At 43.6% G+C, this 72089-nt stretch overlaps 2 long non-coding RNA genes across 2 annotated transcripts; both read left to right on the forward strand.

Moving 5' to 3' along the window:
• The first annotated feature begins 14799 nt into the window (after nt 1-14799).
• Nucleotides 14800-43584, forward strand: LOC148136374 (uncharacterized). Its single transcript, XR_015754588.1, has 6 exons — nt 14800-14860; nt 17447-17776; nt 29380-29461; nt 29613-29705; nt 36224-36390; nt 43553-43584. It is a non-coding gene; the product is annotated as an uncharacterized LOC148136374 (long non-coding RNA).
• Nucleotides 43585-47202: 3618 nt separating this feature from the next.
• On the forward strand, nt 47203-57491 carry LOC122547347 (uncharacterized). Its single transcript, XR_015754586.1, has 3 exons — nt 47203-47318; nt 51626-51739; nt 57420-57491. It is a non-coding gene; the product is annotated as an uncharacterized LOC122547347 (long non-coding RNA).
• Nucleotides 57492-72089: the final 14598 nt, after the last annotated feature.

Below are 72089 nucleotides of genomic sequence, written 5' to 3' on the forward strand. Positions count from 1 at the left end.
CTGTTTTTCTTGCACCGTATTGTCTTTATCAAACGCAAGATATCGTTGATTAGTATTTGCTGGACTTTCTGCCTTTACTATTCCCTCGTCAGGAACACACTGGCAATGAATTCTCACTGTATCACTTTAACATACTCCCACTTCCCTAATACAGACCCAACTGCAGATAGTCTTCTCAGTATAGGTTTGCCAGATCCTCTCTAATGATCGTGATACTGATAGGAGACTCAGTTGTGAGGGGGACAGACAGGAAACTGTGTGACTGCAGAAGAGACCCCAGGGTGGTGTGCTGCTTTCCGGGTACCAGGGTCAAAGATGTCCCTGAGTCGTTACTGAACATTATGAAGGGGGAGGGTGAACAGCCAGAGGTTATTGTGCATATCGATCGACATGACCGAGCTAGACAAATTGATTCTGTGAAATGAGTATTGGGCATTAGCTAAGAAGTTAAACAGCTGACCGCAAGGGTAGTGATCTCCAGATTACTCCCAGTGCCATGTGCCAGTGAGCATAGACATAGAAAGGTAGGCCGGTGGATGTGTGGCTGAGGAGCTGGTGGAGGGACAGGGTTTTCAGTTCTTAGACCATTCAAATCTCTTCTGGGGTAGAGGTGACCTGTACAAGGGGATGGGTTGGACTTGAACCAGAGGGGCACCAGTATCCCTGAGGGCAGATTTGCTAGTGTTATCCTAGGAGGCTTAAACTAGTTTGGCAGGAGGTTGGGACTCTGAATAAGAGAAGGACGATCTAAAAGTCAGGGGAAAATACATCAGCCATCAAGAGCAAGTTTCCTATTCAGGATATCCAGGGACACAGTCAAGGGAGGGAAAATACATCTGGTTTAAAGTTAATTTATTTCAACGCACGAGGCTTGACTGGTAAGGCAGACGAGCTCAGAGAATGGATTGGCTCTGGGGACTGGGATATTATAGCCATAACAGAAACATGGCTGAGAGAAGGGCAGGAATGGCAGCTCAGTGCTCCAGGATACAGAAGCTACAGGCGTGAGAGAAGGACAAGTAAGTGAGGAGGGCGAGTTGTCCTTTTGATAAGAGAGGACATGACATAACAGTGCTTAGAGAGGATACTCTTAAAGAGTCAACAAATGAGGACATATGGTTAGAACTTAGAAACAAAACAAGGGTGGTGACTCTGGGACTGTATTATAGACCCCCAAATAGCCAGTGGATACTAGAGGATGTGTTGAGAGATTGGAGGTAACAGTCGGAGTAATAGAGTAGTATTGGTTTGTGCTTTTAATTTTCCCAGTATGGACTGGGCCACCCAGAGAGTAAAAGGCCTGTACGGAGTGCAGTTTGTCAAATGTGTTCAAGAACGTTTCCTAAATCAAGATGCAACTCTAACAAGGCCCAACTCTACTCAGGCGGGTGCAACACCGGACCTCCCCTCAGAAAACGAGGTCAGAGACCACTTTGTGTCTAGTGACCACAACTGTCTTCATTTAACAATGTTATGGATAAAGTTCAGACAGGTCCACAGATTAAGGTGGGAAACTGGAGCAGGGCCAGGTTTGGGGCCATTAGGAAGGATCAAGCAGAGGTTGATCGGGTGAATTAAAAATCACACAACACCAGATTATAGTCCAACAGGTTTATTTCGAAGCACTAGGTTTCAAAGTGCAGGTGATCATCCTAAAAGATGAAAGGCATAATCTAAATGTGTTTGATATTACATTTCAAGACACTGCTATCCTGTTGCTATACATTTTGTGCCTTATGATTGTGCTGCACAACCACCTGATGAAGCAGTGCTCCGAAAGCTTGTGCCTCCAAATATACCTGCTGGACTGGAAGCTGGTGTTGTGTGATTTTTAACATTGTCCATCCAAGCCCAACACCGGCTCCTCCATATCATGCTCCCATCAACTGGGTGAATCTGTTTGAAGGAAATGGAATGACTTGCAGGCAGGAGGCTTTTAAAAGTGTGATATTAAGAATCCAGAACCAGTATGTCCCTGTTAGAGTGATGGGGAAAGTGGGCAGGTTTAGGGATTCATGGCTGATGAGTGATATTCAGGTTCTGGTCTGGAAAATGAAGATGGTATACATTGGATTTAAGCTTTCCAAATCTATCTCACCTACCTCACCAGACTGCTTGGCACAATCAATCTGTGAAGACCCAACAATTCTCTCAGGTCCCTGCAGCATTCCGATCTGGAGAACCCGCTCCAATGCCTGTGACTCTCCCAATCCAGTTCCTATAAGACTCTCTATCTATGTGATATCCTCCTATCGCCAGCACACACCCTGTCAATGCATGCTCCTGCAGTCTCTCCATACATCTACCCATCTCTATAACCTTCTCCAACTCTTACACCCCTGTCGATGTAAACTGCACCCTCCCCTACAACCCTTCCCACTTAGACCAAACTGTAGGAGGTTACTCAGGCTCCCTTATCTGTGAAACTGTCTCCAACCAAAATTGCCTTTGTTATCTCCTGGAAAAACTATCGTCCATGTCTAAATAAGCTGCAGAATGTTAGACTTCCTGTATCTGTAAACATATACTGTCACCACGGCCTCCATATGTCTGTTTGTTCTTCCCGTCTGTACAACCGTCTTTATATCTGTCATCTCCTCCGTTCCCTAAACCATCCCTGTCTGTGTAAACCTCCCCAACCTAACAACATCCTTATCCCTGTAAAGTGCTCCACCTCTCCCAATGTTCTTTGCTCAGTGAAACCCCTCCAGCTCTCCACATCTCTGCAGGGTCCTGCAGTTCCCCAAAACATCCCTCTATGTGGAACTTCCACCAGAGACCACTACCCACCATATCTCTTATCCCCTGCTGATCCCTCTATCTCTGTTCCCAGCTTCAGTCCCGACAACCCTACTTCCATGTACAACATCATCAAGTCCCTGCAATCCTCCAGATCTGAGGAAACTCCAGCAGACCTTGTAACTCTCTCATGATCTCTGACTGCCTATAGTGATTTGAAACTTCTGTAATTCGATAACATCTCCAGTCTCCTTGCCCCTGCAGATCATGGTGACCTGCTCCAAACCTCTCAACCCTCGCTGCCTGTGTTCATCATCAAGTTGATACAACTCGTCTCATGTCTGTAGTGCCCTGAAGACCCTACAATCTTCCCCGTTTTTGTGAATTCTGCCTATCACTATTACTGTCCCTATCTGTGTAACTGCCTCCAGTTACTACAGCCTCTTTACTGTGTAGCCCCCATCAGACCCTAAAGCCATGCTATCTATGTAACCTCCTTCAGGTCTATATCCTCCAACTTGCTGAAACCTGCTGTCACAGTTGCAAACCCCATTATTACTCAACATTGCTTCGTCTTTAAAACCATCCCTATCAGTGTGATCTCTTCCACTGCGTACAACACTCCCAGTCTGTGCAATGGGCGATGCGTGGTTTTATAAAAGGGGAATTTAAAAAAAACATCTGTTGGTTCAATATTTTGGTGTGACCATAATAGGCAGAATAGATAAGGGTGGGGGAGGCTAGTAGAGGTCGAAGTATATTTGAAATTTAGGAAGCATTTTGATAAGTTTCAACAAGGGTTAAATATTAGCTCAGGAGAGAATAGGGCCCCTGAAAGGTCAATGAGGCTGTCTGTGAGGAATCACTGCTGATGGGGGAGGTTCGAAACAAATATTCTGCATTTTGATTTACTTTGGAGAAAGATTGGAAGCTCGGGAACTTGGGAAAATACATAGTGATGTATTGAACAGAGTTCACATTGGATAACAGGATGGTTTAAAATGAAAAAAGGTTGATAAAACCTTGGGACAGGATCAGATGTATCCCAGCGCTCTGTGAGAAGCTCGGGAGGAATTTACAGGGCACCTCACAGGGATATTTGTATCATCAACAGCCACCTCAGACCAGTGAGACTGATGGAAGAGGTGGGTAACTGGTTGGAGGAGATTCTGAGAGAAAGGATCATCATGAATTTGGATATACAAGGATGGACCAGCGATGGTCAGCATGACCTTGTGCACGGGAAACCATGTCTCAGAAACTGGATTGAGTGTTTGTGGAGGTAGAAAGTGATAGAGCAAGGCAGAGCAGTGGATGATGTCCACATTAACTTTAGCAAGGCCTTTGACAAGGTTTTGCACGGCAGACTGGTTAATAAGTTTAGATCACTCATAACCAGGGATCACTCACCAACTGGAAACAAAATTGGATTGACGGTAAGAGACAGAGCATGCTCATAGAGAGTTGCTGCTCAAACTGAAGTCCTGTGACCAACGGTGTGTCATGGGGTTTGGTGCTGGGTCACTGTTGTGCAGCATTTATATGAACGGTTTGGTGATAATACAGGAGTCATGGTTAGCAAGTTTGTAAGTGAGACTGGAAGTGGTGGTAAAGTGGACAGTGAAGAGGATTATCTGAGAGTGGGCCAGTGAGTTTAGGAATAGCAAGTGGAGAAATACACAGCGTTGCACTCTGGTAAAGCTGACCAGAGCTGGACTTGTACAGACAGAGACCCAGGGATGCAGATAAAAGTTTCTTTGAAAGTGGTGTCACAGGTAGACAGGTTGGTGAAGCAGATGTTTGGGATGCTTACCTTCATTGGTCAGTGCATTGAGATTAGGAGTTGGGATACCATGTCATGTTATATCTGTACAGGACATTAGTGAGGCCACCATAAAAATAGTGTTGATTACCTGGAAAAACTTAACTGGTTCACGTCTGTCCTCTAGGGAAGGACATCTGACATTGTTACCTGACATCTGACACCATGGCTCACGCGTTACTCCAGACCTGTAGCAATATGGCTGACTCTGAGCTGCCCTCTGGGAAATTAGCTGTGGGGCAAAGAATGCTAACTCAATCAGTGACATCCTTATCGAATGAATGAATACATAAAAAATACATGTCCCTCCCGACCACTGCAATTCCCTCCAGCGCAGCAATCCGTACTGGCTTTGTAACACCGTTCAGGCCCTTGCCCCTCTCTATAACACTCTCACCACCTCTAGCACCTTCACCTCTCCCTGTTCCTATCATCTGATTAAACCCTGACAATGTTTCCCCTTCCTACTGGCGTCCTCCTGCTAGTAGACCCATAGCGATCCCTTTAACAAATACTTCCATATTTCTAAAGCATTGGCTTCTTCAGAATTGTTAGGTTTGTTTGTCTTCTGCGCATCACTTAATGAAGTCTGGTAAATCCTGGGAATTAACGAGCCAAGACCGTCCAAAGTGGGGGAGGAGCATTGGGATGACGTCGAGCAACTGGACACTTGATGTGGGGAAAAAGGGGAATCCAGGAGAAAACAGCACAAGGAGTGCGCTGTCACACCAACGTCCCACCCATCCCCATCCCACGGCCACCTTCTGCCCCAAGTGTGGAAGGCCACATCGGTCTGTACAGCAACACACAGACTCCCCTGAGAGTGGGAGAGAGTCAGCCTCGTTTGTGACCCACCGCCAATGAGATGGTGAGATAGGGAAGTTGAATCCCCTTTCAGTTGTCCTACTGTCTTTGTTACAAATTCCAATAATTCCCTGTCCAGTGCCATGGCTCACAATGTAATGCTGTAATGGGGCCTTAACACTGCCCATTCACCATCTGTGTTCTGACTCTTTTTACCCAGAATTTGGTTTCCTAATGTTTGATAATCTGAGGCCACATATAATCCCATTGTTATCCCTAACGATGAGAATTCCCCATTCTACTTCCCACTCTGTCTGACTTTGCACAATGTTGTGTAGCCGTGAATATTAATGCCCCACCTTTTGTTCACCCCTGTGACCATGTCTCCCTAATGGTGATTAGATAGAAATCAGTCACAGGAGCATATCCCTTATTACAAATGCTTCGTGCATTCAAATTACGAAATAGTAATTTACTTTTGAAATCACAAATTCCTGTCACAAACCTATCTGCTGATGTATAGTTTTAGTTAAACTTAGTCTCTTCCTGTTTCTTCGTGTGTTTCCTCAACCACAGCCCCATGTTTCAATATTTGAACATTTCTCTATGGAATTGGGAATTTCCTTTCAGCTGAGTCCTGTCCCTCCTTGTCTGTGTCAGTTTAAAGCACTCTACATTGTCCTGGTCATATGATTGTCCAGGACACTGGTCCCACCACTGTACCATCTCAATAAAATAGCTGACTCCTCCCTGAGTACTGGTAGCAGTGCCCACTGCATCAGACCCACTTCTTCTGACACTATGGTTTGATCCTGTAATCTTCCAGCACTCGGGTGATATCACTCAGTCTGTCTCCATTTGGTATCCCTCACTGTGTGGGTCTAATGGCTGCCTCTGTCAGCGTCTCTCAATCTTACAGCTACTCCGGATCCGGAGACAAAAGAGTCCTCTGATCCGCAACAGTACAGACCAGGGATGGAGACTGGGATTTTTGTGATCTCTGCTGGACTCAGTGCTACTCTACATGAGTTATCCTCACTGCATCCGTCTAATTTCCCATTCTGTCTATTTCTCTCTCATGCAGGTAATCAGGATGTTTCTAACTCCTGTCTCATCCATCACCACATTGAAGACGCTTGGTCAGCCAGAGAGAGATGGAGAGGGAGATCTGGAGCCTTCAGAAAATCCTGCAGCCGGTAAGATCAATCATAGTAAATAGCACAGGGTGGAGGTAGTAGCCATCTTTATTCAGACCTGGAACACAGGACATAGATACAGAGCTGGGCAAGGAACAGCAACATTCTAGGCTTCATTCCCACCATCTTGTGGGGGCCCTGCTGTCACCTCTGCTGTCCTGGAACTCCCTGAGACTGCACTGGAGGTCCCAGGCATCAGTCTTGGCACACACTGTATTAGTGATCTCTGTAATATACTACAGCCCCGATAATTCTTCCTCTATTTGGAATCTCCTCTAGTGCACACAATGCTGTCTGTTTCTGTCAGGTTCTCCAATCCCTGACACCCTAATCCCTAAACCTCTCCAGTAGATACTAAATTCCTTCATCCCTGTAAATGCTGAGCCCTGTCGATCCCTGTAAGCTCCTCCTACCAATGCCACCCTCCATGTAAATGTGTTTTGTCTCTAACCTCTCCATCCATCCCTATCTGGGTAAACTTCTCCAGCTCTTACAACCCTTCCTTTCCTGTGAAAAAATCGTAACCTCCTTATTGTTCTACTAATCTTCGATCTTAATCTATTTAAACTTCACCCTCTCCCCACCAACCCTCCCGACCACAGGAACCTCTTTCATTTTGTGCAACCCTCCCCATTTGTGTAACTGTCTCCAACCCAGTAACCTGGCATTCTCCATTGCTTTCCGATCTATGCAGCCTCCAGAACCTAGAAGCCTTCTTACATCTGTAAACATCTACAACCTTCCATATCTCTGTCAATATACACAATAATCTCCAACTGAAACACTCCCTGTCTGTGCCTCTCAGTCTGCCTGCCTCTCACTATATCCATCCCTATCCCTATCTCCAGAATCTAATCCAGCTACCTCTACCTCTGTAAATTCCTCCAATCCGCAAACTCCTTTGTCCCATGAACATTATTGCCCAGACTGAGCTCGAAAATCCTCGAGTCCCTGGAAGCCTCCCTATCTCTGTAACCTCTATCCATCTGTTCAACCCCCCACTACTGAGGAATGACACCCTGCATTCGCCATAAGGCAGATGGAATGACACTGAACAGATATGCTGGAACCATTATTCTGGAGATGTAGCTGCAGAATGACCATCGCTGGGAAGGGAATATTGAAGGGTTGTTGGGATCTAGGCAGGATAGGCAAAAGTCCAACAAGTTGTGAAGATAGGATGAGGTTAATGCCTTAATGAGATAGCCACGTGGAACTGAAGATCAAAATTTGGAGTCTATTTGGATGGAGCTGGGAATGAACAAGCAGCTGCAGCAATCATTGGCTGGAATTCCTTTAAAGGAATCAACCAGTGATGGGAATGTCAATATGGTTACAGTCAGGACACTGAATGTACTTGTAGCAAGGGCAGTACAGTAAATGTGTGTGACAGTGGTCTCCATCCCGACTGGATAACTAATGAGTATCAGGGCTGTAATGGATGGAATCCTGGATTGTATACGAGATGGTCTTCTGTAACATCATATCAAGGAGCCAGCAACAAAATTGTCCATTGGAGTTCAAATGCTGTGTAATAATAAATATCCAATAGTCCCATTTTAGAGGAGTTTTGTGAGGAAAGACCCATAGTGTTATAATGCAGATATTGTGTTCGAGTTAAGACCAGAAGATGTCGGCCCATTGAGGATGCTCTGCCCTTCAATCTGATCATGGCTGGTCTGATACTCTCCAACTCTACTTTCCTGCCTTCTCCACAAAACCCTTGTTTCCCTGATCCATTAACATCTGACAATCTCTGCTGGCAATATTCTTAATGATCCAGCCTCGACAGACCCCTGCAGTCAGGAATTCCCACTGATTCCCTACCCTCTGAGTGAAGACATTCCTCCTCATCTCCATCTTAAATGGGTGAGCTCTTGCTTGGATTTTCTGCCGTCTGGTTACACATTCTCACGCAATTGAAACGAAAGGAAGTGACAAAAGCTAATTATTGCAGATGATATGAAAATTGGTGGAGTTGGGGTGAATGAGCAAGGAGATCCAAGGTTGCAGGAGGTTACTGATCAGTTGGAAAGATGTGCAAAGAAATGGCAAATTAAGTGTAATCTGTACAAGTGTGAGGTCATGTCAAATTCAAGAAGAAAGTTAGGATACTGAGGGACATTGATATACAGAAGGATCTTGGTGCACTGAGTGGTAAGGTCCTAGGGAGTGTTACTGAACAAAGAGACCTTGGAGTCCAGGTTCATAGTTCCTTGAAAGTATAATCCCAGGTAAATAGGATAGTGAAGAAGGTGTTTATTCTGCATGCGTTTACTGATCAGAGCACTGAGTAGAGGAGTTAGGAGGTCATGTTGTGGCTGTACAGGACATTGGATAAGCCATTTTTGGAATATTGCATGCAGTTCCTGTCTCCTCCCTATCGGAACGATGTTGTATAAATTGCAAGGTTTCAGAAAAGATTTACAAGGATGTTGCCAGGATTGGAAGATTTGAGCTAAAGGGAGAGGTTGAATGGGCTGGGGCTACTTGAGGCTGAGGGGTGACCATATAGAGATTTATACAATCATGAGAGGTATGGATAGGTTTAACAGACAAGGTCTTTTCCCTGAGGTAGTGGAGTCCAGAACCGGATGGCCTAGATTCAGGGTGAGAAGGGAAATATATAAAAGGAATCTAAGGGGCAACTTTTTCAGGCAGAGGGTGATGCGTGAATGCAATGAACTGCTAGAGGAAGTGGTGGAGGCTGGTACAATTACTGCATCTAAAAGGCATCTGGATGGGTATACGAACAGGAAGGGGTGAGGGGGATTTGGGCCAAGTGCTGGCAAATGAGACAAAATTATGTTCGTGTATGTGGGCAGCGTGAACGAGGTGGACTGAAGAGTCTGTTTCCGTGCTGTACATCTCTATGACAAAATGTTTTGCACTGTACATTTCCAGCCACACACTTCACTGTTTCCCCTGTTTACCTTGGTCAATTCTCCTCTCAAACATATGTAAATTGTGTTGTAAATTTGGTTTTGATTGTAGCGTGTGCTTTATGGTCACTTTAAAAATCCATCATCTCACAGAATTCCACTACACTACAATTTCCCAGAGGATTTCTGAGTGTGACATTATTCCTTCACTCAGCTTCATCACCCAACGGTCGATCTGAGATAGTCAGGTCCCCGGCCATTAACACAATGTGTTATTCAAAGAAACACTGGCACAAACATTTGAAGAGGAGTTCAGAGAATATCATTTTTGACAAAGATTGAAGTCTCCCAAAATGATCACATTGCCTTTGCATTACACAGGAATTCATTGGAAAGTGTAACAGTGTTGAGCAATGAAATGCTGTCAGGCAGTCTAAAAACTGTTCTCCTGCTTGTGTTTTTGACACGTATTACCCAGAATCTGCATTCAGGCTGATTCAGCTGCATCATCTGATGCCAAATGCTTTCTCTGTAATGTCTTTGTTACCCATTACTGTCGGGGTTACCCATCCTGCACTCCCTGAGACCACTCAAGGATGGGTACAATTGAATATTTATGTGCTGCCTTTTGCTTCTCCTCTAACCACATCTTCCTGGTGACTAAATCTTATTTATCTCTGTGCCACAAGTCTATTACCTTATTGCAAATACTTTGTCTATTCCAAAGAAAGAACATTGTAATTGACTTTTTCCCAGAATGTCCTGTCACAGCCTAATTCACTGATGTACAGTTTTAGTTAAACTCTGTCCGATCCAGTTCCCTCCTGCTTGTCTTCAGCCACATCCCCATGCTGTTCCGATGTGTCACCTTTTCTGTTTGGATTTGGCAAGCTCCTTTCGCCTGAACCCTGTCCCTGCATCCTCTCTGTCAATTAAAGCATTGTCCATAAACCCACCGACATAATTTGCCAGGACACTGGTCCCAATCGTGTTGTTTTTAACTCACTCCATGGAATGTTGCTGTTTCTGGCTGGCCAGATTTTCTTGCCCACCCCCGAGCTGCCATTGAGCCGAGTGCCTCGTGAGACTATTAGAGAAGGCAGTTTAGAGTGAACTCCATTGCTGTGGGTCTGAAGTCATATGTAGGTCAGACCAGCTGCCTATCGCAGATTTCATTCCTGAAAGGATATTGAACATTCAGATGGGTATCCCTACCACTGGCATTATATTCTGGATGAACAGTCTAGTGAGAGTAACACACTCTCTCTCAGTCTCTCTCCATGTGGTATCTGTCACTGTGAGAGTCTAATTGCTGCCAGTGACTGCAGCTTTTGTAGTTACTCCAGATCCTCAGCCAACAGAACTCTCCACTCCAGAGAGACGCAGCAGCACAGGTCAGGGATGGAGACTGGGATATTCCAGATCTCTGTGGTACTCAGCGCCATTCTCCCTGTGCAACCCTCACTGCATCAGTCTAATTTCCCATTCTGTCTATTTCTGTCTCCTGCAGATACTCAGGATGTTCCTGACTCAATAAACCTCCCAATTGCTGGGTGTTTCATTCATCATCTCATTGAACGCAATGGGTCAGCCAGAGGGCAGGGAGATCTGGTTTCTTCAATAAATCCTGCAGCGAGGTAAGATCACTCACAGTGAACAGAGCAGAGCGAATTTAAGGGATCGAAGTTTAGTCCGGAAGACATGACACAGATATAGTGTTGAAGGGTGAATACAGAGTATGATGGGCCCAGACTCAATCCACACTCTCTTGTTCACTTTCATCACTGCTGTACTGAGCCTTCCTATATCAATATAGGAAGTTGACAGTTATCAATCCAGGCCTGTGCTGTCTTAGTGAGGATCAGGACAACAGAGGGGAAAGCAGGCCTCCCTTAAGAAGGTGGTATTGAAACCTGGGGTCTTTCTGTTCTATATTTCCCCTGTCACACTGTCTCTTGTCGTGTGATAGAGTCATACAGCAAGGAGACATACCTTTCGGTCCAACGCATCTGTGCCAGTGTCTTGAATGCTTGTAATTCCCAGAAAAGTTCCAATTTCTGTAACCTCCACCCCTCCCATAATTTATTTGAAACCTACTCCAATGCTGACACTCCCTATATATAATTTGCTCCAAACTCGGTATCGTGCCCAATCTCAGTAACCTCATCCTGCACTTAATACAATAATCTCTATTTCTGTAGTTTTCCGCAATAACTACAGTCCACCCTGTCTCTTTAAATCCTCCAGCCTGGACCAAAATACCCACCTGTGTACTTTCCCCAAGCCCCAAGAGAACATGATCTCACTGTAACCTTCTGCAGGCCAGATAACATTCCTACCTCCTGACCTATAGCACCACATGACCTCTGTAACCATCTCCCATCCTGACCGGACTCCTTATCTGTGTAAACACCTCCAGACCCTTTTCCAGCTGCACAAACACTTCCCATCTCTGTGTGCTCCTCCCTGCCCCTCAAATACTCTCTCTTTGTGTAGCTCTGCAGTTTGGGGTGGTTCAGTGGTGAGCACTGCTGCCTCACAGTGCCAGAGACGTAGGTTCAATTCCAGCCTCGCGTGACTGTCTGTATGGAGTTGGCACATTGTCTCCGTGTCTGCATGAGTTTCCTCCCACAGTCCAAAGATGTGCAGGTCAGATAAATTGACCATTCTAAACTGACCGAGCGTTCGGTGCATCATTCAGAGGGAAGTGTGTCTGGGTGGATTACTGTTTGGAGAGTTGGTGTGGACGTGTTGGGCCAAAGTGCCATTTCCATATTGCAGGGAATCTAATAAAATCTAAACTCTCCATCTGCATTCCATATTAATGACCCTAAAAATATCCCTCTAACAATTAAACAGCTCCAAACATCCCAAACTCTGTAAATTACGACAATTCCAACATCCCTCCTTATCGGCGTAACTTCTTCCTGAAACCCTCTCAACATGTGGAGACCCCACAATCCTCCCTATCTGTATAATCCAGCAGGTCCCGATCTGTAGAACCCAATCCAGTGCCTGTGACTCTCCCAATCCAGTTCCTACAAGAGTCACTATCTGTGTAACAGTCTCCCGTCACTATCACTCACCCTGTCAATGTAAGCCCCTCTAGTATCTCCATCCATCTAATCATCTCCATAACCTTCTCCAGCTCTTGTACCCGATCTAGTAAATGCCACCCTCATCTATAACCCTCCCTACGGCAGGAACCGTTCCACAGATTCATCACCCTCTGGCTGAATAAATTCCCCCAGATCTCCATTCTAAAGGGTTGTTCCTTCACTCTGAAGCTGTGCTCTTGAGCCCTGGTCTCTGCAGCAGTGAAAGCATCTCCCCACCCCCGTCCACTCCATCTAGGCCCCTCAGTATTCTGTAAGTTTGAATGAGATCCTGCCACCGCCGCCTCTAAAAATTCAGAGATTTCACCAGCTTTTCATATGACAAACATTTCATCGTGGGCTCTTTCTTGTAAAACTAGTTCTTGTACCCACTCACATCCTTTGTCCAGACTGTTAATGTGTAACATGTACAGCGTGGTCCCAACACTGACCCCTGCGGAGTTCCCCTCGTCACCAGTTCCGATCGTGAAAACGACCCTTTTATACCTACTCTGTCTTCTGCTAATCAGCCAATCCTCTACCCATGCCAAGCAAGTTGTTCTCAAACTGAAATTTCATTTCACAAACCCTGCTGGGTTTGTTTTCCTGTCTGGCTGTGAATAAGCAGAGTAGATAAAAGGGAGGAATGGTTTGTCGGGGTTTTCAGAAACCTTTCAACAAGGTCCCACTGAAGATGTGGATAAGCAAAATTGGCAAATGTGGGATTGAAGGGAATGTACTGGCATGGATTGGGAATACTTTAACAGAAAACTAAGTGGGAATAAATGGATTATTCACAAAGGGATTTGATGCATTTGATGATTGGACAAAATCTATTGCTTCCATGTTTGTTGCTGACACAGAACGAGATGGGAATGTGGGTTGTGTGGAGGAAGCAAAGGGGCCATGAACAGTCCATGAGTTTCCCTTGTACAAATTCATTGATGTGATGTGGCCATCACTTGCTTGGCCATCATTACCTTCCCATTTGTAATTCCCTGGAGAAGGTGGTGGGGAGCTGCCTTCCTCACCCACTGCAATCCTTTAGATGTAGGGACAGACACAGTGCTGGGAGGATGGAGCGTATCTTGGAGGGCACCTTGGCAATGCTAAAGTTACCGTGCACCTGGAGCTCCTGTCCTTCCAGGGTATAGTTGCTCCGGGTTTGTGAAGTGGTGATGAAATGGCCTTCCTGAGTGACCTCAGTGCTGCTTGTAGATACTTTATTTATTTATTTATTCACTCGTGGTCATGAGCATTGCTGGATGTATTGTTGATTTGGAGTTGTCCCTGAGAAGGTGGTGGTGAGCTGCCTTCCTGAACCACTGCACCAGCCGTTGGAACTGTTGTTATCTGTGTCCCCTCCAGCAGGCGCTACAACACCCCTAACATCTGTAACTGCATACAGCCAATGCAGCTCTTCCTGTATATGTGACATCCTCCTCTGTCAACAACTCTTATCGTTCATCAGAATGTCTCACCACCTCCATTCCCATCTGTGCTAGTGACCTCTCAAATTTCTTTATTCTTGTTTAAACTTCTGATCACCTATAACCACTTCCGTTCTGAATTTGTAACCCCTCAGTATCTGTAACTCTCCATATAACTGTATTCAATGAATGAACAGGTTCCCTTCCTTAAATCTCTGTGAATTACAGCGGCTGGTTGTGCTGCATTGGTACTTTTCATCCTCCTCATCCATCCTAGCTCTTCCAGCCCCTGCAATCCCACTATTTAGAATGCTCCCATTCTCTGTACCGCCTTATGTTCTGAGGGTCTTTGAATACCAGGAGTGCTTCAAACATCTGTAACTCCCCCAGTCTTCTAACTCTGTAACATCCAACAGTCCCCAGTGCCACACAACACTCCCTGGCTGTCAATTTGAATTTGTTGAAGTCTTCACATCTCAGTAAGCAGCTCACAAAAATCCCTTTAGACTCTACAAGGCTCCATCACCAACAAGCCGCCATCTCTCTACTTCTTTTGATCTCCTCAGTGCCTACAACCATCCCTGTATCTTCCAGTAACCTTCTTTAGACACTGCAGGACTGCCTACCTCTCCAGATAACCTTTTCCATCCCCAACAGCTCCCTCAATCACGTTAACACCCTCTGCTCTGTCTAATCCTTCTCTTTTCCACTATCTTCCAGGCACAGCGGTGATCCTGTGAGGGACCAGTGCGGAATGGGATGTTATACATCTCAGCTGAGGCTTGAGGCCTACCATTACCTGGAAGTCACAAAGAGAGAGACCCTGAGAGAGAGAGCAGCACAGAGCGGGAGAATATTAATCAGCAGCCATGATGAAGACTCGCCATCAGAGGTAGTTAGGGCTGAGGTTAGGAATAGGAAAGGTGAGGTCACCCTGTTAGGAGTTTTTTACAGGCACCCTAATAGTCCTAGAAACGTAGAAGAAAGGATTGCGAGGATGATTGAAGAGAAGAGTGAAAGTAATAGGGTGGTTGTTATGGGGGACTTTAACTTTCCTGATATTGATTGGGAAAGCTATAGCTCAAGTTCGTTAGATGGGTCAGTGTTTGTCCAATGTGTGCAGGAGGGTTTCCTGACACAATATGTAGATAGGCCAACAAGAGGTGAGGCCATACTGGATTTGGTTCTGGGTAATGAACCAGGCCAGGTGTTAGAATTAGAGGTAGGTGAGCACTTTGGGGACAGTGACCACAATTCGGTGACTTTTACTCTAGTGATGGAGAGGGATAAGAGTGCACTACAGGGCAAGAGTTATAGCTAAGGGCAGGGAAATTATGATGCGGTGAGGCATGACTTAGGATGTGTGGCCTGGAAAAGTAAGCTTCAAGGCAAGGGTGTAATTGATATGTGGAGCTTGTTCAAGGAGCAACTATTGAGTGTCCTTGATAAGTATGTACCCGTCAGGCAGGGAGGAAAGGGTCGTGTGAGGGAGCCGTGGTTTAATAAGGAATTGGAATCCCTTGTTAAATGGAAGAGGGCGGCCTATGTAAAGATGAGGTGTGAAGGTTCAATTGGGGCGATTGAGAATTACAAGGTAGCCAGGAAGGACCTGAAGAGAGAGCTAAGAGCAGCAAGGAGGGGACAAGAAAGGTCCTTAGTTGGTAGGATTAGGGAAAACCCTAAGGCTTTCTATAGGTATGTCAGGAATAAAAGAATGACTAGGGTAGGAATAGGTCCAGTCAAGGATAGTAGTGGGAAGTTGCGTGTGGAGGCTGAAGAGATTGGGGAGACACTGAATGAATACTTTTCGTCAGTATTCACTCAGGAACAGGACATTGTTGTCGATGTGAGTACCGAGTCACAATTAAGTGGAATGGATGGCTTTGAGGTATGTAGAGAAGAGGTGTTGGAAATTCTGGAAAGGGTGAAAATAGATAAGTCCCCTGGGCCTGATGGCATTTATCCTAGGATTCTCTGGGAAGCAAGGGAGGAGATTGCAGAGCCATTGGCCTTGATTTCTATGTCCTCGTTGTCTACAGGAGTAGTGCCAGAAGATTGGAGGCTAGCAAATGTGGTTCCCTTGTTTAAGAAGGAGAGTAGGGATAACCCTAGTAACTATAGGCCGGTGAGTCTCACTTCTGTTGTGGGTAAAATCTTAGAGAGAATTGTAAGGGATAGGATTTATGAACATCTGGATAGGAATAATGTGATCAAGGATAGTCAGCATGGTTTTGTGAAGGGCAGGTCGTGCCTCACAAACCTTATTGAATTCTTTGAGAAGGTGACTAAGGAGGTGGACGAGGGGAAAGCAGTAGATGTGGTGTATATGGATTTTAGTAAGGCGTTTGATAAGGTTCCCCATGGTAGACTACTGCAAAAAATACGGAGGTATGGCATTGAGGGTGAGTTGGAGGTTTGGATTAGGAGTTGGCTGGCTGGAAGAAGACAGAGGGTAGTAGTTGATGGCAAAGGTTCATTTTGGAGTGCTGTCACTAGCGGTGTTCCGCAAGGATCTGTTTTGGGACCATTGCTGTTGGTCATTTTTACAAATGACCTGGAGGAGGGGTTAGAAGGTTGGGTGAGCAGGTTAGCGGATGATACGAAAGTCGGAGGAGTGGTAGACAGTGAGGAAGGATGTGGCAGGTTACAGCGGGATATTGATAAGCTGCAGAACTGGGCAGAAAGGTGGCAAATGGAGTTCAATGTAGCTAAGTGTGAGGTGATTCATTTTGGTAAGAGTAATAAAAAGATGGGGTACTGGGCTAACGGTCGGATACTTGGTAGTGTGGATGACCAGAAAGATCTTGGTGTCCATGTACACAAATCTTTGAAAGTTGCCACCCAGGTAAATAGTGCAGTGAAGAAGGCATATGGCGTACTGGCTTTTGTTGGTAGAGGAATTGAGTTCCGGAGTACTGAGGTAATGTTGCAGTTGTATAAGACTCTGGTGCGGCCGCATCTGGAGTATTGTGTGCAGTTTTGGTCGCCATACTATAGGAAGGATGTGGAAGCACTGGAACGGGTGCAGAGGAGGTTTACCAGGATGTTGCCTGGTATGGTAGGAAGATCGTATGAGGAAAGGCTGAGGCACTCGGGGCTGTTTTCATTGGAGAAAAGAAGGTTTAGGGGTGACTTGATAGAGGTGTACAAGATGATTAGGGGTTTAGATAGGGTCGACAGTGAGAATCTTTTTCCACGTATGGAGTCAGCTATTACAAGGGGGCATAGCTTTAAATTAAGGGGGGGTGGGTATAGGACAGATGTTAGAGGTAGATTCTTTACTCAGCGAGTCGTGAGTTCATGGAATGCCCTGCCAGTAGCAGTGTTGGACTCTCCCTCTTTATGGGCATTTAACCGGGCATTGGATAGGTGTATGGAGGATAGTGGGCTAGTGTAGGTTAGGTGGGCTTGGATCGGCACAACATCGAGGGCCAAAGGGCCTGTACCGCGCTGTATTCTTCTATTCTATTCTATTCAGCGAGGATCGAGACCGACTGGGACTTGGAGTTGGAGAAACAGCAGAGCAGAGGCTCGAAATCAGCACCGAGTCACAGAAGGAGTGACCATGTGAGGGAGTAACTTGAAGCAGGAACATAAGGTTCACTCACGCCTGGGAGTTACAGAAGCACCAAAGTGAGAGGATATAAATCAGCACTGAGGAACGAGGCCTAGTCATACCTGGATATCACAGAGACAGTGACCCTGTGAAGGAGCAGAGTGCAATGGGAGCTGGAGGATTACACTGGGAGTCACAGAGATAACTTTCTGCTGCTGGGACTTGCCTGCAAGAGCCATCACAGAAAATGCAGTAAGTTCATTGGCTGATAAATTCGCTGTTATTAGCGACTGTCAGTTAATTGCTATAAGTTAGCATTTTTTTTTCAACTTCTGAAATAAGGGTTGAACACAGAAATAAGAGGGAGAAGTAAAATTGTGAGCCAATATAATAAATTACCTTCAGTAAGCCACAGTTGAATAAGGGATTTAAGCATATTGTTATTTCCTGGATGTTAACTTCATTCTAAGTAATTAATTAAGTAACTCGAGACAAGATGCATTTTAGGACATGTTTGTCAGATGAAAAATGTGTTCTGTTAATTGGGAAGTCATAGCCCCTATTCGTGTCTTAGATGCACACTGGGTCATGGAGCTCAGACAGTGGCTAGAGACACTATTGGACATCTGTGTTGCTGAGATTAAGTGGAAAGCACACACACCGAGCAGATCACCCTGCAGACATGACGACCTGGAAGAAGGAAGGGTCTGGGGTCGAGGCAATCGGAGAGAAACAGTCAGGGAACACAAGCATAACCTGGTGTTTCCCTCCCAATTCAATTTCCCAGTTTGGAAGCTGATGAAGGTGCTGTCTGCTCAAGGGAGGGCAGTCAGAGCCATGTCTGTTCCCCCACAAGCAGCCTGATTGTACAGGAGGGGAGGGAGAAGGAAGGAGGGGCAATAGTCACAGGAGAGACAGGGAAGTGAAGAAGGTGTCAGCGTGTCTGTCATTCCAGGATAGTGGGGTTAGGAATGTCACTGTGTCAGCAGGACATTCATCTGGGGGACAGTGAGCAGTAAAAGATCATGCCCATGTTGGTAGGAATGACCTGGGTAGGAAGGGTGAAGTGGTCTGGGAATCAGAATTTCGGGAGCTCGGTGGATGGTTAGCAAGCCGGTCCACAAATGTAGCAGTCCCTGGAACACTCCCAGTGCCGTGTCCAAGTGAGAACAGGACTTAGAGTTTTAGGTAGATGACAGTGTGCCTGGAACGATGGTGCAGCAGGAAGGGCTTCAGATTCCTGGGACATTGGAACTGGTTCTGGGGAAGACAGCAACTGTACAAACTGGATGGGCTAACGTGACAGAGCTGGGACTGAATTTCTTACGGGGTTTATTTGGGAGGGATTGAAAATAACTTGGTGTGTGCTTAGGATCCAAAAAGAAATAGTAAAGGTAGAAATAGTAATAGTAGAGTACCAGGATTCTCAAAATAATGGGAGATACAGTTGGTACTAATTTACAACAACACGATTAACAGTGGAAGACGGAGTGAGAAAGAAAGCCTTAATCTGAGGTCCTCTGCATGGACCTGAACACTGGGAGTGTGCGGAGTTACAGAAGCAGTTTGGTGTGTGGAAATCTGATGTACTGATCACCGAGAGCTGGCTCAGTGAATGGCAGGACGGGATGTTAAATATTGCTGGGTATAAAATATCCAAAATGATAGAAGGGAAGGGAAAGGATGAAGGTCGAAGCATTGGTTTAGATTAGCATTAGTTAAGGAGTCCAAGAGAAAGAGGATCCGTCCAAGGACAGAATGAATTTGGCTGGAGCTACAGAACAAAAAGTGTATAATTACACTGTGAGGTACAGTCTGTCGGCCAGCAACCATTGGAAAGGATGGAGAGAATAAATATGCAGAGTCATTTGAGAGCGATGACAGTATTACAGATTTGTTATAATGAGAAACTTAATTTATTCAGATATTGACTGGGTTACTGGTGGTGCAGTGTCCTGAGGGGCGACTGTTCCTGGATTACATGGAGGAGAGCTCACTGCAGGAGTATGTGTCCAGCCCAAGAGAGCATGTATTGTTGGACCTGGTCCTTGGGGAAGAGGTGGGGTAAGTGGATCCATTGTCAGTAGGGGAACGTTTTGGGGGTCAGCGATCATTTTATTGTAACGTTCAGGATGATGATAGAGAATGCTATGCAATAATTGAGAGTGAGAAACCTTAGTTGATTGAGAGCAGCCTTCAATGGAGCAAGAATGAAGCTGGGAACTTTTCAACGAGGCCAGTGAAAGGCTAGCTTTAAATTGTGTGAACCAAATCAGATGGAGCTGGGATTATGGAGATGGGGCTGCAGTGTGACCATGATTGGGAACTGGATAATTAAAGGTTTTCCCCATTTCGACGGGAAGGATTAATAGACCAACACAGTGAAGTAGCATTGTGTATAAAGGATGGGATCAGTATTATTGTGATGCTAATCATTTTACAGACTGCTCCTCTCGGCCCTCATCCCTCATGCCTGTGTCCTATGAGATATTGATCCCATCAGATATTGGTAACCTTTTGAAAACTTCAGAAAACAGCAGTATAGAGGGGATGACTCTGTCCACTGTCTGCACTGGTCAAGATGTAATGTTTTGTAAAGCCCTAGTTCTGTCTCCCCGGACACTATTGGTCTTCGGGTGCAGATCCCGGCGCCGTTTTAAAATGGTTTGAGAGTTTCTGCCTCTACTCGGCTTCCATGTGTGCCTCCCAGATCCCGACCATACTCTGGGTGAAATAACAACTTTCCTCACCACTTCTCTAATACTTCAACCAATTATATTAAATATTCGCCACCGGTAACTGAGCTCTCCAACAGGAACAAGGTGTTCGCTCCCTCTCTACCCAGGCTCCTGACAATATATGCACTCCAATCAAATCTCCTCTCAGCATCCTCCGTTCCAATCTTTCCTCATAACTGCACTTCCACTGTCACAGGGTGAAGAATCTCCTCTCTCCCCTCTCCAGTCGAATTCCAGCTTTCCATATGATGGGTGACCAGAACTGCACACATCCCCAAGCTGTGACTGAGCTCATTATTTATACAGTTCCTGCATAAGCTTCCTACTCTGACTTTCTGGCTGATAGAGAAAATGGTGCCATTTGCTACATTAATGAGATTATTGGTGTTTCCAGCTACCTTCATTTATCTGCCCACACAGCTTATGCTCTCATTTATTGTACATTCCTCTCTATTGTGGATGTCCCCAAATGCCTTGCCTTGCACTTCTGAGTTGTTTGCTCCATTCACCAGGATCCTATAGTTTCTGTTTTTAAACAGCCTGCCATGGGATCTCTCATCAAATCCAAGTCAGTCACATGCAGTTACAAGTTACTGCCTCAAACCGACACAGTCAGATCAATTACACACGATCTTCCTTGAACAACTCCAGATCGATTGTCCTGGAGTCCTTAGGACTTCCTTAGTGAACGTTTATCTACTGTCTCAGAATTCCAGCCTCGACCTATTCAGTCAGTCCCTTGCTCCACATTAAACAAAGCTGCAGGGTTAGCCATTCTCCAGGCCTGCATCCAGGGAGGATTGGATAATGTAGGTAACTATAACGCAGGGGATTTTCCCCGGCTCCTTTTAAAAGTCTGGCCCATTGTGTTACCCCTTTTTAAGGATTTGAATCTCCTTTATAACTCACTGCTCCAAGTTTAGGTAAAAAAGACGACTGCAGATGCTGGAAACAAGATTCTGGATTAGTGATGCTGGAAAAACACAGCAGTTCAGGTAGCATCCGATGAACAGTAAAATCAACGTTATGGGCAAAAGCCCTTCATCAGGAATACAGGCAGAATGCCTGAAGGGTGGAGAGATAAATGAGAAGAGGGCCGGGTGGGGAGAAAGTAACATAGAGTACAATAGGTGAATGGGGGTAGGGATGAAGGTGATAGGTCGGAGAGGAGGATGGAGTGGTTAGGTGGAAAAGAAATACTCATTTCCCCTTCCCCGACCTCACCCTATTTCCAAACTTCCTGCTCAGCACTTGTCCTACCTGACTATCTTCTTTTCCACCTATCCACTCCTCCTCCCTGACCTGTCACCTTCCTCCCCTCCCCCACTCACCTATTGTACTCTATGCTACTTTCTCCACACCCCGCCCTCCTGTCATTTATCTATCCACCCTTCAGGCACTGTGCCTGTATTCCTGATGAAAGGCTTTTGCCTGAAACGTCGATTTTACTGCCCCTCGGATGCTTCCTGAACTGCTGTGCTTTTCCAGCACCACTAATCTAGAATCCGTTCCAAGTTTGTTGCTCCCAATATTTCACACTGCATCCCTATTTTGATTCAGACAGACAGAGGCCGAAACCAACTTATGATGTGGTCAAGTCTCATTTTAGTCAGGTTTTATGGAGGGGATTTCTCTCCACAAAGTGAAGTGTATTTTCCCATGATACCATCCCCAATCTGCCTCATTAATTACCCTCCCTGCCCACGTGGTTCTCTTCTCATCTGATACTAACGCAATGACTTTTTCTCCTTCATCATAACAGCTGCCCACTGTCTGGATATCCCAGAATGCAGTGGCCTCCCTGTCCCAGGTGCCATTTGTAAAAATACATTACACTCTTAGATTGTCAATCTGAAACTGCCCTGGACATGGCAGAGAGGTAAAACTGGGGCTTCACTTTGTGGACAAGCCCCATAGGTTCTGGTGAATGACATGGTGTAGGAGAGGGACATTATCTTCCTCCAGACTGGCAGGGAAGGCTATGACACCAGACTATGCCAGCTTGGTACGAGGCTGACCCCTGGGTCAGTGAGGTGCCAGCCTTCTGGGTGAATGCCCAGCAGAGTAGGAAGAAGGTCAGTGACCTTCCCCACTCCACCAGGGGAAGTGCCACCATCTGCATTTTGTGACCTTGCCCTCACTCTATCTCTGTTACTGCACCCACCTCCCACCAAGGCTCATGTTCTCCCACTGTCACTGAATGCAGCACCTTCTGTCAGTCACTACAATCTCATCACTGCCCCTCTACCCAACTCTGCCTGGTGTCTGTGCTGCTTAATCACTCATTCAGGACACCTCACCAGCTTACCCCCAGCTGTACCAGCACTAACAGCTGCACCAACCTTTTCCATCTCCCTTAATATCTCATGCTAATTTTTACATTCCAGAAGGAACCATCCCACAATAGGAGAGAAAGAGCCAAGAGAGATAGGCGTTTCCCAACATTCAGCTCCTCACCCCCTCACAGGGGAGAGATCCTGACCCTGACAACCATGATAAGCTGACTGACCGTGTCCAAGCTCCCGGACTGGGACCTGAGGCTCCCGTTGACTGACTGTTCTGGGCACCGTGACTGACTGTGGACAATGATATCAAGCATCCTGTGTTTGTGTCTGTGCTAAATACCAAGACAACACAGCAGGCGGATGAGTCTGGTAGCTCTGGCTGAGGGGAAACACTGCTAAAGGCAGGGCATGGCAAGGCAATAATTCTGTAAGTATTCAAGTCTGCTCAAAATGAGTGTACAAACACGGAGTGAGCACACCAGCGGGACAGTCCATGAGCTGAGCGTATGTCCCTGAGCACAGTGTCCTTGCGGCAGCATTGAGTGTGTACAAACACGGAGTGAGCAGCCCAGCAGGACAGACCATGATCTGGGTGTGTGTCCCTGAGCACAGTGTCCTTGCACCAGTGTGTGTATCCCTGAGCAGTGTCCTTATAATTAGAGTTGTCAGTGCACCCCGAGCTGCAGCATTGAAGTACAGAAGTGTACTGTCAGTGGGTCGGAGATGTGCTGGGAATACAGGGCGAGGCTGGCATGTGACAGATGCCAGCATTGGTGGGTGTGGAGTACATGTAGTTTTTGTTCGTGCATTGTCACCCGAGAGGTTGGTGTCCAAGAGAGAAGGCGGCAGGAGCAAGGTGCAAGATGGAGTCACCAGTTACCAACTCTGGCATTCATGTCAAATTCTCCATATTGAGCTTCCCCACAGTGGGAGGGAGGATATGAAGGTGAAAATTGATGAGGAGAGATCTACAATAATGTGGCTGTTGATCATCAGTCATCATTTAGTCAGCACCTCGTCACTGCTGCACTCAAATCTTGACTTAAAGAACAGTCCAGCACAGGAACAGGCCATCCCGCCCAGCAAGCCCACACTGACACATGATACCCTTGGAAAGTTCAAATGAAAGTTTTTGCTTCTACACATTCTATGTCATTCTTTTCGGTGCTTTCTCTTCTCTGTGCCAAGATACCTCTTAATTCTTGCTATATTAGCTCCTTCCCCTCTATCAGTGCATCCCAGTCACTTTCACATTCTGTCTGAAAAAGCAAAAAAAAACTTACCAATCATATCTCTTGAACTTTCTCCAATTTAACTAAAACCTATGGTTCCCCCTAGTAATTGATATTTCTCCTCTGGGAAAAAGCCTCTAACTGTTCTTGTATCTATATCTCTGACAGTTTTGTAAATATCTATCAGGTAGCCCCATAGTCAATGATGCCCAGGTGCAAACAAACCACGTGTGTTCAATTTCTCCTTCTGGCTTATACCCTCCAAACCAGACAACACTCTGGTAAACCTTTTCCATATCCTCTCCAACACTTCCACATCGTGTGGCAAACAGTACTCGACAGAATATTCCAATGTGCCCAAACTAAGTTTCTCTACAGCTGCAATATGGCCTGCTAATTTTCATACTGCATGCTCCGATGCATGTCTGCAAGTTTGCCATCAGTCTTCTTGATCACCCTATCCACCCGTGTTGCCACTTTCAGGAAACTGTGGAGCTATACACCTAGATCTCTTTGGATGTTGATGCGGCCAATAGTTTTTCCATCCACTTCTCTCCTGCATTAGACATTCTAAAACACATCCCGTCACAGTTGTCCAAATAAAGTTACACCTGTGTTTTCTCTGTCCAATTCTGCAGCTGACCTATATCCTGCTGTATTCTCTGGCAATCATCCTCACAATCTGCAACTCCACCATCTATTTACAGATCTCCAGTCACACAAACACTGTTCCACCACTACTCTGTCTTCTATGACCAAGCAGTTCTCTATGCATCTTACTAACTGACCGCTGATCCCGTTCACTTCACCTTCTGTATGAACCTGCCATAAGGAACTTTATCAAAGGCCATGCTAAGGTCCAAACGGCTAGCATCCATGCTTTCATCAATCAATTTTCTCACTTCCTCAAAATAATCAATCAAGTTTGTGAGACAGAATCTTCCCCACACAACTGTGTTGCCTGTTGCGAGTAAATCCATACTAGAGTACTGTTGGAGCTGCACTCATTCAGATAATTGATTATTCCATCATATTCCCGACTTGAACCTTGGAGAGTAGATTAGATTCCCTACAGTGTGGAAACAGGACCAGCGGCTCAACCAGTCCACACCAATCTTCCAAAGAGTAACCCACCAAGACCCATTTCCCTCTGACTAAAGCACCTAACATTATGGGCAATTTAGCATGGCCAATTCACCTGACCTACACATCTTTTGCCTTTGGGAGGAAACCCACAAAGACACGGGGGGGGGGGGGGGGGGGGGCGGAACGTGCAAACTCCACACATTCACCCAAGGTCCGTGGTGCTGTGAGGCAGCAGAGCTAACGACTGAACCACCATTCCGCTCTTGATGGTTACCGTAGAGAAGGAGGCATGTTGGACCGTGATGGTTACTGTACAGTGGGAGATATGTCGGGCCATGATGGTTACTGTACAGTGGGGGGTATGTCGGGCTGTGATGGTTACTGTACAATGGGAGGTATGTCAAGCCATGATGGTTACTGTACAGTGAGGGGTATGTCAGGCCTTGATGGTTACTGTACAGTGGGGGGTATGTCGGGCTGTGATGGTTACTGTACAGTGGGGGGTATGTCAGGCCTTGATGGTTACTGTACAATGGGAGGTATGTTGGGCTGTGATGGTTATTGTACAGTGGGAGGTATGTTGGGCCGTGACGGTTACTGTACAGTGGGAGGTGTGTTGTGCCGTGATGGTTACTGTACAGTGGGAGGTATGTTGGGCCGTGATGGTTACTGTACAGTGGGAGGTATGTTGGACCGTGATGGTTACTGTACAGTGGGAGGTATGTCAGGCCGTGATGGTTACTTTACAGTGGGAGGTATGTCGGGGAGTGATGGTTACTGTACAGTGGGAGGTGTGTCATAACGTGACGGTTACAGTACACTGGGGGGTATGTCAGGCCGTGATGGTTACTGTACAGTGGGAGGTGTGTCGAGCCGTGACGGTTACTGTACAGTGGGAGGTGTGTCGGGCGGTGACGGTTACTGTACAGTGGGAGGTATGTTGGACCGTGATGGTTACTGTACAGTGGGAGGTATGTCGGGCCGTGATGGTTACTGTACAGTGGGAGGTATGTCGGGCCGTGATGGTTACTGTACAGTGGGGGGTATGTCGGGCCGTGATGGTTACTGTACAGTGGGAGGTATGTCGGACCGTGATGGTTACTGTACAGTGGGAGGTATGTCGGGCCGTGATGGTTACTGTACAGTGGGAGGTATGTCAGGCCCTGATGGTTACTGTACAGTGGGAGGTAGGTTGGGCCGCGATGGTTACTGTACAGTGGGGGTTATGTTGGGCTGTGTGGTTGCAGACTGTATGAGTTGTGCAGAATATGATTCTGCTCCTGCCGATGGCTCTCTACACTTCATGGATGCATCATTATTAGTTTCTCAATCTATTTAAATACTGTGCCATTCACTGCCCAAGGGGCTACATATCATGGTGAGGTGGGTCTGCAAAATGTAAAGATAGCCCTTGCTCCCCATAAGGACTGTGCAGTGACCATTCTTACCGATGTATGAAATGGAGTGGTGTACCTGCAGCAGGCAGATCGGTGATGATGTGGTCAATTATAGGTTTCCCTTTTATTGATTCCCCCATAACCAGCCACAGAGCAGTCTAGCAGCCATAGGATCATCAATACCGAGCACTATACTGACTATATACCAAGGAGCTGCCCCCTCAGCCTGGCTATGTGCTGCCAGTGGGGCAGACCCCACCAGAGAGGGTGGTGATGTTGCCTGGGATATAGTCCTGTTCACAGAATCCTGCTTTATAGACAATATCTGACTGTTGCTTGATTAGTCCTTGGGAAATATACAACAGGTCACTTTTCCTTTTTGAATAATGAAGAGTTAACATCCCTTACATATTTAAAAGAAACCAAACATCATTATTTTTCAGTTGTAAACAATTGAAGTGAACTATAATTGAAATACCAGAGCGCACACCTAACTATTACACAATTCAGGGACTGTAGTAAACAGCTCATTGATGTTCAGATGAATGAACACACCATCTTGCAGGCAGCAAAGCTGTTGAAAAAGACTTTCAGAAAAAACCTGAATTCAGACACAGTGTTACTGGGCCTCACCATGACCTCCAAAACACTGGCCATTTCCAAAATCTGTCCAGAGAGCTTCCAAACTGGAGCTGGGCAGTTACTCACACAATCCCTCACAATAGACTGGTTAGAGACATACCTGAACAGCAGGGAGATGTGAGTGGGGAAACTGGTCAATGGACTAGCACATGGCGCTGGTCTAGACCCAGTTCAACATTTGTAACAATGACCTATGAACAACCATGTCTTGCAAGTATATCTCTTCTGATATGGCCCCTAAACTCTGTAATTCTGCACCTTGGACCCGATCCTGAATGGAGGTGTTATAAAAGTGATGGGCTCCTGCAGCACATGGCATCATACATTGAATCCCTCATAAACCATATCCAGTGTTATAATATCCAATATCCAAACAGAATTGTGCAGCTCCATTGATGGCCAGTATGATCCAAGCCCAACAACCTTGTGTGTGACTTGAGCTGGAAATTTCTGTGTAAATGTTTACAGCGTTGTTTTCACCGTTCACAGCAAAGTCTCTTTACTGAAGGTACGACAGCCTTTCATAATACCAACTTTTAGATTGTCCAATAAGCCCAAAATCCTCCCATTTATTCCATTCACTTTTATAACAACGATATGATGAAAACAGTGCCCAACTCACGGTAAGGAGCATTGAAACGTTGAGTCTCATTACCACACCCAAGACCAAATTATTATTAAATGCAAGGACTTTGAAAATATGCAATTATTTCCCTTTGTATTACTATTGTGAACTAATAGTTGACCCTCCTGTTCCTCAGATGCTGCCTGAATGGCTGTGCTTTTCCAGAACCACACTTTTCGACTCTGATCTGCAACATCTGCAGTCCTCACTTTCCCCCTGCTAATATCCATTCATAATCATTTTCGTGGCAACAATATCACTGTGTGTTTAAACATGTTACAGTCAGATATGGATATATTTTCAATTGCTTCTGCCTATCTTAGAGCTTAGTAATGTGGGATGTGAATGTCAGTGTATGTGTGATGCTCGGTATGTAGGCCATGGGTCTGAAAGACTGACAGATTATTTCAAACAACATATCCCTTCAGCTGTTCAGAACAAGCAAGATACTGCCTAGACACAACCAGCCTGAGCTCACAAAGTCCAATAGTCAGGGTCCAGCATTTGGAATGTTTGGACAATATTTTTCATTTTAATTTCTTCATGGAATATGATTGGGACGGTATTTCTTGCCTGTTTCGCGTTGCCCTTGAGAAGATGGTGTTGAGCTTTCACATTGACCCGTTGCAGTTCATGTGATGTAGATGTGCATTAGCGAGGGTCTTTGAAACAGTGGCACTGAAAGAACAGCAATATACTTCCTAAATCAGGATGGTGGGCGGCTGGGATCGGAACGTGAACATGGTGGGGGGTCCCATGTATCTGTTTCCTTTGTCCTTGTTGATGGTCGGGCTTCAAAGGTACGTTGTAAGGAGCCTCGGTAAATTTCTGCAGAGCACCGTGTCGATGGCAGGTATTGCTGCTATTGAGCGTCAGTGGATGAGGGGTGAAGCTGCACTAACACAGGCAAACGGTGGGTATTTCATCACACACACATTCAGTGTATGTCTTCTAGATGGGTGACAGGCTTTTGGAAATCATGAGGTAAGTTACTTTTGCAGGATTCCTAGCCCCTGGCATATTATTATAGCCGATTAATTTATATGCATCAAAGTGTAACGCTGGAAAAGCACAACAGGTCAGGCAGCACCTGAGGTACAGGAGACTCGACGTTTTAGCATTAGCCCTTCACAGGAATGGGTAATGAAATTATATGGTCAGTCCAGTTCTGGTTAACGGTAATCCCCGGGATATTGCTAGGTGGGAGTTCAGTGATGGTGCTGGCATTGAACGTTAGAGAATATGGTGCAATTTTCTATTGTTAGAGGTAATCGTTGTCTGGCACATGTGTAATGGAAATGGTACTTGTCACTATTAAGCACAAACCCGCATATTTCCAGGTCCTTGTTGCATTTGGATAAGGATTGCTTCAGTATCTGAGTAAATCACAAATAGTGTTGAACATTGTCCAATCATTAACAAGCATCTCCACTTGTGATTTTAGAGCTTAGAGATGGTCATTTATGATGAGGCTTAGGGCAGAGAGCAGTCTGAGAGCTCACAGATGCTGCCCCTCTCTCTGAGCGAGGAAGCTGGCTTCGAGTTCGACCTGCTCCAGAGGTTTCTGACAACATATCTGAACGGATTAATGTTACAATATTTATCCCAAGAAGCTGAGTGGGGACTTGGTTAGCTCAATCGGTTGGACGGTTAGTTATTAATGCCAACAATATGGGTTCAATTCCTGCACTGACTGGGGTGACTAATGGACTGTCCTACTCAATCTCTCCCTTACTTGAGGCATGATGACTGTCCAGTTCAATTGCCACCAGTCGTCTCTGTCTAACAAGAGAGCATCCCTGTTATTCTGTAGGAGTATGGTGGCTTACTCTTCCATTTCTGATCTACAGGCTTACCCAGAAACCCCTCCCCTGGAGAACTGGAGCTGAGATGGCTGCTCCCACCGACCCCAGCCACCTTCCTTTGTACCAGGTATCACTTCAGCCAGTGCAGACAATTCCGATTTGCTCCAGTTTTGCCGTCAATCCTGGATACGACATCAAATGCGGTTATCATGATGTTAAGTGCAGTCCTTGTCGCCTCATCTCTAGAATTCAGCAGTGTGTTTTCTTGTTGTACATAGTTAAACCAAGGCTTCAATGAGCACAAGGTATGAGAGCCCAAACTGAGCTTCAGTGAGCAGGTTGGTGCTGAGGAAGTGCTGCTTGATCCCACTGTGAGTGACATCTTCCATCACTTTATTAATGATAGGGATTAGAGCAATGGGGCAGTCATTGATTGTCTGATGTTTTGTCTGTGTGAGTACAGGATCCGCGCGGATAGTTTTCCACATTGTCAGGTAGGTCCCAGTGCAATATCCCTGCTGGAACAATTTGAATGGAATGTTATCAGAGCCCATATCCTTTGCATTATCCCATCCCTCCAGCCGTTTGGATTTACCACACACAGTGAATCAAATTAGCTGAAGACTCCCATCTGGAGAAGACTAAAATAGATCATCCCATCGATACTTCGGTCTCAACATTGTTGTGAATGTTTCATCCTTAGCTTTTCCATTGTTGTGCTAGACCCTTCCATAGTTGAGGAAGGTGATATTTGTGTATCCTACTCTTCCAGTGAGTTGTTTAATTGACCACGCAATTCACACTGATTGCATGTGACAGGATTGCAGAAGTTAGGTCTGATTTGTTAGTTAGATCTGTCTGTTACTGGCTTTTTATGCCATTTGTTGAATAAGTGGTCCTGTTTGGTAGGTGTATCTAGTGCTGCTCTTGACCGGCCATCCTCTGTTCTTCATTGAACAAGGGTTTATACCCTGGCCTGATGGTCAGGGTATTGTGGAGCACATGCCAGGTAGTTACAGTGAACATTGTGCAGGAGTACAATTCTGCTGCTGTTGGTAATGACCAGAATCACCTCACACACGCCAGTGCTGAGTTCTAGATCTCTTTGAAGTTTGTTCCGTTGAACATGTTGATAGTATCTCTCACATGTGTGCTCATGTGTATACACGCTCTCACACTCACTCTCACACTCACTGTCACTGTCATTCTCACTCTCACACTCACTCTCACAATCACAAACACAATCACACTCACTCACTCTCACTCTCACATTCTCTCACTCTCTCACTCTGACTCTTTCACTCTGACTCTCACTGTCTCACTCACTCTCTCACTCACTCACTCACTCTCTGTCACTCACTCACTCACTCACTTACTTACTCACTCAATCACTCTCTCACACTCTCACACACTCTCACTCTCAAAATTCACAATGTAAAATCGGGACTTTGTCTATAGAAACACTGTGTGTGGTAGTCACCTTTCCCAATACGGTCATCGATCAATGTGCCTGCAGCCGGTAGGTTGGTGAAGATAAGGTCAAGACTGTTTCTCCCTCTCACTCGTTCCCTTCCCACTCAGTGCAGTCCCTGTCTTGCAGCTATGTCCGTTTGGACCCGACCATCTCGATGGGCAATGCTGCTGCTGAGCCCCACTGGGTGTTGGTTTTGAAATGGCCCACCCAGTATACCTTCTCCAGCTTTGTCACTCTCTCAGGGCTTCCATCAGAGGGACACTGATCCATCAGCTGAGGGAAGGGAGTCAGCAGGAGGTTTCCGTGTCAGTGTTGGATCTGACACAATGAAGTTTCGTTATGACACATTGTTGCTTGAGGAGTCTGTAGGACGCCTCTCCCACATTTGGCCCTAGCCCCCAGATGTTAGGAAGGAGGGATTTCCAGGGTCTGCAGGGCTTTTAATTTTTTGTCACGATCAATCGAAGGGCCTCTTCTATGCTGTATGACACCCACTCTATGACTCTTGTGATTTGACAGTCCAAGGTCTCACTGCTTCAGTTCCTCCAAGTGCCTTGTCTATTCCATAGATTTCTACGATATTTTCTCCATAAAGACATTGCATAATTCCGTTTTTAAACTATCTCCGTGTATTTCTGTTTCTTTCCCTGTCATCTGCTCCAGTTGCAACATTCATTTGTAACTCAGTAACCCTCCGTATCACAACAATCTTTATCTCTTACTCGAGTCCCATCTATCGTTGTAAATTCAGCCAGCCCCTACACCTGTCCCTATCTCTCTAATCTTCAGCTGCTTCATCATTCCCCATATTCTGTAAATGAATTTAAAAATATCTCGCTAACCTATTCTAGCATGCACAGGCCACACTATCTCTGTAACATCTCCAGCCTTGTTTTCCTATCTCTGTGTAACATCTTCAGCTTTGCTTTTCTCTCTCTTTAATATCTCCAGCCTTGCTTTCCTATCTCCGTAACATCTCCAGCCTTGCTTTTCTCTCTCTTTAATATCTCCAGCCTTGCTTTCCTATCTCTGTGAAACATCTCCAGCCTTGCTTTTCTCTCTCTCTGTAATATCTCCAGCCTTGTTTTCCCACCTCTGTAATATATTCAGCCTTGTTTTCCTCTCTCTGTGTCATCTCCGGCCATGCTTTTCTGTCTCACTGTAACATCTCCAGCCTTGCTTTCCTATCTCTGTAACATCTCCAGCCTTGCTTTCCTATCTCTGTAACATCTCCAGCCTTGCTCTTATCTCTCTCTGTAACATCTCCTGCCTTGCTTTCCTTTCTCCCTGTCACATCTCCAGCCTTGCTTTTCTATCTCTGCAACATCTCCATATTTGCTTTTCTCTCTCTGAAACATCTTCAGCCTTGCTTTCCTCTCTGTCTGTGACATCTCCAGCTGTGCTCTCCTATCTCTGTAACATCTCCAGCCTTGCTTTCCTTTCTCTCTCTGACATCTCCAGCCTTGCTTTTCTGTCTCTCTGTAACATCTCCAGCCTTGCTTTCCTCTCTCTGTAACATCTCCAGCCTTGCTCTCCTATCTCTGTAATATCTCCAGCATGGCTTTCCTCTCTATCTGTAACATCTCCAGCCTTGCTTTCCTCTCTATCTGTAACATCTCCAGCCTTGCTTTTCTCTCTCTCTGACATCTCCAGCCTTGCTTTTCTCTCTCTCTCTGACATCTCCAGCCTCTTTCTTTCCTCTCTATCTGTAACATCTCCAGCCTTGCTTTCCTCTCTATCTGTAACATCTACAGCCTTGCTTTCCTCACTATCTGTAATAACTCCAGCCTTGCTTTGCTCTCTCTCTATAACCTCTCCAGCCTTGCTTTCCTCTCTCTCTCTCTAACATCTCCAGCCTTGCTTTCCTACCTCTGTAACATCTCCAGCCCTGCTTTCCTACCTCTGTAACATCTCCAGCCTTGCTTTTCTCTCTCTTTAATATCTCCAGCCCTGCTTTCCTACCTCTGTAACATCTCCAGCCTTGCTTTTCTCTCTCTTTAATATCTCCAGCCTTGCTTTCCTATCTCTGTAACATCTCCAGCCTTGCTTTTCTCTCTCTTTAATATCTACAGCCTTGCTTTCCTATCTCTGTGAAACATCTCCAGCCTTGCTTTTCTCTCTCTCTGTAATATCTCCAGCCTTGCTTTCCTATCTCTGTGTAACATCTCCAGCCTTGCTTTTCTATCTCTCTGCAACATCTCCAGCCTTGCTTTCATATCTCTCTGACATCTCCAGCCTTGCTTTCCTCTCTCTCTGTACCATCTCCAGCCTTGCTTTCATATCTCTCTGACATCTCCAGCCTTGCTTTCCTCTCTCTCTGTAACATCTCCAGCCTTGCTTTCCTACCTCTGTAACATCTCCAGCCCTGCTTTCCTCTCTTTGTAACATCTCCAGCCTTGCTTTCCTACCTCTGTAACACCTCTAGCCTTGCTTTTCTCTCTCTTTCACAAATCCAGCCTTACTTTTCTATCTCTGTAACATCTCCAGCCTTGCTTTTCTATCTCTGTAACATCTCCATCCTTTCTTTTCTCTCTCTTTAATATCTCCAGTCTTGCTTTTCTCTCTCTCTTTAATATCTCCAGCCTTGCTTTTCTATCTCTGTAACATCTCCAGCCTTGCTTTCCTCTCTCTGTGTAACATCTCCAGTCTTGCTTTCCTATCTCTGTAACATCTCTAGCCTTGCTTTTCTCTCTCTTTAATATCTCCAGCCTTGCTTTCCTATCTCTGTGAAACATCTCCAGCCTTGCTTTTCTCTCTCTCTGTAACATCTTCAGCCTTGTTTTCCCATCTCTGTAATATCTTCAGCCTTGTTTTCCTCTCTATGTGTCATCTCCGGCCTTGCTTTTCTGTCTCTCTGTAACATCTCCAGCCTTGCTTTCCTATCTCTGTAACATCTCCAGCCTTGCTTTTCTTTCTCTCTCTGACATCTCCAGCCTTGCTTTCCTTTCTCTCTGTAACATCTCCAGCCTTGCTTTTCTATCTCTGTGTAACATCTCCAGCCTTGCTTTCCTTTCTCTCTGTAATATCTCCTGCCTTGCTTTTCTCTCTCTCTGTAACATCTCCAGGCTTGCTTTTCTCTCTCTCTGACATCTCCAGCCTTGCTTTCCTCTCTATCTATAACATCTCCAGCCTTGCTTTCCTCTCGATCTGTAACATCTACAGCCTTGCTTTCCTCACTATCTGTAATAACTCCAGCCTTGCTTTGCTCTCTCTCTATAACATCTCCAGTCTTGCTTTCCTCCCTCTCTGTAAAGTCTCCAGCCTTGCTTTCCTCTCTGTAACATCTCCTGCCTTGCTTTCCTGTCTCTGTAACATCTCCAGCCTTGCTTTCCTCTCTGTAACATCTCCGGTCATGCTTTCCTGTCTCTGTAACATCTCCAGCCTTGCTTTTCTCTCTCTTTAATATCTACAGCCTTGCTTTCCTATCTCTGTGAAACATCTCCAGCCTTGCTTTTCTCTCTCTCTCTGTAATATCTCCAGCCTTGCTTTCCTATCTCTGTGTAACATCTCCAGCCTTGCTTTTCTATCTCTCTGACATCTCCAGCCTTGCTTTCCTCTCTCTCTGTACCATCTCCAGCCTTGCTTTCATATCTCTCTGACATCTCCAGCCTTGCTTTCCTCTCTCTCTGTAACATCTCCAGCCTTGCTTTCCTACCTCTGTAACATCTCCAGTCCTGCTTTCCTCTCTTTGTAACATCTCCAGCCTTGCTTTCCTACCTCTGTAACACCTCTAGCCTTGCTTTTCTCTCTCTTTCACAAATCCAGCCTTGCTTTTCTATCTCTGTAACATCTCAGCCTTGCTTTTCTATCTCTGTAACATCTCCATCCTTTCTTTTCTCTCTCTTTAATATCTCCAGCCTTGCTTTTCTCTCTCTCTTTAATATCTCCAGCCTTGCTTTTCTATCTCTGTAACATCTCCAGCCTTGCTTTTCTCTCTCTTTAATATTTCCAGCCTTGCTTTCCTATCTCTGTGAAACATCTCCAGCCTTGCTTTTCTCTCTCTTTAATATCTCCAGCCTTGATTTTCTATCTCTGTAACATCTCCAGCTTTGCTTTTCTCTCTCTTTTATATCTCCAGCCTTGCTTTCCTTTCTCTCTGTAACATCTCCAGCCTTGCTTTCCTATCTCTGTGTAACATCTCCAGCCTTGCTTTTCTATCTCTCTGTAACATCTCTAGCCTTGCCTTCATATCTCTCTGACATCTCCAGCCTTGCTTTCCTCTCTCTGTGTAACATTTCCAGTCTTGCTTTCCTATCTCTGTAACATCTCTAGCCTTGCTTTTCTCTCTCTTTAATATCTCCAGCCTTGCTTTCCTATCTCTGTGAAACATCTCCAGCCTTGCTTTTCTCTCTCTCTGTAACATCTTCAGCCTTGTTTTCCCATCTCTGTAATATCTTCAGCCTTGTTTTCCTCTCTATGTGTCATCTCCGGCCTTGCTTTTCTGTCTCTCTGTAACATCTCCAGCCTTGCTTTCCTATCTCTGTAACATCTCCAGCCTTGCTTTTCTTTCTCTCTCTGACATCTCCAGCCTTGCTTTCCTTTCTCTCTGTAACATCTCCAGCCTTGCTTTTCTATCTCTGTGTAACATCTCCAGCCTTGCTTTCCTTTCTCTCTGTAATATCTCCTGCCTTGCTTTTCTCTCTCTCTGTAACATCTCCAGGCTTGCTTTTCTCTCTCTCTGACATCTCCAGCCTTGCTTTCCTCTCTATCTATAACATCTCCAGCCTTGCTTTCCTCTCTATCTGTAACATCTACAGCCTTGCTTTCCTCACTATCTGTAATAACTCCAGCCTTGCTTTGCTCTCTCTCTATAACATCTCCAGCCTTGCTTTCCTCCCTCTCTGTAAAGTCTCCAGCCTTGCTTTCCTCTCTGTTACATCTCCTGCCTTGCTTTCCTGTCTCTGTAACATCTCCAGCCTTGCTTTCCTCTCTGTAACATCTCCGGTCATGCTTTCCTGTCTCTGTAACATCTCCAGCCTTGCTTTTCTATCTCTTTAATATCTCCAGCCCTGCTTTCCTATCTCTGTGAAACTTGAGTTTATAATTAGATTAAGGTGCGTCAACTGAACAGAAAATATTGTTGTATGGAGCATTGTAGGATGTATTTTCTGTGCGCTCAACGATGTTGGCAGGTTGTATCGAAAGGCAGTGTATTATTTCAATGGACAGATTTGGCTTGAGGCGCAGAAGAACCGGGCACCTGGGTTACAAAATAAAAACTTTATATGTGCATAAAGATTTGAGGGAGGTAAGATAAATGTAGACATTTTCTGAAATAGAATACATTTAGAATTAGGGAAGAGTTTCTACAGAGTAGTGGCGAGATTACATCGCGAGAATAATGGTCACACTGACACGCAGGTCAGTCCAGAGAAGATTCACTCAACTGACTCCTGTGTTGGACGTTTATTTCAGGTGGAAATCTTGAACTGACTGACTGTGGATCTGCTGGAGTTTAGGTGAACAACATGTGATCATGGTGACACCAGGATATTCCAAGTCGTCTTTCCATGTTGAATTCTGAAACCATATTTCAGCTTGTGTGAGAGATTACCAGGAATGAATGGACTATGAAACTGAAGGTTATCTCACTTAAGAAGATGTTGCATGTTTTAATCCTCTCAAAGTTTCGTGTATTTGTGAACTCTCTTCCCAGATAGTAATGGAGAATAAAACATTCAATATTCCTCAGGCAGAAGCAGGCAGATTCTTGACTAACAATGAAGCACTAACCTTGTAAAGGCATAGGAGGGATGTGTGATTGATATCACAATCAGATCATCCACGATCTTATCGCATGACTGAGCTGTATTGGTGACTTACCCCTTATGCTAGTTTCTGCATTTCTGATGACTTTAGGTACTGAAAAAAATTATGAGATGATTCTCATGAACACAAAGACATTTCCTTTCAGATTATTGGGCGCAGGTTTCCATATGTGACTTTTAAACAACACTCAAAATCACTCAGGGAAGTTTCATGTTATTGGAGAAATGTCAGGAGCATAGGGCAAAGTGAAAGCCTGCCTTGAATCTGCTTTAGAAATCACATTGGGTCGAATGGATAACTTTAATTTTGCTCATTCTTTTCAGTTCTTGTTGTGAGGTGAGTTTCATTAGCAAGGCCAGCATTCTGTTGCCGATGTGTAATTTCTATTCAGAATATGGTGATAAACCCCAGGGATTCTTGTGGTGCAGGAACACTAACAGGTATGTTACAAAGAAAGAAACGGGATTCTGATCCATTTGATAGAGAAGGCAGAATGATATAGCTTCAGGTTGGTGTGCTGTGTGACCTTGGAGATTGCATTCCTCACCACTTGATGCTCACAATCTATGGAAATAGTGAGACAACAATTAAAGTGATAGTGATACAGCATATAAACAAGCCCTTCAGGCCAATACATCTACGGCAGCCAGAAAACACCAATGTACATTATTGCCAGTTACCTGAAGACCTATAGCCTACTATGCCCTGGCCGATTTTGCTTAACTGCTGCATTGTCTTCCTATACACTTAATGGTAAGGTCCTAGGGAGTGTTGCTGAACAAAGAAACCTTGGAGAGCAGGTTCATAGCTCCTTGAAAGTGGAGTCGCAGGTCGATAGGATAGTGAAGAAGGCATTTGGTATGCTTTCCTTTATTGGTCAGAGTATTGAGTACAGGAGTTGCGAGGTCATGTTGCGGCTGTACAGGACATTGGTTAGGCCACTGTTGGAATATTGCATGTAATTCTGGTCGCCTTCCTATCGGAAAGACGTTGTGAAACTTGAAAGGGTTCAGAAAAGATTTATAAGGATGTTGCTAAGGTTGGAGGATCTGAGCTACAGGGAAAGGCTCAACAGGCTGGGGCTGTTTTCCCTGGAGCGTCAGAGGCTGAGGGGTGACCTTGTAGAGGTTTATAAAATTATGAGGGGCATGGATAGGATAAATAGACAAAGTCTTTTTCCCTGCAGTCGTGGAGTCCAGAGCTAGAGGGCATACGTTTAGGGTGAGAGGGGAAAGATATAAAAGAGACGTCAGGGGCAACTTTTTCACGCAGGGGGTGGTACGGGTATAGAATGAGCTGCCAGAGGATGTGGTGGAGGCTGGTACAATTGCATCATTTAAGAAGCATTAGGATGTGTATATGATAGGAAGGGTTTTGAGGGATATGGGCTGAGTGCTGGCAGGTGGGACTAGATTGGTTGGGATATCTGGCCGACATGGACGGGTTGGACCGAAGGGTCTGTTTCCATGCTGTACATCTCTATGACTCTATTTGTGACCTGGCCATTTTTTGTTCTTTTATGTACAAAATGGTTTCATGGACATAGATAACACAACGATAAAGACAGTGTCAAACTCATCAGATGAATAAAAATCAGACTCTGCATTTTTCAATAATTCTAGAAAATCCAATTGTCGTTTCAATTCATTTGGAATTTTAAGGGAGCTCGACCAGCATTAATTGACCTTGAGAGTTCCAGTCCAGTTTATGTTGGTCTGTCCAAGTGGCTGGTGGGAGGGAGTGCCAGCAGCACATCTCATGTGCTGAGTTAGCTGGGAGTAAACATTACTGGTGGTGGATGGAGTGTCACACAAGCTGTCATGCTGTGGTGAACAGCTCGCAGGCAAACAGGAAAACTGACTCATTGTCAAAGCGAACATATAGGATGGAGTTTATTATTTTTCTGAGAAATAGCAAGCTTACAGATACAAATCTCTATAGTAATGAAGGGAAGTATGTGTCTATGTTGTTGGTGTCCTTAAAATAATGGTGTCAAACAGTTGGAATTATGTTATTACTTTGGAGGGACGATGCTTGCACTGAGCACGTGATTTATCCTGGATATATTAACAGATGGCTGAGCTGTCCTAGGTTGAGTAAGTGCTGATATTCCATGGGATGATGTTGATTTGTAAACTCGCCACTTACTGAGCACAGTTCGCCAGAACAAACCAACAAGTACCGTTGGTTGGTGTTTCAGAATGGATCAGAGCTTTCTTGGCTGCCACCACATGGAATCATGTATAAAGACAAGGCTAATCGAATCTGCACCATCCAGTGCTGATGCTAGTGTTTTCTCCAGTTTGTGAGGTTACCTTCCTGAACCACCCTCCCAGGCAATGCATTCTAGACACAAATCGTTCTCTGGGTTCAAAACGGATTCCCCAAATCCTCTCTCTTCTCTTCTCTTTCGCTTCAAACATGTGTCCCTTGTTTTAGACCCTTTGACTAAGGGGAGCAGCTGCTGTCTGTTCACTCTGCCCAGACCTCTGATGCTCTTATACACCTCTTTCAGGTTCACCCCTCACCCTTCTCTGCTCCAAAAGCAAGACTAGCTTATCTTCATGGTTTGAGTTCTCTCTTGTCTTGTTACTTCTTCCAAAGTGCAGCATCTCACATCTTTCAGTGCTAATTTTTATCGGTCATTGATCTGGCCATCTGAACAATCAGTTTGTACCCTCTTGTAACCTAACACGTTCCTCCTCACCATGACCCACCCAGCCTGTCGTTGTGTCATCCACAACATTGTTTCTCATTCTCCAACACTCCCCCCCCCCCCCCCCCCCACACCCCACCCTCCCATCTCCCACATCAATATCATCAACATTTCGGAGCAGTGAGAGGGGGGAGCCGGGAGAAGGTGATGTTGGTGCAAGGTGATGGTCGGGATGGCCAGTAAGTACATTTAAACTTGTTACCTGCAGGCCAGCGAGGGAGAGGCGAGCCAGGGACTTCTGGGAAGGGTAAGTAGAACAATTTATATTTGCATGGTTGCGTTACCAGAGACACTACTCGGTAACTAGTTTATTTCCTAATCCTTTTTTTAAGTAGTCACTTTGGGAGTTACAATAGTGGCAATGGAGTTTAGGGCAGTGGAATGTTCCTCTTGCAGAATGTGGGAAGTAAGGGTCACCACTAGTGTCCCTGCTGATTACAACTGTGGGAAGTGCACCCAACGCGAAAACCGCGTTAGGGAACTGGAGCTGGTGTTGGATGAACTTCCGATCATTCAGGAGCCTGAGGGAGTTATTGGCAGGACTTACAGAGAGGTAGTCACTCCCCAGATAAAAGAAAAAGACAGATGGGTGACAGTTAGGGGACAGAAAGGGAACCTGCAGGCAGTGCAGGGATCCCATGTGGCCATTGCCCTCAACATAAGTATACCGTTTTGGATACTGTTTGGTGGGGGGGGGGGAGAATGACTTACCAGGGGAAAGCAATGGGGCACCTGCTGCTCAGAAGGGAAGGAGGAAGAGGAGCAGAGCAGTACTCATTGGGGACTCGATAGTTAGGGGAACTGATAGGATGTTCTGTGGGGGCGAGAGAGACTCACGGTTGGTATGTTGCCTCCCGGTTGCCAGGGTTCGTGATGACTCTGATCATGTTTTTCGGGTCCTTCGGGGAGAGGGAGAGCAGCCCTGAGTCGTAGTCCACATTGGCATTAACGACATAGGATGGGGACTTGAGGCAGAAATTCAGGGAGCGAGGATGGAAACTTAGAGTTAGGACAAACAGAGTTGTTTTCTTTGGTTTGCTGCCCGTGCCACATGCTAGTGAGGTGAGGAATAGGGAGAGAAAGGAGTTGAACACGTGGCTACAGGGATAGTGCAGGAGGGAGGGTTTCGGGTTTTTGGATAATTAGAGTTCTTTCTGGGGTAGGTGGGACCTCTACAAGCAGGATGGTTTTCATCTCAACCAGAGGGGTACAAATATCCTGAGTGGGAAATTCACTAAAGCTATTAAGGTGGACTTAAATTAATACAGCAGGGGGATGGGAACCAAAATTGTAGGACAGGTACAGAAGAGAATGAGAGTAGGGAGTTCCAAAATCAAGTATCTGACACTGGCAAGCGAGAACCTGATTTGAAGTGTGTGTACTTCAACGCGAGGAGCATCCGAAATAAAGTGGGTGAACTGCAGCGTGGGTTGGTACCTGGGACTTCGATGTTGTGGCCATTACGGAGACATGGATAGAGCAGGGACAGGAATGGTTGTTGCAGGTTCCGGGATTCAGATGTTTCCGTAAGAACAGAGAAGATGGTAAAAGAGGGGGAGGTGTGGCATTGTTGATCAGGGACAATATTACAGTTGTAGAAAGGATGTTTGGGGACTCATTAACTGAGGTAGTATGGGCTGAAGTGAGAAACAGGAAAGGAGAAGTCACCATGCTGGGAGTTTTCCATAGGCCTCCAAATAGTCCCAGAGATGTAGAGGAAAGGATAGCAAAGATGATTCTCGATAGGAGTGAGAGAGACAGGGTAGTTGTCATGGGGGACTTCAACTATCCAAATATTGACTGGGATCACTACTCTACGAGAACTATAGATGGGTCAGTTTTTGTCCAGTGTGTGCAGGAGGGCTTCCTGACACAGTATGTAGACAGGCCTACAAGGGGGCGAAGCCACTTTAGATTTAGTACTGGGTAATGAGCCTGGCCAGATGTTAGATTTGGAAGTAGGTGAGCACTTTGCAGTCAGCGATCACAATTCTGTCAGGTTTACTTTAGTGATGGAAAGGATAGGTGTAGTCCACCGAGCAAGAGTTACAGCTGGGGGAAGGGAAATTACGATGCAATTAGGAAAGATTTAGGAAGCATAGAATGGGGAAGGAAACTGCTGGGGATGAGCACATTAAAAATGAGGACCTCATTCAAGGAAAAGCTCCTGTGTGTCCTAGATAAGTATGTACCTGTCAGGCAGGGGGCAAGATATAGAACGCGTGAGCTGTGGTTTTCTAAGGAAGTGGAATCCCTGGTCAAGAAGAAGAAGAAGGCTTATGTTAGAACAAAATGTGAAAACTCAGGGTGCTTGAGGGTTACAAGGAAATCAGGAAAGACCTAAAAAGAGAGCTCAGAAAAGCCAGGAGGAGACATGAGAATTTGTTGGCGGATAGGATCAGGGTTAACCCTAAAGCTTTCCATAGGTATGTCAGCAATAAAAGAATGACGAGAGTTAAATTAGGGCCAATCAAGGATAATAGTGGGAAGTTATGTGTGGAGTCAAAGAAGATAGGGGAAGCACTAAATAAATATTTTTCGACAGTGTTCACTATAGAAAATGAAAATGTTGGCGAGGAAGATACAGAGATACTTGCATCTAGAATAGAAGAGATTGAGGTTCACAAGGAAGAGGTATTAGAAATACTGCAGAGTGTGAAAATAGACACGTCCGCTGGGCCGGATTGGTCTATCCTAGGATCCTCTGGCAAGCAAGGGAAGAGATTGCCGAGCCTGTGGCATTGATCTAGAAATCATCATTATCGACAGGAATAGTGCCTGAGGACTGGAGGATAGCAAATGTGGTTCCCTTGTTCAAAAAGGGTATTTGAGACAACCCTGGTAATTACAGATCAGTGAGTCTCACTTCAGTTGTTGGTAAAGTGTTGGAAAAAGTTATAAGAGATAGGATTTATAACCATCCAGAAAAGAATAAACTGTTCAGGGACAGTCAGTACGGTTTTGTGAAGGGTAGGTCATGGCTAACGAATCTTACTGACTTTTTGACAAAGCGACCAAACAAGTAGATGAGAGTAAACTGATTGATATGGTGGAAATGGATTTCAGCAAGGTGTTCGATAAGCGTTCCCACAGTAGGCTATTATACAAAATGCAGAAGAATGGGATTATGGGAGACATAGCAGTTTGGATCAGTAATTGGCTTGCTGAAAGAAAACAGAGGGTTGTCATTGATGGAACATGTTCATCTTGGTGTCCAGTTACTAGCGGCGTACCGTAAGGGTCAGTGTTGGGTCCACTGCTGTTCGTCATTTTTATAAATGACCTGGATGAGGGCTTAGAAAGGTGCGTTCGTAAATTTGTGGACGACACTAAGGTCGGTGGGTTTGTGGATAGTGATGAAGGATGTAGTAGTTTGCAGAGAGTTAGGATGCAGAGCTGGGCTGAGAGGTGGCAAATGGAGTTTAATGTGGACAAGTGTGAGGTGATACACTTTGGACGGAGTAATCAGAATGCAAAGTACTGGGCTAATGGTAAGATTCTTGGGAGTGCAGATGAGCAGGGAGATCTGGATGTCCATGTAGCCAGATCCCTGAAAATTGCCACCCAGATTGACAGGGTTGTTAAGAAGGCATACAGTGTTTTGGCCTTTATTAATAGAGGGATTGAGCTCCGGAACCAGGAGGATATGCTGCAGCTGTACAAAGCTCTGGTACGCCCATACTTGGAGTATTGTGAACAATTGTGGTCACCACATTATAAGAAGGATGTAGAAGCTTTGGAAAGGGTGCAGAGGAGATTTACTAGGATGTTGCCTGGTATGGAAGGAATGTCTTACGAGAAAAGGCTGAGGGCCTTGAGGCTGTTCTCGTTCGAGAGAAGAAGGTTGAGAGCTGACTTAATAGAGACATACAAGATAATCAGAGGGTAAGATAGGGTGGACAGGGAGAGCCTTTGTCCAAGGATGGGAACGGCAAGCATGAGGGGACACAACTTTAAAGTAAGGGGAGATAGGTATAAGACAAATGTCAGAGGTAGTTTCTTTACTCAGAGAGTAGTAAGGGTATGGAATGTTTTGCCTGTAACCGTGATAGATTCGCCATTTTAAGTGCATTTAATCCGTCATTGGACAGGCATATGGACGTACATGAAATAGTGTAGATGGGATGGGCTTCAGATTAGTATGACAGGGTAGCGCAACATCGAGGGCCGAAGGGCCTGTACTGCGCTGTAATGTTCTATGTTCTATGTTCTATTTATGAATATCAAATATAAACCTTGATTTTCTACCTGTTCTACAGATCTGTTGCAGAGGAAGAATTGGGAATTCCAGTCTCATGTTTTTCATATTTTGGTGAATTTACAGCGTGATACAGTTGAGATCTTTTTATGAGGAAGTCAGAAATAATATTTTGGACATGGAGCTGAATTCTGCTTATACACTCCACCCCTCTGCATGTATTATTCATCAGACTTGTATATCATTAATTTTGGAATAGGTTTTGGCACCGTGCACTGCGACAGTTCAATTTGATGTGGGCCTGCAGCTTATTCTGTAATAAATTTACTGCAATAGTCAGAGCTGAAGATTTTTCTTTTCATCTGCGGATGGACACAGGCTTGTTGATTAAGTTTGTTTGAAAGAGCTGGAGGGATGAGGATAAAGATAAAATTAATTTCTACATCAAAAACACTATAGAAGATCAATTCATATTCTCATTTCTACGTTGGATTGGAAGCAAACTATAAGAACAAGGACCCATCGTTCTGAATATTGTTTTAAAAAGTGACATCATGTTGCAATAATGCATTGCGGACAAAGAAAATGTCTGCATTTGATGGAGATACAGAAATGCAGAGTGAATGTACAATATGAACAAGAATCAAGTGTTCATAAAAAAGTATGAAAAATCTTTTCTTAATTTTCAGACGAAACCAGATCCCAATTTTCCTGAACAGTGATGTTTGATTGTCCATCAATCTCACTTTTCCAACTATATGCTTTTCCTGCTACTGATGCGCCTTCTGGCACACATCATCCTCCCTTCCTACTCGTTCCTTACCCTTCTAATTTCCTTGCATTGCCCATTCTGATACTACATACCCTTCCACTGACCATTCCCCTTTACACTTCTTGCACTGTATGTCACACCACTTCCCCTGACCCTCCATTTCCCTTTTTGCTCTCACACTAGTTGCTGGAATCTGCTGATTTATGTGCTACTACTGGTCATCAGTGAATGATGAGCTTGTAATGATCAATGTCAATAACAACAGACAATAAGATGTTTGCCACTGTTTGATGCACCGTGAACAGGATAGTTTTGTTCACTGTTGGTACAGACTGGAGCTTCTTCCTGTCCGTCTGTCACAATGTTTAACAAAACAGCCTCATCACCAACAGGACAAACACCTTCTGTCAGAATCGGAAGGCCAGGTAGGAATTTTCTTTTGAATATTGTGAGGACCTTGTTCTAACAAACAGTGTTTGTGTCTTTTGCTCTTTATTCTTTCAAGTGATCTGCCCATGTAATTTGTGGTGAGATCAGAGTGACTTCCCTTTCAATCGAAGCAGGACTTGACTGAGGGTGGAATCAAGGACCTTGAGCAAAACTGTGATTAATGGGAATTAAAGAACATTCTGCTGTGGTAATGGGAACAATGGGAAAAACAGTCTCTGCAAGTTATCTTCCAAGTTGCATTTCATTGACGAGGAATAATTTGCTCTTCCTTCACAAGTATTTGTTAAAAATAGTCATTCTCATATTTTTAATTTTTTCATTCAGAAGCCATAATCAAATACTCGAGAGCCAACAGAAATGGCAGCTACACTGTTCCCTTTCAGATCAGATGAATATCCACAGTCCAAAAGACTAAGTAAGTTGAAAGTGTTGTAAAACCTTAACAGGTTCTGAGCAGAGAGAAACATATTTGACTTATTGAGTCGAATATGAGTTTTTCCCAATAGGGTAATATCAGGCTTAATATTCTAACTCTGTTTCTCTCTCCAGATACTGGCTCATCTGCAGTGTTTTGCCACTGTTTTCTGTTTATGTTACAGATTTGCATTTTCCCCAGTATTCCCTAGCACAGTGATTCATTGGGGGGAGCAGGGTGGGAGTTGCATGGTGTATCATTGGTTAGCACGACTGTCTCACAGTAGCAGGGGCCTGTTTTGCTTCCATACTCAAGACTATTTGTATTGAGTTTTCACATTCTCCCCTGTCTGCAAGTGTTTCCTCCAGGTGCGCCAGATTCCTCCCACAGTCTAAAGACTTTCAGTGGATTGACCATGCTAAATTGCCCATCGAACACAATTTTGAATAAATGCAAACACACAGGTACCACAGACCTGTGGGGAAGAGAATTCTAACTCAAACGGTCCTGAGAGAATTTGTCTTTATCCCTGTTCCTACCGAGGTTAGAGAGTCATTGTATCTTTTTTCTAGCCCCACTCTTCCATAGGTCATGACAAATTATCAGTGTAACCAAGTGTGTGATATGGCAAATGATATCAGTCTCAGACTGTGTTAGGTACAGTGTTAGGAACATGTCAGACATGTTTCTTAAATTTGTAAAAATAATTAATCTAAAACAAAAGCAAAGTTACTCAACAAACGATGGAGAGATAAATGGCATATAGTTTGGACATTGACGATATGTGTATCATTCTTTATTTTCCTATAAATCTGAAACACACACATACGTCAGAAAGTAAACAGAAGAAAAAATACAAACTCTGCAGAATATTAGTTTGGAAGACTTTTGTCCAGATAATAGTTAATTTCATGGCAAAAGGAAAATTGAAGTGGTCTTAATTGTTATTCTGCCTCACAGATGCTGATGGCAATAGGGTTTCTTCCTGGAATATTTGGACTTGGCTGAATTCCCTTCTCTGCTGGCAGTGGGGAGATTCCAATAAATCCTTAAACGGAACCCTCCATCAGTGGGAATGATGCCTGATAGATTTTCTGCTCTCTGTTAAAAAGGCATATGGCGTGTTAGGTTTCATTTGTCGAGCGATTAAGTTTGGGAGCCGCAATGTCATGTTGCAACTATACAAAACGCTGGTGCAACCACATTTGGAATACTGTGTACAGTTCTGGTCCCCATATTACAGGAAGGATGTGGAATCATTGGAAAAGGTGCAGAGGAGATTTATCAGGATGTTGCCTGGTCTGGAGGGAAGGTCTTATGTGGATAGGCTGAGAGGGGGTTTGATAGAGGCATACGATATGATCAGAGGATTAGATAGAGTAGACAGTGAAAGTCTTTTTCCTAGGATGAAGATGTCAGCTTGTACGAGGGGGCATAATTACACTTTTAGGGGTGATAGATTTAAGACAGATGTCAGATGCAGGTTCTTTACGCAGAGAGTGGTAAGGGCATGGAATGCCCGACCTGCTAATGTAGTCAGCTCAGCCACATTAGGGAAATTTAAATCCTTAGATAAGCACATGAGTGATTTTGGGATAGTGTAGGGGGACGAGCTGACAATAGTTCACAAGTCGGAACAACATTGAGGGCCGAAGGGCCTGTTATGCGGTTTATTGTTCCATGTTCTATGTTCTATATGTTATTGTCGAGATGAACAAGTAAAGTGATGGATCAATGGCTGTGGCTGTTCAGACAAGTTACATTTTCTTCCTCTCTGAGCTGAAACATATAATAATGTTACCTGAACACCAAATTGAACCATGTAATGACTGGTTAAACATTCCGCTGATTGCATACTCCATCCCTGTTACCTGCTCCATTTAGGAGTGATTTGTAATTTATCATTTGAAAGCATTTTATATGTGGTTTCATAATTATTGTACAATGAATGCATGTCTTCAAAGTACTGTGCTAAAATGAATATATTGTTTTATTAAATTAAATCCTTAGTTTTATTCTCTTATTCTTTAGCTACGCCCAGTACACTCTCCTCAGGGCCTTTTATGGTTCAATGTGAACATCTCGTATTCTCAGGCCTGAAGTGCCCTGACCTTGTAAAGGCCTTGAGGGGCATGAATATGATTATTTTCCAAGGTCGGAGGAGTCCAAACCAGCGGGCATAGATTTAAGGTGAGGGGGCAAGATTAAAAAGATACCTGAAGGGGTAACATTTTTACACAGAGGGTAGTGTGTGTACGGAATAAGATGGCAATGCAAGTGATGGAGGTTGGCACAATTACAGCATTTAAGAGGCAATGGATGGGTATGTGAATAAGAACCATTTAGAGGATTATGGGTCTAATGCTGGCAAAGAGTACTACATCAGATTGTAATATCTGGTTGGTGCAGATAAGCTGGACTGAAGGGTCTGTTTCCGTGCTTATGAGACTATGATTCCATCAGGCCTTCATCTAGCAAAGCATAAAGTGAAATATCAGTGAAAAGCTTCTAAAACCATTACGTATTTTTCTTTCAGTTTAGGAGTTCATTACTAGACACAATACATTAGATGTAGTCTCAGCATTGTCATGTTCGAATGCAGTAATACATCCTAATGATTATACCCAAAAGACTTTACGTAAAACAGCAAGATTCGATACCCTTTTCCAATTATTGGCTGAATCTGATGACTAGGTTTATGTGGCTCATGTACTGGAATGCACTAATCCAATGAGTTCTGCAATTTTCTCCCCATTTAAGTATGTTACTGTTATTTTCTCTGTTCAACACAACACTGACTTCAATTAACCTACATTATACTGTTTTCTGACAAGGTTTTGATCACTAACCTCCCCTGTCTGTATCCCATTGCAGAGTCTCCATGTCCAGTTAAATGAATCTCTTGGTGAATGAGCTAACTGAGGTCCAAGCCAATCAGTCCTCTCATCCATGTCATTGGCATAGATTCTAAATACTTGATAATCTCACACTGATCCCAAGGAACTCTACACAGTTATAACTTTACAACCTGACCATCCCGAATAGTTATTCCCTGATAGTTAACTGGGTTTCCCCTGTTGTTGCGTAGCAAGCTAGAAAGGTTGGATGGCCTCATCCTACACTGTGTAATGTACTTAGTGAGCTGAATGACTTCAATCTATTCATGTGCAAATCCTTAGAGGGCAGAATAGTCTCCTCCTGTCTCATTATAACGATGCTGACTGGCTGAATGGGATCTTTCTTTACCTCTGTAACATTACAGAGTGCTTGAGAGAACAACACATGGTTAGGAGCAGCAGCTGGCCATTCAGCCCCTTGAGCCTGCTGCACCATTCAGAATGTGTATTGTTGATGTGATTGTAACTAAACATCACTTTCATGTCTGTTCCCAATAAACATGGAGTCTCCAGTTCATCAGAGTTCTATCGAACTCAACCTTGAGCGTTTTCTGTAACCCAGTCTTCACTGCTCCCTAGGGATGAGAACACCACAGATTACACAATCCTAAAGAGAAGGGAGCATCCCTATCCAAGTTTGAAATGGAAAGGTCCTTATTCTCAAAATGTGTCCCCCTCAAACCAATCACCACTCTTTTGATATATAAGGAGTCGACAATTAGAAACAGATATCGACCACTCAACCCCTCAAACCTGTCCGCATTCCCATTAACTCTCCTAAACCAAATACTTATCAAATTCAGTTTCCACTGACCTCACGGAAAGTCAATTCCAGGAAAGATCATATAAGCAAAGAACAATGGAACAGAATAAGGCCATTCAGCCCATCGTTTCTGCCATGATATTTGACCATGGCTAAAATATTTCTGAACCCCATTCTCCTGCCTTCTCCGACGAACCAATGATAGCTTATTCATTTAAAAATGTATATGTCTCTGTGTTAAAGATCGTGTGTGCCTGTATATGGGGTTATGTTTGTGTGGAAATGTCCATATCTCCCTGCGTATCTCTGCGAGCATGTGTTATGTGTGTTAGTGTCAGTATCTCAGTTTGTGTGTACCTTTGTCTGCATCTCTGTGCAAATTTGTTTTTGAAATAAATATATTGAACTTGGAATCAAAATCTTCCTCCTCCTCCTCTCTCTCCGTCTGTCCCTGTTGTTCATGGAGTTCATAGAATCATTACAGTGTGGAAACAGGCCCTTCTACCCAACAGGTCCACACTGACCCTTCGAAGAGTAACCCAAAGAGACCTGTTCAAATGTTATGCTATGCTTACCCATGAATAATGCCCCTAACCTACACATCCCTCAGCACTATTGACAATTTAGCATGTCAAATTCACCTAACATCCACGAAGTTGGACTGTGGGTTGAAGCAGAAGAATCCGGTGTAAACCCACGCAGACACAGTGAGAATGTGAAACTCCACACAGACAGTCGCCTGAGGGTGGACACGAGTCCGGGTGCCTGGTGCTGGGGGGCAGCAGTGCTCGCCTCGGAGTTTTGAGATGAGATTCATACAATACCTCCCTCTGCTGGACTACCCACACCACTGCATCAGTGGCACAGTTCTTAACTCTGAGAAGATAATAAATCCTTTGTTGTGAATCTGTCAAATTGCATGACCGTTTGGTTTTTCAAATAACATCTTTGGAATCACAGAGCAGTTTTGTCTGATACTAAGCGATGTTGTTCCTGCGTCATTACCACCACTACTGGGCCTTTTTCAGGACTTCTCAATACTTTCTCACGTACCTTTTAAGCATTGCAAGTCACAGAACGAGAAATAAATTAATCTAATCTCCTGATAAAATGGTTCACTCAGAGGTGAGCATTTTCATTCTGAAAGGCCGAAGTATATTTACAACCCTCCACCTACCAGCATTGTGTGTGTGTGTGTGTGTTTTATGTGTGTGTGTGTGTTGATGGTGCTGTAAGTTTGGATGGTGCTGTGAGCTTTTGCCCTATCTCCCTCCCAGATTGAATACGCGAAGTTTATCACCCTCTGTCATTGACACTGCAGTAGGTTGGGGAGGCCAGCTGAGGGAGAGATTGTGTCCTTTTAAACACCACAGAGACTGTCAGATCTGCACTCACGTATAGATACACACAGAGGGAAAGACAGACACACAGGTACGGAGTGTTGGGGGAATAGACGGATATCGGACACTCCACCACCCGGCTTGGCCCTTTCTGTCCTATTCCAAGCTGTTTATCCTGGAATAGGAGACGGGGAAGGATGGAGTGAGGGTGGGATTGGGTGACCGTGCTGAAAGCGATGGAGGAGGTGTGGGGGGTGAGGTGTGCAGGTGGGAGATGGTGGTGTGTCCAGAGGGAGTCAGTCAACAGTGTTTTATCCATGCAGTGCTATTAGTGAGAGAGACATAGTAGAGGGGAAAGAGAGAGGGATGGTGCTACATGCAGCAGTGAGAGTGTGGAGCATGAACCCTGATCGGGGTTTGGTGCTATAACAGATATACAGTGAGTGTGAGGGAGCAGGCAGTATAAGGTGAGCTTTATCCTTACAGAGAGGGGAAGGTTATTGATGCTTGTCCTGTATTACTGGACATTCCTTCAGACCACTGCACTGAGCTCAGACCATGCTCGGTGGGTCTGGTGGTGTGGCCCGCACTGGGAAGAGAATGGTCCTTGTCTGTACTAGCCCATCCACCAGGACCTCTGTGCCGCTGTCGACAAACTGTGGTGTAATTGCCACTTATCTGCCATGCTCAGGTAACCTGTGCAGGGCAGCTCCAAACAGAGAATGCTCAATCGTGTGTCCATTGGCCTTTTAAAGATGGCACCAGTGCCAGGGATCACAGAACATCCAGGGATATACGGGCGATGCTGAGTACCTACAGCCATGATAGGTGGGAGAATCAGGCTGGCATTGAATGAGAGGGATGCCATGGGGTGAGGTGGATAGATGATTAGTTGAGTTAGATAAGATAGCACCAGGAAACTAGCTCAGCCTCGTGCAGAACATTCCTCTGTCACACTCAATGAAAATGTCACTGAGACAAATTATTATTAGATTCAACCCAATGAGTCGAAGACTCTGCTGACCCCAATCCCAGTTACAAAGCTGCAGCAGCTTGACCAATGCTCTCCATCACAGAGAAGGAGCTAAACGTCACCTTACCCTTGGGACATAAGGCAGTGGGTGGTTGAGGTATAAGTGGCAGAGCACTTTATGGCAAGTCATCATAATTCTATTGGTTTTAAAATAGAGATGGAAAAGGATGAACCCCGTCTAAAACTTAAAGTTCTAAATTGTTGAAAACCAATTTTGATGATTTAACCAATAATTTTCCAAATTCGATTGGGACAGATATTCTCAGAAAATGGGTCAGTTGGGAAGGAGGAAAGCTTCAGAAATGAGATGTCAGGAATACAGAGACATTATGGCACTATTAGGGTGGTGCGTGTAAGGAATGGTGGAGCATTGTAAAAATTGAGGCTCTGGTCACGAATAAACGGGAAGCATATGTCAGGTATAGACAGCAGGAATTGAGGAGTTTTTCTTAATTCATTCACAGGATGAAGGTGTCCCAGGCTAGACAAGCATCTATTACCCATCCCTAATTGCCCAGAGGGCAGTTAGCAGTCAACCACATTGCTGTGAGTCTGGAGTCACTTGTAGGCCAGACCAGGTAAGAATGGCAGTTTGTTTCCTTAAAAGGTGTCAGTGAACCAGATGGACTTTTCCGACAATCGGAATGGTCATTATTAGCCTCTTAATTCTTGATTTAAAGTGAATCACTAGAAGAGTCAGAAGGCAACAAGAGTATAGTTAATAGGGAAATTCGGAGCATAAAAAGGGGACATGTGATAGCTTTGGCAAACAGAGTTAAGGAGAATTCAAAGGAATTCTACAAATACGTCAAGGACAAAGGAGTAACTGTGGAGAGAATAGGACATCCTTAAAGATCAGCAAGGCTGCCCATGTGCAGAGCCACAGGAAATGGGGGAGGTACTGAACGAATATTTTGTATCAGTATTTACTGTGCAGGAGGATATGGAAGTTAGAGAACTTGGGAAAATAGTAGTGACATCTTGGAAAGTGTCTGTATTACAGAGGAGTTGCTGGAGGTCTTAAAACATGCAAAAGAAGGAAAATGTCCTGGCTTTTATTGATGTACGCTAGAACTCTGAGAAGCTAGGGAAGTGATTGCTGGGCCCCTTGCTATTATTAATAGCCACAGGTATAGTGCCGGAAGACTGAAGGTTGGCTAACGTGGTGCCATTACTTAAAATATTTAAGAAGGTTAACAAGGAAAAGATAGTGAGCCTGACGTCAGTGGTGGGTAAGTTGTTGAAGAGGATTATGAGTCATTAGATTTTCACACATTTTGAAAGGTAACGATTGATTAAGAATAGTAAACATGGCTTTGTGCAAGCAATATTGTGTCTCACTGACTTGACTGGGATTTCTTTGAAGAAGCGACTAAAAAGATTAATTGAGATGTAGTGGTGTATATTGTCAATATGGACATCAGTAAGGCGTTGAATAACATTGTGCATGGTCATCTGTTTAACAAGGTTGGTTCATATGAAAATCATTTGGATACAAAATTAGCTCAAAGGTCAGAGACAGAGGATTGCCATATCTGTTTGTGTCTTAGGCTGGACAAGCACACACTCTCACTCTCCGCGTTACATACACTGATACACATTCTCCCTCTCTGCCACTCACACACACTCGCACTACCCCCTCTCACATTTCACACACGTACTCCACTCTGTCACACACACATGCACGCACAGCCACTCTCTCTCCCTCCCATACTCACACCCACACTCCACCTTACTCTGTCTCACATACACACAATGTCTCTCTCTCTCTCCTCTTCACACAGACACGCCCCTCACACATATGCACACGCACACACACGAATGCACATATAAACCTGTGGGTTGAATTTGCATTTTCCCATTTGTATTTGCAGATGCATTTTATTTTTTTCCAAAACATACAATTTGTAGACATTCAGTCAATGTGTTATTTTACAAATCGTACTTTGTAAATGAAACCAGTCTAACTCCAGGTCATGACACAGACAGAGTCCAAACAACGCCTCATGCTTAGAATACATTGTCTGACCGCACGTGTTACTTCAGTTATATCGATAATACCTGAAGGTATCTCCAGGAAGTGACTTGAAATAAATTCTGCAATTTGCATATTAACCAATCAAACTCGCACCTCCATTCCAACTGATTAAGTATTTAAGAGCCATCTTAGGTGTGTATAATTCATGCGTTGTACAGCCCTTTGATCTTTTCCTTATAACTTCTGTGTTAGGTCTTCCTCTCCCTCTTACACCTGATGAAATAGCAGCGCAAGGAAACCTTGTGGTTACAAATAAACTCTTTGGACTCTAACCTGGTGTCGCTTGATTTTTGACCTTGTCCAATCCAGTCCAAAAGCAGTGGCTCCATATCATGGCTTTTACTCGTTTGCTAATCCTCTCTCCTAGCAAGTAAATTGTTTATAATCCCATGTGTTCTTGTCTTGTATATTAACCCTTTTCAAGACACGTTACGCACTAATGTCTGGAAGCCCAGATATAATACATCTATAGGATCCTCATTATCCACCTTGCTTGTTACGCTTTTTTAAAAAAAATTACTCAAATCATTAAAACATGATTTATCCTTCATAAAACTATGTTGAATATGCTGGATTGTGGCTTGACTTTGTAAATCTCCTGTTATTAATTCCTTCATAACGCATCCTAACAATTTGTCTTCAATTCCAATAATTTTCTCAACACTTTTCATTTCCGAGTGAAGCTGGTTATTTGAAGTCCTTCCCTTTCTACAACGGTTATGTTCCCTTTCATATTTCCTGTGTAACAGGCACAAGGCTGTAAAAGATCTGCTCGAATTGCTGTGTAAGAGGCATGAGTGGCTGATTGGATTCACTCTGTTCCTGCTTTACACACTCACTGGGCTGAATGTCCTCCTGGTGTTCATACATTATCGTCTCAATGGACTTGCATGTCCTTCTCCTTTTCCTGACCAAGCCATTCAATATCTCAATGTCCTCCTCCTGTCGCTCAATGAGAGTTTTGGGGACCTATGGAATCTCCCTTCTCAAATGTCACTTTTCAAGGGCTGAACTATGGAGGCAAGTTTTGTTGCCCACGCTGGGTAGCTCAATGGTTAGCACTGCTGCCTCACTGTACCAGCGATCCTAATTCAATTTCAGTCTCCAGGTTCCTCCCACAGTCCCAAGATGTGCAGGAGAGGTGGATTGGACAAGCTAAATTACCCATAATGTCCGGGATGTGGAGGCTAGGCGAATCAGTCGTGGAAAACGGCAGGTTATAAAGACCAAGTGGGGTCGGTGGTGGGGATTGGATGAGTTAATCTTCGGAGAATCAGTGTGTTGTCGATGGGTCAAACGTCCTGCTTCTACACTGGAGAGATTCGATGATTAACACCTTTGTTGCAGAATTCCGTTGAGGGAACAATCTTTGAGTTCATTACAACTTCCTTTCCACAGTGAGGAGATTAAAGCTGTGTGCACTACTTCGGATGTGATCTCACTAAGATCCTGAACAGCTGCAGCAGCACTTTACCAGCCTCCTGTAAGGTTCCCATCCAGGTTACAGCAGTCCCAGCTCTCTGGGAAATACGCAACATTGCTGAAAGATCATTGTCCTTCTCTACTACACCAGCATAACGGGGGATCTGGAGAAAATCTCACAATGCCGCTTGAGAAGAACGGGTAAGATGTGGTGAGATAATATCCATGTTGAGATATGCCTCGCCAAACATCTCGTCTGAATCTGCCATTAACCTCGCCAGAGCCCACGTCACTCAGATTCCACAGAATCTGGTAAAGTGGATCTTAGAAACAGCAAGGAGAAGCAAACTTTCATGAGAGTTATGTATCGAAGCGAAAGCTGCAATACAATTGTTGGGTATGCTATAAAACAGGAAATAAGACATACAGGGTTTGTGGGTACTGCAGTAACAATGGGCAGCTTCAAGTTAAATCTAACCAGTGAATGTTAATGTTGGGAAAATGGATTTCATGAGCGTGTATGAGACGGGTGGCTTTAGTAGTATGTTGAGCACCGAGCTGTTGATCAGGCAATTTTGGAATTGGTGTTGTGTGATCAGAAGAGCAAATCGAATGCTTTGCTCTTGAGGATCATTGGGGAATAGTGATTTTAATATATTGAATTTTACATGACGTCTGAATACAAGCAGTTTTTTAAAATATTACGGGTATATACCTAAGTTGTGCAAGACATTAAGTTACGAGAGTAAAGTTGGCTTTAGAGAATTTGGAAAATACATTAAACTGACTTAATGAAAGACAGGCAATATATGTTATTTACTGTAAGGTCTGTTATATACATATATCCCTCCAAGGCCTAAATCGCAAAAGTCAAAGGTGACTCAACGATGGTGTACAAAACAAGTTAAAAATTACATTAGATCGAAGAAAGTGCTTTAGAAAAGGGTCATATATTGTGCATTCATTGAAATTTTGGACGCAACAAAAAAGGACTGATAAACTGATAAGTAAAGTATAAAGAGGACAGGAATACAAACTAACCAGAAGCAAAAAAAAAACTGATGAAAAACTGCCATGAATATTTGAAAGGAAAATAAAAGCAAGGTCAAATATGGAAGAGTGAATGTGTGGACAGGATAATTTATTGTGGAGAACAGAAACAATGACAGGGGAAAACTAACCAGTTACTTTATGTCTGTCTTCACGGAGGAAGGGCCAGAAAATCTCCCAGAAATACCAAGTGACCATGGGACTTGTGTAACTGAAGACTAAAATCATTCATATCAGTGACCAGGTAGCATTTGAAAATATAATTGTATTGACAAGTCTGACAGACCAAAAGTACTTCATATCAGAGTTTCAGAGATAGCTGAAATGGACATAATAATTGCATTGGGAATCATTGTATTTTTCCGTATTCAGGTGGAAAGTTATAAATGCATTCCAAGGATTTACAAAGGGAAGAAGATGGAGAATGGTGAACTACAGACAAGTTAATTTATTGCTCACAGTGGGGAATCTGTTTGAATTTATTGTAAAGAATGTGATATTGGACACTTGGAAAGTTATAGCAAACGTCTATAGAATTATGCTAGATTTCTGAAAGGGAAGGTAACATTTACAAAAATTTTGCTTGAAGATGTCGCTTATCGATATAAACAATGGAGAACCAGTAGATATGGTATAGTTGGATATCAGGAGGATTTTTAAAGAATTCATACGGTAAGTTAGACCTAAAACAATAAAGCAAATTGTATTGGTAAGAACATATGCAAATGGAGGAAGGTAAAGTTAAGTTTCCCTTTGTTTGAAGGGAATCAGATTATAGGCAATGAAGAGCTCTGTGCTTTCTCTCTTTACACGGATGATGTCTAACTCGCTGTGATTTCTAGCATTGGTTCAGTACAGATCCCAGCTTCTGTAGTAATTCGCTCCGAGTAGAAGTGAAGTTCTGCACCAGTGACACATCGTGTTGGTGAGACTGTACCTGGAGTATTGTGTACAGTTTTGATTTTCTGATCTAAGTAAAACATAATGATCACATATACTGAATGTACATTCTCTAGGTTAACCCCTCGGATGGCAAGATTGTTCGATGATGGAACTCCGCCTGTGTACTGTAGATTTGCAGAGACTGAGAGGTGATCAAAATGAAGCTTTACAAAATTCACACATAGAGGAATGAAGAACATAGGGACATTGAAAAGTGCGAGCAGGATTAGTGAGCACCCTAAGATATTCCACAAGGACTTCAAGTAGGACAGAATAACCAGGGAATAATTAGAGCCCATTAGAAACCAAGAGGATAATCAGTGTATGAAACTGGAGAACATTGATAGATTGTGACATAAGAGATTCACATCTGTTTTATGCAGGAGAAGGAGGAGGCATGGTTCAAGAAGATCGACTGGGAAACTCGTGAGCAGATTGATATGAAATACGAGCAAGGATAGCTAGTTTTGGCTGGTATTCAATTGGACAAGTCCACAGGTCTGGCTGTGTTGTATCACAAAGCTGCTGTCGGAGCAAGGCCCTGACCCGAATGTTTAAGTAAATTCTGGTCACAGGGCTGGGGCCAGAGGAACGCAGAACATCTTTTACAGGAACGGTTGGTGCAGCTCGACAAGGGAACTATAGATCAGTGAGTATCAGAACAGTGCCAGTGAAACTATTGGGGAAAATAGGGTGGGAGAAAATGGATCTTCATTTCGAGAGGGATAGTCTTCAGAGGGGAGTCATGCCGAACGAATTTTATTGATCTTTTTTCAAGAAGGTTGATAATATGTTTTTTTTTTCAGCAAGGCCTTTGACAAAGCCCTACATGGGAGACTGATAAAGAGAGTAAAATCTCATGGTATCAAGGGTAATTGGTAAGTGACATTCACAATGTCTTTATGGCAGGACAAAGAGAGTGATTCTGGAAACTGTATGAATGGACATCAGTGTCCAGTGGTGTTGTATACGGGTCAATGGTGTTACCCTTATTATTTGTGACACTTATAAATAATATAGAAATAAAAATGGAGGGCGTGGGCAAGTGTGGTACGTGAGTTTGCATTTATCACAAAGATTGCACGGGTGGTTGGCAGTGAGGGCTAGGTCTTATGTTACAGGAAAATACAGATGGAATGGCCAGATAAGCAGATCAACGGCAGATGGAATGTTACCCATATAAATATGAGGTGGTGCAATTTGTAAGAATAGAACCATACAGGGGAGTACTCATTGAACGGCAGCACACTAGGAAGCTCAGAGCGTGCTTCTCCACACATCCCTGATTGGGACTGTACAGGGTAATAGTGGAGTTAACAAGGCGTTTGGAATAGTAAATGTAACCTTTACACATCGAGACATAGATTACAAGACTAATATAGGACTTTGGTTAAGCCAAGATGTAATACTGTGTGGTGTTCGGGGAGCCAAATTACAGGAAGGATGTGATTGTACTGGACGGGGTGCAGAGGAGATTCACCAGGATGTTCCCTGGGATAGAGCATATCAGCTATGGAGAGAGTCTGGGGAAGCTCGGATTGTTTACATTGGAGCAGAGAATCCTGAGCGGAATGTGATTCAGAAGGATACGATTATGAGGAGCATGGACCAGGTGGATATTCAGCAGCTGTTCCTTTTCGTCAGTGGGCTAAGAACAAGGGAGCACACTTTTAAAGCGAAGGATTTGAGATGTTGAGATAATTTGCTGATTGCTTTTCACCCAGAACGTGTTGGGGTCTGGAATGTACTTCCTGAGACGGGAGTTATCGTGGTAACTTCATGACTGTTAAATACCTACGTAGGCGAGCTCTTAAAGTGTCATAACATTCCCGGCTATGGGCCTGGAGTAGGAGAGTGGGACTAATGTAGATTGTGCTGTATTTTTGACGGTGCAGAGACTATGCCCCTGTGATTATATGGTGTGGACATGAATTGCTGGGTTTCTGAAGACAACATTAATAAGAGTTATAAGGTGAACTGTCAATGGAAAAGATAAGAGAAAACAAGTGCAGCTTCGTTACACTCTCAATCCAGAGAATAGAAAATGAGAACAGGGAAATGGCAGAACTATTAAGCAACTACTTCAGTTCTGTCTTCACAGAAGGAAACAAACGAAACAAATTAAATCTTCCCAGCAAGACTGGAAAGACTAACACTCGTCAGAAAAAAAAAGAATGAAATTAGTAAATAAAATGATTTGGGAGAAATTATTGGATTGAAAGTATGGTTGAATTTAGAATACAGATAGAAGGTGAGAACGTAAAAGCCTATATCAAGGTCCTGTGTTTAACCAAAGCAGATGGCAATAGGATGAGAGAGGAGTTGGGTAAAGATGGTTGGAAGTGAAGTCTTTATGGTGGAACAGTTTATGAACAGTGGAAGGCTTTCAAAGCAATCTTTCAACGTTCTGAGCAACAGCACATAATAGTGAAATGGAAGGACTGTAGGAAAAGGGTAATCTGCTGGGAATGTCTCAGGAAATAAGGGAGGCTATCAAATTAAAATAAATGGCATAAATAATGGCAAAGACGAGTGGGAAAGTAGAAGATTGGGAAAACTTCAAATGTTAAAATAAGCAACAAAAATGGTATCAAGACCCATCAGATAGGTTATGAGAGTAGACTACCTCAGAATATAAAGACAGATAGCAAAATAGTCTATAAATATACAAAACGAAATGAATGGCTAAGGTAAGCAATGGTCCTTTAGAGAAGGGGTATCCAGTAAAGGGATATGAAGAAATGGATGAGGAGGTGAAGAGTTATTTAGTCCGTCTACACAATGAAGGACACTAATAACATATCAGAAATTGTCAGAGAGGACGGTAAGTGAGTACCTGGAAACAACCATTCCCAAGACAGAGATAGTGTTGGGCAAGCTAATGGATCCAAACTTAGATAAGTCTCCTGGCCCTGATAGAATGTATCCCAAGGTAATAACAGAGGTGATGAGAGAAATAGCAATTGCACTTATGGACATTTTTCTGAATTCACTGGACTCTGATGCAATTCCAGCAAATTGGAAAGCAGGAGTTCACACATCACTGTTTAAAAAAGGAGGTAGACAAAAAGTGGGGAATTATACACCGGTTAGCATAACAGCTGTAGGGGAAAATATTTCAATCTGTAATCAAGGAATAAATGGCTATGTATCTTAATAGAAATTGTCCCGTTGGGCAGAAACAGTGATGGTTCATGAAAGGCATGAATTCTATGAAGACATTACAACTGCAGGGACCCAGTAGGTGTGGTGTACTGAGATTTCCAAAAGACATTTGATACAATGACGCCAAAAAGGCTGCTGCATAATGTGTGGCATTACGAGTAACGTGTTAGTATGGATAGAGGCTTGGTTAACTAACATGAAGCAACGAGTGGGAATACATGATTGTTTTTCTGGTTGCTGATCAGTGACTGGTGGAGTGCCTCAGGGATCGGTGCTGGGACTACAATTATTTACAGCTTGCATAAGTGATTTGGAACAGGGGGCCACGTGTAGTGTCTCAAAGATTAGAGATGATATTAAATGAGTGGCAGAGGAAAGTGTGCAGAGCACTGTTAAACTTTATAAAGGGACATAAATAGTTGAAGTTAGTGGACCATGGTCTGGCAGATGGAGTTCAATTATAATAAATGTGAAATCGTCCATTTTGGTAGGAAAAAATAGTAAAAAGGACTCTTACTTGAATTGTTTAAAAAAACAGCATGCTTTTGTGCAGAGGGGCCTGGGTGGCCTTGTGCATGAATCACAGATGTTAGTCTGCTGGGGCAACAGGACATTAACAAGGCAAATTGAATTTGTCCTTCATTGTGAAAGGGATTGAGTGTAAAAGCAAGGAGATTATGTTGCAGCTGTACAGGGTGCTGGGAGACCACACCTGCAGTACGTGTAGTTTTGATCTCCCTACTTGAGAAAAGAAAAACTGGCACTACAATGGATGCAGAGGAGGCTCGCTAGGTTGGTTCCAGAGGTGACGGGGGTGGTTATGAGGAGAGATTGAATAGATTGGAATTATACATTGATTGGAATTTGAAAGAATGAGGGAGGAAAGAATAGAAACATATATATTTGCGAAGGGAGTAGATAAGATAGAAATATAAAGGATGTTTCCAGAAGCACGTGTAACCAGGACAACATGGCAATGCCTCAATATTTGATGGAGCAGATTTAGGACAGAATTGAGAAGGAACTTCTTGACCAAGAAGATTGTGAATCTGTGGAATTCTCCGCCCAGTGAAATAGTTCAGGATTCGTCAATGAATATGTTTGAACTCAGATAATTTTTGAACAGTAAAGGAATTAAGGATAATGATTGGGCGGGTAAGTGGAGCTGAGGCCATGAAATGATCAGCCATTATCTTATTGAATGGTGGCGGAGGCTTGAAGGGCCAAATGGCCTACTCCTACTCCTAGTTTGTACGTTCTTATGTAATGGGTAAACATGAAATGGGAATCATATTTGAGAAATTGACAGGTCAATACATTCAGAGAAAAAATGGATGCAATGCATTTAGATTTCCTGAAAGATTTTGATAAAAAAATCTATGGCCTAGTGAGCAAACTCAAACGTCATAGGATTGGGACTAAAATACGAACATGGTTTTAGATGAGGAGAATTGACACGAAGCACTGAACAGTTTTGAAGTGGAAGGATCATGTCAAGCATTTAGTTGAGGGAATCAAATGCAATATTTCTTAGTCTGCTGACAGCATGAAACGATGTTGGATTGTTAGTGGATGAGGAGGATGTAAAAAAGCTCCCAGGTGACTTAGACAATTGGAGTGAATGGGCAAATACGTGGCAGATGAAGATGTGACGGTGTGTACTTTTGATTGGGAACAATAGAACAGCAACCTATCATTTGATAAGGGATTGGATGAAACATGTTGGTCTTTAAAGGGATATATGTTCTTTTTATTTTCCTGCTGTGACCTCCGAGGTCAGTGAAGGGCAGTGAGTTCTGAAGGCAGACGTCAATACTTGGAATGGCATCGGCACGCTGACCAGTGTACACAGATCCAAGTGGGGAACTGTAACATTGAAAAGGATCTGGATCTCCTTCCACACCAGTCACTGAATGCAATATTGCAGGAGCAGAAAGCAGGCAGGAAGATAAATGGTGTGTTGACCTTCATTTCTAGGGGCTTGACTTACAGGAGCAAGGGTGTCCTACCGCAGGTGTACAGGGTCTTGATGAGAGCCCACTTGAACATTGTGCAGTATTGTGCGTAGTTTTACTCTCCTAACCTAATAAAGGACAAACGTGACATTGAGGAAGAGCAGTGAAGGATGACCCGACTGATCTCTGGGATGACAGGCTTGTTGTGAGAGCAGCGTTTGGGCCGACTTGGACTGTATTCCATGGGATTTAGGAAAATGAATGGAGATCTCCGTGAAACATATAAAACTCTGACAGGGTGAAACTGATTGGAAGCAGACTTGATAATTCCCCTGGATTGGACATCTAAAACAAGACGCCACAGTATTAGGTTAGGCGGGCCACTCTGCATTGAGATGAAAATAAATGACTGCACTCAGTGACTGGTGACTCTGCGGATTTCTCTCCCACATAAGTTGTGGAACACAAGGCACTGAATATAAATAAGGATTTCTCGACACTAAACCGATCGGGAGGCATCTGGAGTACAGCTGTCACAAGTTCTCAGATGTTAGGGAGGAGGCCGCTGCAGGGTTAACAAGACTGTGTTTCCCGTTCCCTTTTCTGATACCGAAGCTGGTGCTGGGTGTTCTGTCAGTTTTATCCTTCCAAACCTCGGAGCAGTTTGATACAATTTAGTGTCTTGCTTTAACGTTTTAGAGAGTATTAAAAAGTTTATCACGTGTGTGTGTCGAGAGTCACGTTTAGGCCAGACCAGGAATGCTTGGAATTCACCAGACCAGAATTCACTTCCTGAAAGTACATTGGTGAAGCAAATTGGAGTTTACAATTGACATTGATTTCAGCGTCATTGTTACTGACACCAGATTTTAGATCTCGATATTTTATTAATTGTCTTTAACTTCCACCCACTGCCAGAGCATTAGCCTGGTCTGGACTGGTAATCCAGTGACATTTCCACAACACAGTACCATCTCCACATGGGTAGCTATCTGGGACCACACTGAGCAGGATATTTCTGTGCTGTTTGACAGATCTGGCGAAAAGAACTTCTCCTAGTTTAACTATCGTGATGGGACTGAGGGGGTGGTAATGGGTCAGATTTTAATTATTCCCCTCTTAGCGAACTGGATATAGCTGAGTAATTTGTCGCATTTCTATGGAGATGTCAGATTTGGAGCTGGAATGAAACAGCTTCCCCAGGGACACGGCTTGTTGTGCAGCACACGTCTTCAGTCCTCTTGCAGGAATGTTGTCAGGGTACATTGCCTTTATCCTATCTACTTTGTTCACCTGTGTCTTCAAGTCACGTGCAGCAAATCAAATTGATTGAAGACGGGCATCTGTGATTCTGTGGACATCATGGCGAGGGTGAGGTTAATCATCCACTCAACACTTCTGGTATAGTATCGTACCAAAACTACATTCTTATCTATTACATTGATGTACAGGGCTGTTCCATTATTTAGGATGGGATAATAGTGGAGCCTTCTCCTCCATGAAGTTGTTTAAGCGTCCATCACCATTTATGACTGGATGTGACAGGATTATTGTTTTGTTGATGTTGGGATCATTGCACCCTCTCTATTAGATGTTAGTTCTGCTGTTTGGAATGCAGTCAATTTTGGTAGCTATAACGAGTTGTCATCAGGTTGGGGTACACATGACTTGGACACTGGCACGTTCACCAAAATATCACTGAACAATAGATCAACATGGTTGGAATGGTAGACCGAGGAATCATCCCAGGAGAAAACGTTACAGATTGTGCTTGAATATAATTCTGCTTCTGCTGCTGCGGTCGACAGAACCACATCTTTTTTTTTTAGATTACTTACAGTGTGGAAACAGGCCCTTCGGCCCAACAAGTCCACACCGACCCGCCGAAGCGCAACCCACCCATACCCCTACATTTACCCCTTTAACCTAACACTACGGGCAATTTAGCATGGCCAATTCACCTGACCCGCACATTTTTGGACTGTGGGAGGAAACCGGAGCACCCGGACGAAACCCACGCAGACACGGGGAGAATGTGCAAACTCCACACAGTCAGTTGCCTGAGTCGGGAATTGAACCCGGGTCTACAGGCACTGTGAGGCAGCAGTGCTAACCACTGGGCCACCGTACCGCCCACATCTATGCCAGCAAATCTCTATTTAAGAAAGTTTGGAGAGTTAGATCATTTAAAGTATTTACAGATGAGTTTTGACTTGGGAATGAATTGAGTGCAATGAAGGACTAGTGATGAAGGAAGGGTGAAAGCGTCATCGACTCTTAGAATCATATAATATACAAACAGACCTTTCGGTTTAACTCGTCCGTGCTCACCTGGTTTCCTAAATTGAATTATTACTATTTTTCTTCTTTTAGCACAGACCCCCTCCACATATTTCCTATTCATGTACACATCCAATTGTCTTTCAAATGTTGTATTTGTACTCCCCAATGCGACTTCCTCTGACAGCTCGCTACCTATACACACCACCCTCTGTGAGAAACAACTGTCCTTTTGATATCGTTTAAATGTCTTCCCTCTCAACTTAAAACTATCCTCTCTGGTTCTGGACATAGCCACCAGTGGGAAAAGATCTTGTCTATTCATCCTATTCATGCCTGTCATGAGGAAATAAAGGTCACCTCTCAGCCTCCAAAGCAAAAGGAACAAAATCTCAGCCTTATATCTCAAAACCTCCGGTCTCCGTCACATCATTTTAAATACTTTTGCCCCCGTTCCAGTTTATAACAACCTTCCTATAGCAGGGCGTCAAGAATTGTACTCAGTACTCCAAATGTGTCCTTACTATTCTCTTGTAGAACCACGACATGATGCTCCAACTCCTGTAATCAATGCTCTGACCGATGGAAGTCAGCTTGCCTTATGCCTTATTCACTGCCCTGTCAACATGCGACTTCACTTTCACGGACATATATGCCTGGTCCCTGGATCTCTTTATCTGGCAACACTCCCTAGCACGCTACCATTTACTGCAATAAATCCTACACTCGTTTGCCTAACAAAGTGCAATATCTCACAATTTTCTGCATGAAGCTCCATCAGCCAATCGTCAACCCACTTTCCAAGTAGATCAAGATATCTTTATTTCCTAAGACAGCCTTCTTCACTGTCCACCATAACTCCAATTTTGGGGATTTCTTTTCCAAATTAATATCCATGGTTCCAATATTCTCATCCAAATCATTTACAAAAACAATGAGCAACAGCCTGGTCATTGCGGCACAACGCTGGACTCAGGCCTCCAATTGGAACAGCAAGACTCTCCAAGCTCCCTCAGTCTCCGACAGTCAAGCCAGTTTTGTATCTAATTGGATAGGTCTCCCTGATCTCCTGTAACTTTATTAACCAGGCTACAATGTGGAACCTTGTTGGGCCTCACTAAGGTCCATGTAGACAACGTAGCTGCTTTACCTTCATCTATCTTCTCGATCACCTCTTCAAAAGGTTTGTGAGATATGGATTCCTAGACATAAAGCTGTGCTGAATATCCGTAATTAGTCCTTGTCTTTCCAAATGCATGTAAATCCTGCCTCTCAGAATCTCCGACAAACACTTATCCACCCTTGACATCAAACTCACTGGTCTGTAGTTCCCTGGGTTTTCTTTGCAGCTAAATTACAAATAATGTAACAACATTCGTTGTCTTCCTGTCCTCCAGGACCTCAACCGTGGCTGTCAATGATACACATAAGGAAGTCAAGAGAACTGCAGATTTCGTAAACTAGAAACGAAGACAGAAATGTGCTGGAAAATCTTTGCACGTCTGGTAGCATCTGTGCAGAGAAATCCGAGTTAATGTGTTACAACACGGGGGAACCCACGCCCTCCGCCCCCCCCTCATCCCCACCCCTACCACCACCACCCGCGCTAATTTAAACTTGCAACACAGAAAAGATTTAAACCGTTTTGTCATCTGTAAAAATTTGCAACTCCTTTCTCTGACCTATCTTTTACTTTCCCTTCTACAATACTGGTCCGATAAACCCCCCATTTCAGATTTACCAAAGCAGACAAATTTCGCAACCTGCCAGCTGTCAAATCTTCTCTTTGTATCTTCCTCTGTCTTCTTTTATTCTCCGTAGTGTACCTGTTTCACAGATCATTGATACATATAGATGAATTTAAGAGAGCTATTCTCCGGGCAGTCTGCAGATGTTGGTGGCGTGGCGGTTCTCCCCGAACTGGTCAATTTCGTTTACAGCTTCCTACCACAAAGCATCGGGTCATTTCATTTTTTTTATAATATTGCCAAATGCCAAATTTAAACTCGATTGTAGTTTAGCTTCTTGGGACATAATTTAAACGGATTGAACAAATTTGATTTTATTTTTTGTCTCATAGCAACTCAGGTACTGCCACCTGTGAACCAAATGTTACATTGTAAATTTTCCAGAACTCACTGTGCTTGTAAATCCTTCAACTCTCTTTATGGTCCAATACCCTTTACACGTTCATAACACCTTCTCTCTCAAAAAAGAACCATCATAATGAAAACACGGTCTCATTTGTTTTTCTATTCTTTAAACACATTACCATAACATACAGATAACTGAAATCAAAGATCACCTTAACTTTTCCCATATACCTATATTTTACATTGGATAAATACTAATCTCGTCTAAACTTTATCAGTTAAATCTGTGAGAACGTATCTGTGATTACATTCTTACGACATTCTACATTTCCAACTTTAAAACCAAAAGTCTGTAACTTAAGACTACAATGAAATAGTCTTTAAAGCGTTCAAAGAATGTAAGTAGATTGGGATCCGTGTACACAACCGTCTCCAACACGCTGTTTGTGAGTACACATTAAAATGTCGTAAGGCTAGTACCAAACTCAATAGTTCTTTCTCAATCATGGAACATGTTCTCTGGTGGATGTTGAGTTTCTTTGAAAAGTACAATCCTATCTCATCATCCTGTAGCAGGATAGCTCCAACTCCTACGTCACTAGTGTCGATGGCAACTTTGAAAGGTTTTGAAACGTTTATTATAAAAAAATGAAATGACCCGATGCTTTGTGGTAGGAAGCTGTAAACGAAATTGACCAGTTCGGGGAGAACTGCCACGCCACCAACATCTGCAGACTGCCCGGAGGATAGCTCTCTTAAATTCATGTATATGTATCAATGATCTGTGAAACAGATACACTACGGAGAATAAAAGAAGACAGAGGAAGATATAAAGAGAAGATTTGACAGCTGGCAGGTTGCGAAATTTGTCTGCTTTGGTAGTATATCTAAAACTGGTTTGGTGGTCAATATTTCTTTCTAATGGCCGAATGCCTCCTGGCATTGCTCTGTCCATCAAAACTTTGTGTGCTTCTTCAGCAAATTGGTTAATGGTACCATTACACTGCTGACGTTTGGAACAAATTTCCGTTAGAATCCGCTGACTCCTAAGAAGCAAAGCACCTTTTTCTTCGAGGTTGGTCGTGGAAATTCCTGGGTAACTTTTGTCTTTGTGTTCCATGGGGTCAACTTTCCATGACCGATGTTTTGTCCCAAGAACATCACATCTGCTTTCGTGAATTCAGTTTTCTTTAATTTTATCACCAGTTTTGTTTCACGTATTCATTCAAAGAGCTCTGCCAACAGTACCAAGTGATCTTTCCAGGACTTAGTAAAGATCACTACATTGTCCAAACGGATTGCACAGTTTATTAATCAGGCCACAACTCTGTTCATGGGTCTTTGGAATGTGTTGGGTGTGTTGTTCATTCCAAAGGGCATCACTTTGAATTGATGCAGTCCATTTGGCGTTGCAATTCAGAAATTTATTTTACCATCTCTGATAAAGGTACCCGCCAGAAGCTACGCATCAAGCCCAACTTTGTGGTGTAACTGACTTGTCCAACTTTCTCGATACAGTCTTCCAATGTCGGTATTGGATAAAAGTCTGATTTTGTAACAACGTTGACCTTCTAATAATCCAACCAAAATCATTGAGTCCCATCCGATTTGGGAATGAAGATAATCGGCGAGCACTACTCGCTCTGGCTTGCTTCGATGATGTCCTCATTGAGCATAGCCTCCACCTCCTTCTGGACCTGTTTGCTTTGAGAGGATTAAGCCGATAGGGGTGTTGATTTATCGGAATAGTATTCCATGCGTCTACTTCAGGTACATTGGCATTAGTTCTCCCCGTATGATTCTTACATATGTCCTCATATTGCAATAACAAACGTTTCAACTGCGTTCTATGCTCCTGAGGCAGATTGTTTATGAACCTATCCGACTGCTCAAGGACTTCTACATTTTTAACACATTTTGAGGCACATCAAAATCCACACAATTTGGAATTGATTCCTCACTCTGTGGGGCAGAAACTAGCACCTGTTTCTTCAATTCGTTCTCTCCTGTACTTTTCCGAAGGGCACACTAATTTATAAGCCACATGAAGGGGTTTCTGAATGTTGGAATTGGCGACAGAGGTCCTATTTTCATTACCGCCTGTGGCCGACCTACTATTTGGCATGTATGACACGTATGCCAGAAGTTAACCATATCTTTGTGCATTCCAGGACAATAAAAATGTTTTTGTCCCTTAACCTGATTCTTTTGTACCCCTCGGTGACCTCCCATAGGTAGTTCACATGCTACCCGTAACACTTCCTGTCTCTATGCTACCAGCAACACAATCTGGTGCACTTCAGCACACTACTCCTCTGCACTAACCTGCCGTAGTCTCCATTTCCGTTTTAGGATTCTATATTTCTGATAATAATCCTCAGGAATAACTCTGCCTCACTTTCAGAGTACGCATCCACATATATATCTTTTATCATCTTGCTTGTCTGTTGCAAATCCCTTAGCCTTTCAGGACTAAACACCTCTGTCTGACCCTCTCTTTGTTCATTTTTTCCCTGCACCATTACATCAAAGAGGATGTCAGCTAACAGAACCTTAACTCCTTCATCATTGTCTTTGGTTTGTGCTTCCTGATGTGACTTATGATAATGGGATCTGGTTACTGTGCAGTCTGGGAAAATACCAGTATATTTCTGTTTTAACTCCTCAGCTTCCTGGTCTTCTTGGGCTTCTCCACAACAAGGGTTATCACTTCCAACTTGGACCCTGCTAAATCATTCTCGAGAACAAACCGGAATCCTGGAACTCACACTCTGTCAGTCACTCCCACAGTTACTTGAGAAGGCACTCCAATCTCATCTTATGGAGAGGAAAGCTAAATTTCTGTCCATCTATCCCACAAATTATAACACTCTCGGGTAACAGATCAGAAATACTGCAAAGTTGCTCATCACTTACTATTAGAAACTGGTTAGTTCCTGTATCTCTCAAAATTATAACTTATTCTCATTCCCCCCATGTTGTTTCTGAGTAAATATTACTCATAGATGCGAATTCCTTATAGAGATCAGGTCCTAACTCCATACCCAGTCCCTGCCGAGGCTGTGCAATTTCCTGCAGCTCTTCGGTTCTTGTTGGAGTTTCCTTTAAGACTTTCACTCATGCGACTGGCTTACCTTCATTTACCACATCTTTTCTCACATTCCCTTTCTTAACAATCAGCACTGTGACCATACATACCCCTCCTTATGGCAGTGGAAACATCTTTTCCCAATGCCTTCCGAAACCACCGGCACTGTAGCTTTCTGTGCCCCACTCTATTAAGTGAAAGCACCTGAGGCCTCTTTGGCATCTTCTTTAACCTGTGGTAAATTCTTATTCTCCACTGTTTCTTTTACAGTGTAGAATCTCCACATCTCCCAAATGTGACCCTTCACAGGACGAAATTTTGGTTGGAAGCTTGTCTTATGCAGCAACATGCATTCATCTGCTAATTCTATTACCCTTCTCAATTTCTGAACTTTCTGTTCCTCCATGTGAATGCTTATCATCTCTAGAAGTGAATTTTTGAATTCGTTCAGCAGAATAATCTCCATTAGAGCCTCACAGGTCATATCTATTTTTAAAGCAAGCATCCATCTATCAAAATGCCTATGTTTAATTATTTCAAACTCAACATAAGTCTGACCTGATTACTTCTTTATGTTTCTGTACTGCTGTCTATATGATTCTGGTACCAATTCGTGAGCACTTAAAAGAGCTTGTTTGACGTCTTGAGAATCTCGTGAACCTCATCTGACAGCGGAGAAAATACCTCACTCGCCCTGCCTACCACTTTAGTCCGAACTAGCATTACCCATAAATCCTTGGAACACTCCAAATGCCTAGCCAATTTTTCAAATGAGATAAAGAAGGCATCAACATCTTTCTCATTAAAATGTTGCAGAGTACTGACATAGTTGATTATAACACGACCATCTCTTTTAATCTCCTTTCCTGACTAAATTGCAACTTCTCAAGTTCAAATTCTCTCTCTTTTTGGTCAACTAAGAACCTTCTCCATCTCTCTTTTTTTTCTCTCTCTGTTATGTCTTGCTTTCTGTTTCTTCTCTGTCTCTCTTTCTCTCCCTTTCTTTATCTTTAAACTGCATTTTCCTCAATTGGAATTTACGTTTTGTTTTTCTCACTCTACTGCACTTGGCTGTGTTTCTGACATACCTTAGAATGTGAGAAGTAACCGTCAATTTCAGCTTTACTTTTGCCCTTGGTTAAATCCAAATCTAACTTCCTTGCTAATTCTAAACGTTTGGCCTTTATCTTTCCTTCTAAGATTTCGTGGCAAATTTGAGAATCATCTTCAAACCCATCTTAACTTTTTTACCAGCCATTTCTCTCACTTTTAATTTAAACAAACACAGGTCATCGGAATTAAACAAGTTGTCTCAATGACGTTTTATTTAACGGTCTCAGGCACGAACGTGCAAATGTTTAAATATACTTTATTCTCCTTTCATCCCTCAAATTTATACAAATCTGCTCAAACCTCAGACTGGATCTGTCTAAACCTGTTCATATTGTGGACGAAAGCCCCCAGGCTGTTATGACACAGGGTTAACCCCTCTCCTAATTTAAACCAGCCACACAGAAAAAGTTCACCTCATGCCATAATCTGTTAAATTTCTAGACGCAAAGATCCATTTACAGAGGTCACAATTAAAAGTAAAATTAACAATTTTGTTATTTAAGTCCAACAGAGAATAATAAAACAAACAATTATTTAGAACTCCCTTCGGTTAAACGTATCTTTGACCTCCCACTCTACAATACTGGTCTGATAAAACAAAAAAAAAGATTAAGGTTTACAAAAAAAAAATACATTTCAAAACCAGTCAGCTTTGTCGATTCTCCGTTTATACTTTCCCCTGTAGAGCTTTATCTCGGTTGGCATATGTTCTGCTATGCAGACCTCTTATGGGCAGGTACCTTTCAGAAAGACCTTCAACTCGCAGTCTATCTTTCTGGATGTCCTTGGCAGTTCTCCCCATAAATGTTCAAAATGTCTAGATTTATACCTCTAAACATCAAACCATTTCATTGATTTTGAAGTCATCAAGTATTTCAAACTCAATTTGATTTCAGTTTGTTGGGGCAAAATTTAAACTGGCCGAATTTGAACTGGATTTCGTTTCGTGGCAACTGAGCTATTGATTTCACAGTCAAATGTTACATTTAACTTCTTTCAGAACACTTTATGCCAGCTTCAATCTCTCTTAAATGTAACATATATCTCTACACCTTCATAACAGTAACTTTTATCTGCCTTGCATAGCTTTCAATAAATTTGATCAACTTAGTAAGTTCACATGATAGTCTATCCGGTTCCAAAAAGCCCCATTTTCTCTCATCCTTCCTTTACCTAAATCCTTCTTTCCAGTTATCATTCCAATTACTTACGTTGTTACTGGTATTCTTCGACAAAGAATTACATTGTGTTTATGTATGTGTGTGTGGGCTTGCATGTGTGTGTGTGTGTCTATGTGTGTATGCATATGCGTGTATATGTGTGTATGTGTTTGCGCGTTTAGTGAATAATTCTCTGTAATTGGACTGAGATGAAAGAATGCAATGTTATCACATTCCCATATGAAAGAGTAAATGTGCAACGTTCCAAGCGTTCTGATATCAAAGAAATATAAAAATCTCCTTTATTCATGGATTGGCAAAGTGAACAAAGTGTCAATGGACAGAACAGTGGTAATGTAATGAACCTTTACAGGGATCATTGAACGACCAAATAATTAGTTTTCTCTTGAGAGTTTAAATTCACCTTGGTTTTTTTTTCAATTCTGTGCTGCATAAGTTTTTATCAATATGCAATCAACATCGGTGACAAAAGCAGAAAATGCTGAAAATGCTGAGTAGTTCTGTCATTATCTCTTGTGGGAAAGCAGATTCAACATAATGTAGAGGAATGGGTCTGGATTGTTTGTGCTTTGCCAATAGTGGTCAGCGATGTGCTGCTAAA

The sequence above is a fragment of the Chiloscyllium plagiosum genome, unplaced genomic scaffold (assembly GCF_037043375.1).
Source record: "Chiloscyllium plagiosum isolate Xiang-an unplaced genomic scaffold, Cpla_swu_hap1 HiC_scaffold_46, whole genome shotgun sequence".
Lineage (NCBI taxonomy): Eukaryota > Metazoa > Chordata > Chondrichthyes > Orectolobiformes > Hemiscylliidae > Chiloscyllium > Chiloscyllium plagiosum.